Source organism: Phaseolus vulgaris, chromosome 5 (assembly GCF_051622355.1).
Source record: "Phaseolus vulgaris cultivar YP4 chromosome 5, ASM5162235v1, whole genome shotgun sequence".
Taxonomy (NCBI): domain Eukaryota; kingdom Viridiplantae; phylum Streptophyta; class Magnoliopsida; order Fabales; family Fabaceae; genus Phaseolus; species Phaseolus vulgaris.
In genome coordinates, this window is record NC_143502.1 from 36,551,502 (window position 1) to 36,623,590 (window position 72,089).

The 72,089-nt window shown below is 30.9% G+C and overlaps 3 protein-coding genes and 2 pseudogenes across 5 annotated transcripts; 1 reads left to right on the plus strand and 4 right to left on the minus strand.

The window, feature by feature from the left end:
- Positions 1-7,163: 7,163 nt before the first annotated feature.
- LOC150027603 (aspartic proteinase A1-like) lies at positions 7,164-9,455 on the minus strand (annotated as a pseudogene).
- Positions 9,456-16,063: 6,608 nt separating this feature from the next.
- Positions 16,064-19,200, minus strand: LOC137835557 (putative WRKY transcription factor 31). 2 transcript variants are annotated; one of them, XM_068644116.2, is made up of 5 exons: positions 18,628-19,200; positions 18,385-18,483; positions 17,718-18,269; positions 17,339-17,452; positions 16,064-17,091 (listed from the first exon to the last, which is right to left on the minus strand). In XM_068644116.2, exons 1-5 carry the CDS (start codon positions 19,051-19,053, stop codon positions 16,429-16,431), a joined length of 1,854 nt encoding a protein of 617 aa, XP_068500217.1. In that variant the 5' UTR covers positions 19,054-19,200; the 3' UTR covers positions 16,064-16,428. The 2 variants fall into 2 exon arrangements, with proteins under 2 accessions (XP_068500217.1, XP_068500218.1); XM_068644117.2 differs by having other exon boundaries at positions 18,738-19,198.
- A 25,020-nt stretch (positions 19,201-44,220) lies between these two features.
- On the minus strand, positions 44,221-47,633 carry LOC137835558 (alpha/beta-Hydrolases superfamily protein). The gene is made up of 5 exons (XM_068644119.2): positions 47,409-47,633; positions 46,604-46,746; positions 46,165-46,294; positions 45,200-45,391; positions 44,221-44,606 (listed from the first exon to the last, which is right to left on the minus strand). The coding sequence occupies exons 1-5, from the start codon at positions 47,463-47,465 to the stop codon at positions 44,397-44,399; spliced, it is 732 nt and encodes a 243-aa protein (XP_068500220.1). The 5' UTR covers positions 47,466-47,633; the 3' UTR covers positions 44,221-44,396.
- Positions 47,634-58,718: 11,085 nt separating this feature from the next.
- On the minus strand, positions 58,719-59,634 carry LOC137834376 (uncharacterized; annotated as a pseudogene).
- Positions 59,635-65,097: 5,463 nt separating this feature from the next.
- On the plus strand, positions 65,098-69,297 carry LOC137835560 (cellulose synthase-like protein H1). 2 transcript variants are annotated; one of them, XM_068644121.1, is made up of 10 exons: positions 65,098-65,178; positions 65,434-65,932; positions 66,058-66,382; positions 66,452-66,577; positions 67,101-67,217; positions 67,350-67,562; positions 67,676-67,793; positions 67,946-68,133; positions 68,228-68,578; positions 68,662-69,297. In XM_068644121.1, the coding sequence occupies exons 2-10, from the start codon at positions 65,673-65,675 to the stop codon at positions 69,193-69,195; spliced, it is 2,232 nt and encodes a 743-aa protein (XP_068500222.1). In that variant the 5' UTR covers positions 65,098-65,178; positions 65,434-65,672; the 3' UTR covers positions 69,196-69,297. The 2 variants fall into 2 exon arrangements, with proteins under 2 accessions (XP_068500222.1, XP_068500221.1); XM_068644120.1 differs by lacking the exon at positions 65,098-65,178 and having other exon boundaries at positions 65,330-65,932.
- The last annotated feature ends 2,792 nt before the right edge of the window (positions 69,298-72,089 follow it).

Below are 72,089 nucleotides of genomic sequence, written 5' to 3' on the forward strand. Positions count from 1 at the left end.
GCTATCGGATTGTTATCGGATCACCCATAATATGTTATTCCACACACGAGCTGACACTCTTAGCGTAAGGGGTATGTTAGAGATCCCACATCGACTAGAGAGAATCGATTTTATGGGATTGAGTTACACTTTAAATACACTTCATAATACTTTACACTATTTCCTATAGTTAAAATACCCTACTTTTTTATTTCAATTTTGACCTAGAACTATCATATGGCATGAAACAATAGGATGAATGTATGTGATTTGGCTTTACTAATCAATTATGGAAAAAAAGTGTCATTTCATAAACAAACAAAAGAAAAAATCATTGCAAGGTGGGTGTGGCATTGACATTACATTGATTAACCATCTTTTAATTTGATAGAATGCATAAGAAGTGATGTAAAATGCATTGACACATTAATATGGAGATTGAATTAAGCATGATGGTATTATTAAAGTTAGGGGGGGTTTGGTTTGGTAAGTTGTTTGGGTGGTGTGAGATAGAAGAAAGTACTTAAAAAGTGCTTAAGAGGTTGAAATAGGAAATGAGAGAGAGTGAGAAGGTGGGAGTAGGAGGTTGGAAGAGGGGTTAAGTGTGGATTTATGTGTTACTTATTTAGGCAGCAAGCAAAAGCATAAAGCCAATTAAATCCTCTACAGTTATCCAATAACTAACTTCCAAATACTATATTTCTTTCAAATAACATCAATTACTTGGACCACTGTACCTTCTAAAATTCAATTTATATATGGAAAAAATTGTTAGTGAATAGATTAATTTTTTAAAAAATAAGTTATATTTTTTATAAAAATGTATTATTTATTCTTTTTATTCCATCATTACAATTAAATATTATATTTATGGGATTTGTTGAAATAAAAAAAAAAGATAGAATGAATGAATTAATGAGGTGAGTTGGATGGTGGTGGTGAGAGTGAGGGTGGAAAGATGGTTGGATTGGAGCACACGCAAGTCACGTGGTCCTCTTTTCTCGGTTTTTTTATTTATTTTTGGTTTGTTTGGGTGAAAAGGGTTTTTGTTAGTAATTACGTTACGGGATACACAACAAAAGTGGGCCCGTTACGGACACGTAGAGAACACGTGTGAGTTTAAAACACCACGTTTTATATTTGGATACACCAACGTTCCCATGTGTTTGGTGCAACAACGCACTGTACTTTTTTCCATGACTCAAATAAATATATGTGAAAACAATATAAATACCTTTTTAAATATTATATACTGACAATAATTTAAAAAATATTTCTTCTTTTATTACGGAAACAAGCCGTTAACTTTTTCACAAAACTCACACATCACTATGAACCTTCGCATCTTAGATAGGTTAATATTCCCAAAATTCAACAACTATCTATCATTACATAAACTATATCATTGAAATAAGAAAACAAGAAACCAAACCCATGTATAATAAATACAAAACAAACTTTCAACAAAACTATACCAAACAAAAATAGGGAATTAAAATCTTAGTGGAAAAAAATTAGACTACTAATAGATCATATAATATTGTTTCACTTAAAATTTAACTTATCGTTAATGTTAAGTTAATGCTAAGTTAATGTTAAGATTAACAAATTTATCTGCAAAATAATTTTCTTCACTTAATTGCGTATAATTGCATATAATTGCGTATAATTTGATGATCATTATTTTCTTAATACTCCCTCAAGGTGAAGATCACGAACCTCAACTTGCATCGCAGCGTCACACAAAATGTTCCTTATCCAATGCTTCGTACAAATATTTGAGTTGGTACTATATCAGTACATACAAATGACTGATTATCCCGACTTATAATTTTTCTCGCACAATGTGGCAGTCTATCTCAATGTGTTTAGTGTGTTCATGAAATGTTCATGAAATACTAGGTTTGTTGCTATATGCAAGACCACTTGATTGTCACATAAAAGTTGAGCTGGCAATTTACATGACACCTTTAAGTCCTGTAACAGATATCGTAACCAAAGTAAGTATCTTCAAGTCCTGCAACAGATATCGTAACCAAAGTATCTCCAAACAAGTATTGATCATCGCGCGGTATTCTGCTTCTGCAGATGATCTTTATACATTTGTTTGTTTTTTTGACTGAGATAATAGAAAAACCAAGAAAAGTGCAATACCCAGATACTGATCTTCGAGTTGTCTGACAACCTCCCCATCGCAATAAGTTGTTAATGTCAAATTATTCTCGGATGGCAATAACAATCCTTGTCCCGGTGATCATTTGATGTACTTTAGAACTCGAATTGTGGCATCCCAATAAGGTCGTGGAGTCTGTATATATTTTCTGGACGAGCAACTGTGATGACTCATATCCTGTAAAATATCAAGCACATATTTTCTTTGTGACATGTAAACACCAGCTTTGGAACGGGAAAATTCAATCCCTAGAAAATGTTTTAAGTCTCCAAGATCTTTAATGCGAAATCGTCGTAATAGACAACCTTTAAGACGCTGCATTTATGTCAGATCATTTCCTGTCAAAAGAATATTGTTCACATAAATCAAAAGGGTAGTAAAAGATTAGTTATTTTGTTTTGTGAATAGAGAGTAGTCCACCTTGGACTACCGAAATCCTATAGATTTAATCACATGAGAAAATTGTTGGAGATCCCACATCGACTAGAGATGAGGACATTTCATTGTATATAAGTGGGTGCAAACCTCAATCTTATGAGCTGGTTTTATAAGGTTGAGTTAGGCTTAAAATCCACTTTGTAATATGGTATCAGAGCCATTTCGAGCCTATCCTAATGAGTGTTTGTGTTGGGCCTATCGTGCCACCCGCTATCAGGTCGCTATTGGACCACCCATAATATATAGTCTCACGCATGAGTTGACAGTCTTATGTAAGAAGGCATTTTGCACATCCAGCTGGTGAACAAACCAATTTCTGGTTGCTGCAATTTGTACTTTATTTTATAGATCCATTTGCATCTGATGGGTTTATGCTAGGCGGGTAACGATGTCAAGGTCCACGTTTGATTTCCATTGCTTTTTGACAATTTGGATCAAGGATAGCTTGAGCATAAGTGTGAGGTTCTTTGGTGCCTGTGATGTGAGCAAGATATGCACTATGTGTACAAGAAAATCGTGAATTAGAAAGAAAATGATGCATAGGATATCTGGTTCCATTCAGTCGGTCTTGGTAGTGGTCGAATGATTGACTTGGGATCTCGTTACGTAGTCTTGAAGTCAGGAAGGTGGGGTTGATGTGTGACTGGATCGTCAAACAGGAAGGTCGGTTGGAAAAGATTCGGTAACGGGTGCTAGACTTCCTGACATGGGAGAAGAAGGTTGGTCTGCTGGAGGTTCAGATGTATTATGACGAGTAGAAGATGGTGAATCGAGTGAATGTTGGAAAAGAGTGGGTAAGTCAATGTCAATAGCGAACAAAATATCTTGTAATGGAGGTGAGGATTACGTCCGAGACTGTTGGCAGAATGAGAAAACACTTTCATGGAAGGTAACATCCCGACTTGTAAAAGAAGTGTTTGCATCTATATCAAATAATTTGTACCTTTTTTTATTCTGAGGATAACCAATGAAGATGCATTGTCGAGCGCGCGGATCAAATTTTTGATTAGGTGAAACAAGTTGCGTAACAAAGGCAACCAAAATTTTTTAGCTGAAAAAGTGAATGTGGTTGATTATATAACAGCTCAAAATGTGATTTATTTTTAGTAAAGGTGATGACAAATGATTAATGATATATGTGGTGGTTAAAATACATTTCCCCAAAATTCTAATGGTAAATGGAACTAAAATAGGAGGGTTCGTGCTGTGTTTAAAATGTATCTATGTTTGTGTTCTACTATTCCATTTGTTTAAGGAGTGTAGACGTAAGTGCGTTGAATTCAATACTTTTTTGAGAAAAAAATTACGCATTAAAATAAATTCCAATTCGTTGTTAACGTGGATGGTTTTAATAGATGCCTGAAATTGATTTTGTGCAAATGTAATGAATGATTCTAAGAGATGTTGTGTTTTCGATTTGTGATTCATAAGAAATAGCAAGTAAATCTAGTATAGTTATTGACTATAGTGAGAAAAAAAACATTTTCTAAAATGAGTTGGGGTTTTATGAGGACCCCAAAATCGGTGCTCTGATACTATATACAAAATAAGAAAAATTGCAATTCTTTAATCTTTCTTGTGTGTTTACATCACTTTATGTATAAGAAATATATACAAGTGTATGAAGACTTTCTCTAAATTATAAGCTAATTATTTGGTGATCAACTAATCATGAGATTTTATCATTATTAAATTAATTGAGTATAATAATTGCGTTTAATTTGATAATCATTACTTTCTTAATAGTATTTAAATTTGAAGGTGATACTAAATATTTACTTTTTGTCTAGTTTCTAAATATTTATTGCTTATAATTTATTTTGAAACTAGTTAAAAATGTATTAAATATTTCAAATTTAAACATATAAATATATTTTAATAGTTTATTTTGATGTCTATTATTTATAACTACAATTACTCTATCAATTTATGTTTATCTTTTATCTTTTAATGTGTTATATATATAATACTCAATGATGTAAGAGAGTAATAACTTTTTATTAATAAAATATATAATTTTTTTCTTTATTCTCTCTAAATAACATATATAAAATTGATATTTTTTTTATAAAAACTTTCATGTTAGGCATCATTATGCAACTTGACATCTCAGCTAGGTTGACACTTCAAACAACAACAATCATCTGCCATCATATGAACAAAAATATTATTAAAAAAATACAAAAATATGGGGGACTATACCAAAATCTATATGCTAACAAAAACGATACATAGGTAGACTATACCTATTCATAAAGAATTCTAAGAACAGACTAGATGGAAGCCTATTATATCAATGAAATGGTTCTCTATGAATATCAAAGTCATTTAGAGTCTATCTGTCTCGGTGTGAGGAAGTGTGTTGGAGATCCAACATTCGCGAGAGATAATGACATTTCATAGTATATAAGTGGGTGCAAACCTTACCTTATAAACCCGATTTTATAAGGTTAAGTTAGACTTAAAGTCTATGATATCAGAGCTTAACGTGAACTGATGCTCAATCTAATGAAACTTGGTCTTTGATGGATTTGTCTCGTATGAAAGTTTGTAAACTTAGAGAAATCTTTATATGGACTAAAGTAGGCAAGTAGGCAATGGAACTCAAAACTAGTTGATCATTCTTTCGCACATATTGATATTCAAGCAATCCACTGATGACATTATGTTGGTTGCCACTTCATAAACTTTCAATTTATTTCAAATCCACGAGAACCTCATATGACAACCACTTTTCATGCATTACGATATAATCTTGGTCTATTCTTTTCTAGTAATAATCAAATTGTTATCAAAGCTTGTTCTGATTCGGATTGGGGAATATGCATTGATTCTAGAAGGTCTATCACTAGTTATTAGTTATTGTATGTTTACGGAAAACTCTTTAATTTCATGGAAGTCTAAAAAATAGTCTATAATGTCCAAATCTTCTTTAAAGGCAGAATATAGAGAAATAACTTTGTGAACTTCAGTGGTTACACTATTTGAGTCATGATTTGCATAACAAAGAATCCAAATTATAGAGCATTAGCTTTGTGAACTTCAATTATTACAATATTGTGCCATGATTTGCATAGCAAGGAATCTAACGTTTCATGAGAGGACGAAACACATTGAAATTGATTGTCATTTCGTTTGGTCTAAACTTTAAGAAGGTCTCATTCATTTAATATTCCAGTTTCTTCCTTTAATCAAGTGGTTGATATGTTGATCAAACATCTGCATCCTCGATTATTTTGTGATAACTTATCCAACCAGAACATGAGAGATATACATGCTTATTATATAATAAATATGATCTCATATAATATTTTAGATTTTCAATTGTAACTACTCTTTCAGTTGTAACTGTTTTATTAGTTAGTTATAATTTCTTTATCGGTAAATTTTGCTCTTTTAGTATCTTTTATCTTTTCTTTTTATGTGCTATATAAATATACTATTCAATAATGTAAAGGAGTAACTTATTAATAAAATATATCATTTTCTTTTTCTCCCGTTTCTCTTTTCTCTCTAAATGAGATATATAAAACTAATAGTATTATATATATATATATATATATATATATATATATATATCATTTTATGTTATATGCTCTCAAAATATAACATATTTGATTTTAATTTGAATTGAGAAAATTAATTTAAAATAATTTTTTTATGGAAAAAGAATCATTCATATTTCATATAAAAAGTATACTTAAAGAATTAACTTCTTGACACTTAATAAAAGAAAACGATCTTAACTCTAGTATTTTGTAAAATTTACAAGATGAATAAATTTTATATTTTGGTAAGTGTTTATAGATTTTTTTTATTTACAAATTTTTGTTTTGTTACAATTATCAAGGTTCATAAGCTTTTCAAAATCAACTAAAGTCATAAAAAAATGTTGAATTATTTACTAAAGGGCGCAATAGTTTGACTTTCTTTAGGATGAAAAATTCTTCTTTCAGCTCAGCAAAATATGTCATGAATAAGTCTAAGGATGTAAAAGGAAAATATTCTAAGAAACATAGAGTGAAAAAAATAACTGACTTTATTTATTTTTTAAAAATGTTAAAATACTACATGTACCAAATATCATGTAAAAGTCAAAACACATGTTAAATTAAAAAAATATCGAAGTTGGTTTTTTATTAGTAAGAATTTTATATATGTATATAACTGGACTTTTTAATAGAAAAAAAAACTAAACTCCTTTTCAGTTGTAAAGGAAAATGTAGATAGTGAGATTGTTTTTTATTTAAAGTTTGAGCATTGTTGCTTTGTTTGTGAGACTGAAAAAAGTGGAAAAAGAAGGGGGAAAGAGGTGTGGTGGAATGATGGAAATGGTTGAGGCAAGAGATAAAAATATAATAGAAAAAAGAATAAAATACAAAAAGGAATGAAGGTTCATTTCATTTCATGCTTGCTTTCACGTTCCGTTATGGTATGTATGAGCCAAGTGCTGTTGTTAAAAATTAATTTGTTTACCCTTTACTGTTTGACAAAATTAAATTTTCAACTGGTTTATATAAGGCTAGTAGTTTCTTCCCAAGCAAGCAAATAATCTAAAATATATATAACAGTTTTATGCTGATTCACCAAATCCAACTTTCATATTGCCATAATTGAACACTGTGTGATAGCCACCCATGAAAATGTCTCCCAAAATCCTGTATTTCAGAAGCAACATTCATGTGGTGAAAAAAAAAAGTGAATATAGGCCTAATGTTTCTAAATTTTTAAGGAACATTGGTACATCCCACAAGAACTTCATTTCCCACATGATTAATACAAATTTTTTGTGTTTCTTCAATGAATGAGATGAATGTTTTGTGAGACTATAGCAGGTATAAAGATGATTATGTGTCTCTTTTTCCCACTTTAAGAGTATACTCATTTATGTAACAAGTCTTCATTAAAAAAATTGTGCTAAATAAATAAGGCCTAGTAGTAGTAGGAAGTTAAGATAGGAGGTGGCAGAGTAGACTTGAATTTTGAGGATGTGATTTTTGGAGGGCAGGGAGAGGGACTAATTGAATACAACATGCATATTTAGCAAGCTACTGGTATCTTGATAAACTAATTGAGACACTTGGGGGAACCAGAAAAGAAAATTTCTAATATAGATGCAGCATGCTATACTTCGGAAGTGATTATACTTGTTCTGGGGAAAACTCAAAACACTTTAACCCCTATGGTGAATGAAACATTAGGCATATCTGTGGTAAAGTATTGCATTCAACAGCTGATTCTGCATTTGGACTGGGAAGCATATCATAGAGCTATAAATGCAACAGAGATTACAACATGAAATTCTTAAAAAGGACACTAATTGTGTTTTCTACAAACTTGATTGTGCAGAATGATTTACCGAATTGGCATAGTCTAAGATTTGATCTTCTGTCTATTTAATGGTAAACGAATTTTTATCCATAGCATTTGATCATTCCAACCATAAGGTGTCTTTTCTATGTTTTTATCAACCACACTCTGAATGCCCTTAATAAAAGTTATAGGAGAATTTGTGACTATTTTCCTTTAATGCAACACAATTGATCATCCAAGTACATTCATCAAAACACTATAGTTTGATCGTATCATACCTTACATCCTGAGTACCATCAAAAGTACACAAACCAATTTGAGAGCAGATGTGTTGTGAATAGGCCTATGAAATAGATAATTTGGAAGTTAGTTAAAAAGTGGAAGGAAAATATATGGGTGGAACGCATGAATGCAGTATTTGTAAGGCTCAAGAAATGAAAATTAATAACAATAACTTATTTATCAGCTTATCCAATATGGTTTTTCCATATTAAGCAACCATTGTCTTGCAATCTTGGCTCACAGGACCATCTGCTCCAATTGCATGGTTGATTTGAGCAATGACAATTGTACTGGTATGGGATGAGACCCAGATGCCCGAGACTCGGTCTTCTTGACCGAGCTGACCGATACTCCACAGACGGCCGGTCCGACTGACACATTTAACCATTAACGCTCAAATCAAGGTCAGTGAGGCTAAATTACTATGAAGAATTAGGTAATACAATCATAAGTGTGATCCATCCCACTAATCAGGCCGAATAAGGTAAGCCCATTAAAATAATATAAATAGTACACATTCCAAGAAGAAAGGTACGTCACTATCATTGTACACACCCGAGTGTCGAACACCCTCTTTACCGATTTGAGCGTCGGAATGCCTTTTGCAGGTACCTCTCCCATTTGGCATTCACTCGAGACTGAGAGTTGAAGGAGTAGCGTGACGACCAGAAGTATCACAACAAAGCCCTAACAACCTGCCCGAAGGAAGAGGAAGATGAAGCCTTCAACAGTTCTCTAGGTCTCATCTCTCTAGCAGGAACAACAACCTAAAATAGGAGTAACATTCATCAACTTAGTAGATTGGAGTAGCATTCCCAGCAGATTTCTCTTGAAATCCTAACCCCAAAATGCAATCAAATTTGGCTGCCAAAATTGTGGGGCTAGGCTCTCTTTTTGCGTCAATAAAATTCTAAAGCCAAGTAGATTGAATAAAGAAGACTCATGAAACAGTACTAAATTGAAGAATAGTACACAAGTGTCCATTTAGAAATATTTACCTGGCCATAAACATTCAAGTCTCCAACCTTCACTTTGTCCTGGCTAAAGAAACCTGAAATTTTCCCAGTTCCATAATGGATTTCAGCTGATGACCCTGCATAAAAATATCAAAGGAAGAAATCTTTATAAAATGTTACCTGAGGGATGCAATAATAATACAGTAAATGATGAATTATAAAGTAATCCACATGTCACTTAAAAAAAAAATTCAACATACAAATATTAGATGTTATGATTTTTAATTTCTTAACTAACATTTATTACCTGACATGTTTTTTCTTATTGCATTTGCAGAGTCAAATATGATTAGAGGGTAATATAACCCAAATAATTAAATTGGAAGATGAAGCACCCAATGAATTCAATTCCTGGCAAAAATCAGTATTTGATGCAGTTAGCGTGAAAAACGAACCTTTTATTGAACGATGATGAAGAGTTTGTGCAGCAGAGAATTATAATCTTTGGTGATGATTGCACAAAATTTAGTAGAGAGATATTATTCCAACTTTAGGTGTTGGGTAACATATGAGTCAGAAGCAGTGGAACAGTGAATTAAGGTGAGGGAGTGAATGTTCATGAATCATAACCTATTACTTACTTCACCTTTCAAATTGACAGTGAAAGCATGCAAAAAATAAATGATGAAACCCACAAGCTACTGTCAAATTCATCACATCTTTCTCACACAACAAGTCCTAACATATCACTTTACCACCTCAACTCAAAAAGTTTATCCAAATTCACTTCTCTACTTTACTCAGGAGGTGGAGTTCATTCTCTTAGGCTTTTTCCCTAAGATATAATAACTGATAACACATTTCATCATAGCTGAGAAAATAGACATAAACTTAATAAAGTTTTAGTTAGGCAGAAAACAGTTCTTTAAATTTTAAAGATAACTACTGATATATTGATTATAGTTGCACTGATTTTGCAGAATGACTCTCTCTCATGCATTGACACACACAAGGTTTGAATGCAAGAGTTAAGCTTAGTAATGATGAATTAAAGATTAACATATTATCAGAGTTTTTATTTTGTCTGAGTAAATTATGTTTTTTTTAAAAGAAGAAAATGATTTTGTTCTTCTGTGTCTTTGATTACTTCTTCACATCTTATAACTAATAGTTCATGTATTAATGAATTAAAATATAAAAATGTTTCATACTTTATTCTTATTCTGGCTTGACATTTTTGAATGTGAATTGATTCTATAATTGAGGTTATTAAAATGAGTGAAATGGTATAAACTCTTTCACAATAAATAGTGAGTTAAGAAATGATATGGAATGCCATAATTACCTCCAAACCTTTTATTTTTCTTTTAAGTTTTATATATGCCATTAGAATTGTTGGTTTGTATTCTCTTATTGATATGTGTTCAATTCTTAAGAAAAAGAAAGATCATATTACTCATGTTTAAAAATTATTGTTCAGTCTAGGAGAGAGTTAGGATTAAAAATTGTAAGTAATGTTTCTACATATCTACCTCTCCTTGTTTTCTATCAAACAATATGAATTAAAAAAATATTTTTACATTAACAAACAACTAAATATTTAATTTTATTTTTTTAATCTTTTTTCAACATATTTTTTTTTTCTGTTTATAGTCTCTATTTATTTCCTCTAAATTAAACACACTATATACTCATCATTACAAGGAAAACAATTAGAAGTAAATCAAGAAATAAGATAATTACAATTTCTTTTTATTATATAGAGTCTAACTAAGTATATTTCATAGCATTTCATAGCATGAGTTAACAAATACTCCTAATCTATCCTATACTATAATAATTTTAAGTTTTATTTATGCTTTTTTTTATCAGTAAAAAATATTAATCATAGGATAGCGAGCAGTTGAGTAGTGGCGCGATAGGATAACGAGCAGTGGTGCGAGCGGCAACGCACGAAAGGAGGCGCGAGTGACAACACGAGCAGTGGAGCGACAGTGCGAGCGACGACACGAACGAAGGCATGAACAGTGACGAGAACAGAAGGGTTCTGGAAATAGAGTTTTGAAATTAGGGTTTTCAAGTTAGAGTTTCTGGTTTTATTTGGATTGAGTTTTCAGGTTTTTTTTAATGGATCGAGTCATGGAGGTCTAGAGATCTCTGATCTGACCCATAAATCACCAGATCGCTCTGATCCACCCCACGATCCGACTTGTTTTCTTCTCAAAATATCATAAGATCAACGATCTAGATCGCGATCTTGACAACACTGATCTAATAGCCCTGAACATATTCAATCTTCAAAGATAATGATTTTCTTGTAGTGACACATGTAAAACTATCAACTTAGATCCCCTATATACTAAGTTATCAGATGTAGCTATTTTTTTAGTGACACATGTAAGAATATCAACTTAGATCTCCTATATACTAAGTTATCAAATGTAGCTATTTTATTTTTAAACAACCTCCAAACAAAGAAAACTGCTAAAGACAAGTCTTTAATATTCCACAATTTAATATATAACTCGTCTTCCTCCTCTAACAAATAAATTAATTGCATTATCTTATATGCATATTTCACAGGATATCCTTCTAATACTTCTAATATACATCTCCTCCACATCCCAATTTATTTGTTTGAATATTAAGGTCCTTAATCAAATTATAACATTTCTTTCATCATTGATTTTTCTCACTCAAACAATTCCTTCCTCTATCTTAATCCCTTAAATTAGCAAACACTCTTGGATACTTTTCTTTTAGACGTTTATCTCTTATTCATATGTTTTTCCAAAATAAAAGAAATTATTTTTTTGATAAAAAATTACCTAAATTTGTTAAATAAATAAAATATTAAAAATTACTTATATGGATGTAATTGACTTTTCTTATTATATGTGTAATAACATTAAAAAATATATAAGGATGATTATGATCATGACGATATTATAATAACATTAGGAAATATTAAATAAAAAACAAGATATGAAGATTAAACAAAAGAAAATACAGAAGAATTGAAAAAACTTACGAAAGTTTAAAGAGTTTGAAAAAAAATTAAAAAATAAATATTTTTGTAAACTTAATATAAATTTATAAAATATTTTAGTATTTCTAGAAGGTTAAGTAGATTTATAGGTGGACTCGTTTACTTATTAATCATTAAACAATTTAACCAAGTTCATGCACCAAAATTACCTTTTCATTAAGGAGATTAAAGGTCTAATGTATCGAATTACTTTTTTAATAAAATTATATATAAATCTACTATAACTTTGTTTTTTTTTATCATAGTTTAATCTTTAAATAAATTTTAAAATTTTATTTATTTATAAATAAACAGTTTCCCTCATGTATTTTCCATAAGTAAAAATTAAATACTAGAATTGGTGAGAATTTTAGGTGTGAACCAACTCTCTTTTTTAATTTTTGTGAGAATAAGGAAGTGTATTACTTTTATTTTCTCATCTTAATTCAGTTTTATTTTTCAATTTTACCTTTATTGTTTGTTTGGTGAAAATTTTCTTTACCCATTGAATTCTTTAAAGTTTTATTTAAATTGATAAATTGAACTCCTTTTTAAGATACACTACATTCCAAGAATACAAGAAAATCCACATTTATTTAACTATAGAAAAAGACTTTATATTTTGAGATGAAAATCAACTTGCAATTCATTCATTTGTTAGTACATCAACTAATAATATCTCATTCTAAATGTTGACCAATTAGTATATTTAAACAAGATATCTTATTTTAATAAATATTTTTTAATAATTGAAATTTTACTATTAAATTATTTAAAATAACATTAAAAACATCTAAATTTGACGTCCAAAATTTAAATATAAAATTAGAAACAAACTCAACATAATCTTAACTTTATTTACACATAGTTTATAATTCAACTGGACACTCTTTGTCAGTATGTTGTGTAATTTAACATCACTGTCATATTAGGGTTTACCCTATCTATGTTAATATGTACTTTCACAAACATAAAAAAATCACATATTTCGTTTTTATACAATATTTAAATTTTCAAAAAAATTTAGAATAAACTATATTTTTTGCAACTTTAATTAATTAATTTTTTAAATTATTTTTACACCAACATTTTTACTATAAAAAGGTGTAAATATGTGGGATAATTTGTAGTATTTTCTTTATAAAATTAAATTTACTATTTTTTTCTTATTTATCAGTCAAAATATGACACACTTAATATATGAAAAATGAAAAATGAAAACAATTTTTTTTTTCATTATTTATTGAAGTTTGATATACTATGTTAATGATCATATTTATTAAATTTCACGTATATAATTTAAATTTTTAGAGATATATTATCTAATAATAAAAAATTATATATTTTTAGATTTCATATTATTTGTTAAAATTAAATGATATTGTTTGTGTGTAATACATATTTAAATTTCTTCATTATTTCCATTATTTTTTCGGTTAAATTGTATTTTTTTTTTGTATAAGTAACAATTCAAAAGATAAACATGATTTAGAACAATGATATGAATCTGAATGATGAATCTGTTCTTTTGGAGGGGATAAGAAAAGTGTCCTAAGAGTGATGAATCTGAATTTGCTAATTCAAGCAGCCACAAAAACTGAAATTATTATTATGTTAATATTTGACTTTTCAAATTTCATAAAGTAATAAATAGCACTAAAACACATTTAAAATATAATAAAAATACTTTGACAATCCTAAAAAATTATACCCATTTAACAATCAACAAGTAAATGTTTTTTTCTTTTAATAATGTGAAAGTGTCACTATTATTTAAAATACCCATTTTTTCAACTTTTTATAAATAAAAATCAATTTATAAGATTTTAGTAGAGAAATTTGGTAACTGGACCAATTCCAGTTTTGAGTTAGTCCAAGGACTTAATGAGCTTTTATTATATTCCATTTCTTTTGTAATTCAAAAATATAAACCTTAAATCTGTGGTCCTTTTATATATTATTTTCTTTCCTCAATTTAAACAGAATATTAGAAAATAGCAATAAATTTGACTTTTAAAAAATACAAAATAATTAGACAAAATGTTATTTTTGTTCTGTTTTATATTTTAAGAAATTAGTTGATAAAATAGTAAAATGATTTTTTTTATAGCTTTTTTACAATTTTTTAAAAGAGAAAATAATGCACATATATGCAAAAATTTGTAAAAGTGAGAAATGGAAATAAATAATGCGTACTCAAACTAAATAGGCAATATTATGATTATTTTTTAGAAATAATAAATAAAATGAAGTAAAAAGAAGTGAAATGTAAGAAAATAATTTTAATATATCTGCCATTTGTTGTGTAAAATTATAAACAAAAGTTTAATTTTATATCTTTCTCTAAAAATAAAAATGAGAAGTTGAAATAAAAATAAAAATGAGAAGTTGAAATAAACACTAGAAATTCATTAAATAGAAATTTTAATGACAAAAAATATTTAGTTCAAAAAATAATTAGTTACTATAATAACTAAATTAGAGACCATTTTAGAAACTAAATAAAATTTTTGATTTCTAAATGAGTTTATATTATTGTTTGATGGTTTCTAAATTGTTATCTAATTAGTTACCAAGATTTTTCTACCAAATTTAGAATCTAAATAATTGGTAGCTAATTAGATACCAATTTAGAAACTATTTAAAAATAATAGAAATTAATTTAAAAAAAAATAAAAATTTTAGTCTCTATAAAGTCTTTAATTTAGTCACTATAACAATTAATTATTTTTTGTCTCTAAAATTAGTTTATATTTCGTAATTTTCTTGTAGTGAAAATATATTTTTCTATTTTGTTTAATCGTATTTTAAAAATCCAAAAAAATTGAACTTAACACCTAATATTTTTTTAAAATTGGTTGAAAGTCACACTGGATGGCTTAATAAAAGAGGATTATTAACAATCTATAATAAAGAAACAACAATTTTACAATACATTACATTGATATTTTAGTTATATTTTCTATTTTTTTAAATTAAATTACTAATATATATTTTTGTATTATTAAAATAAACTTGTTAAGTAGTATTTATTTAATAAAAGAGTCAAACCATAATATTTCCAATAAAAATTAGTTACGAACAAAGTCTAACTTTTTTACACTTACATAAAGAAATAATAATAATATACACAGATAGAGAGAATGCCTAATTTACAAGTATAATTTTGTATTTTCATGAATCATGTTTTAAATAATATTATACTAAAAATTCTGATAAGGTATTTAATATTTTATAAAAAGATTAAAACTAATTTAATTTAAAAATGAAAATAAAGATAGAAAGAATGAATAACAGGAAATAATCATTATATGGTAAATATTTAAATAAATTTTCCGTGTATGTATTTTTACTTGATTTTCATGTTATGTAAAATTGTTTTTATCTTTACTTTAAATTTTAGAATTTATAAATTTTTATCCTTTTTATATAAAGGAATTTCAAATGTGTTTTCTTAAGATTCATTTGTTATAGTTGGCAATATAAAAATGAAATATATATTTAGCCTAAATATGAAGATTAAAATGGATGAAAATGAAAAGAATATGAAGGATGAAGAGATGATTTTATAAAGAGAAGGAAAATGAAAAGGAGAAATGAGATGAAAGTATGAGACATATGAACAAAAGAAGTAAAATGGAAATGAAAAAATGATCCATTTGGTCTGATAAGGTACGTGCCAGGTGGGCTAAGAATGGGAAAAGAGAACTTGAAGATGTCCCTTTGTCTCTTATCTTTTTTTCATACAATCTTAATTTCTTCTTCACGTGTTCTAGTAATCACATCTCTTTCAACCACTCTCAGACGGTTTTCTTGACCCCTTTTTCCCTTCCTTATAGCCACTGCCATTTGGTTCACCAAACATCTCTTCCATATCATCATCAAACAGAAAGATGCTACAAAAACCAACCTTTTCCATTCATTTCCATATCCATACAAAAATGGGGAACTGATCTGCTTTCTTTTCTATATAAATGTCACATTATTTCCTACTTTATGTCATACAATTTTGACCATATTACTGAGACATATCAAAAAAGAAAAGAATATCAACTATCCTTCTTATAACAACATATCCTGAGTAAACAAATGTAAGATAAAAAAAAAGTATTTGGCTCAACATAAGTTAATTTGAGCCCAATTGACAGGGGAAAAAAATCAAATTAACCTAACAAAATTTTTGAAGAGAGTAATTTGTGAACTATAAAACTATAACTAGTTCAACTGTTCAATTCCTTGGGAAACTGGAATTGTTGATTTTATTTGTTGTTGTTTGATGTAACATTGGCATTGTTGGTGTTGTTGGATGTGGTGCCATTATTATTGGTACTGGTACTGTTGTTTGGCTGTGCACCCCCAATAATAGAAGTGATTGCTGCTGCCAAAGCTGCTGTGAAGTTGGGGTCAGCTGCAATGGCAGCAGTGGCAGCACTAACCGTGTCAGCAAGGTGTGGTGGTGGCCGTTGAGATTGATTACTCAGTGGGGAAGGGTCTGCATCTTGAGACATTTGGAGGCCAGAAAACTTGGACTGGTTATACAGTGCCTGGCCGAATATCTGAGGCAGCAATGAGGCTGAGGAATTGGCAAAGTTCTGAGGGACACCAGGAAAGGGGATTTGGAATTGGTTTGGGGGCTTTGGGAACTGTAGTGGATTTGGAGACTGAGTCAAATCCAATGTAACAGTTGGGAATGGAGCTGATGCTGAGATAGTGGCCATGCTAGAAGAGCAAGGGAGGAGTGTCCTTGTGAGGAAGTTTGCATTCATTAGGCCATCAGCACTTGACATGGATCCTGAAAGCAGCATTCTAGCTGCTGAGGAAGTGGTTTGTGCCATTGCCATGGCTGCTGGAGGCAAAGGGTGGTTGTGATTCCCTTCATATGTTGTGATCAGTATCGTTCGGTCTTCAGCACACCTTTGCACCTGTTTACACATAAATAATGAAACAGATCCTTAGTTTCAAATTTCATACAATACAAACTACTAGCTGCTAACTCTATCCTACTGTTGAAGTGTTGAAGAATGATCCAAGAGCCATAGTTCAAATTTATTGCATACTATTTAGATAAATTGCTAAACTAATGTCAAACTCATCTTCGTTTCTAGTTGAAGTATATGAGATTTGCTACTTAATTTGCAATAAATTAAGATTGAGATGGACATGACCTACCTGTTTTCTCACTGGGCAACCTGCTGCCATGGTACATCTATAATATGCTCGAGGACATGGGTTTCCTTTGGCCATCTTCTGCCCATACTTTCGCCATTGACACCCATCAGTGATCTGAAACAATAAACAATTTTGTATCAGTTGAAAGTGAAAATAAAAATAAAAATAAAGATACATAAAATACGTCTTTGCAAATTGAAAAAAGACAAAACATATATACAGTTCCTTAAGTGTTGACTGTGATACTCTTCCATTAGAGGCAGAATTTCAGTAATCTATATAATGAAAGGATTATGCAGATTACCAAAATGAATTTCAATCCTTATTGAAGAATAGCTTAAATAATAGTTGTATGTAAATTGTATCATAGGAAACTGACCATTGGTGCCTCTGATCGAGCTCTAACAGAAACTCTTGCCTTTCTCATGGTAGCTTCAGCTTGATCAACGTTCCTTGGAGGACTAAACTTTGGAACATTGCTATTAGCGGCAATCCCTTCTGAAGGACTGTCTTCTCTTTCAATTCCCCTTACAAATTCCTTCTTGTCTTGATCAAGTCCTTCATCACTAACACTCCCATTCTTCTTGGTGTCAAATTCTTTGGATGCTACCTCATTATTTATTGGCGACTTTGACAGATCCTGACTTCTTCCCACCGAGGAAGAATGGGAAGGTTCATTATTATCAGCATTACTAGCCAACCCAAGATCCATAAATTGTCTTGGCACCAAGGCTCCATTCCCACTTTGTTTTTCCTCATCTAATTTTCCATCAAACACTTTTTGCTCACCCTCCTCCTCCTTTTGTTCTTGCATCAAACTCACCAAATGCATCTGCAAGGCATTGTAGCTGGTGTTAACCTGATCAAGCATGTTCCTCAGCCTATGATTCTCCACCTTCATTTTCTCAAGCTCAGCTTGAAGAACAACCATCTGAAAAATTAGATGTGGCATATCAAACACATAACTTTTGAATTCACCCCCCAATTATACCGAGAAAACAAAAGAATAAGAAAATAAAAATTCTGTTGGGGTTAGATTTATTTACCTCACTCTTGGCTCTTTTTTCTTCTGAATTAGTGGATGCCTCATCGTCCACCATGGAATGATCACTACCAGTGTTGGTGGTGAGAAGATTCAAACCAGTCTATTAAGAGAATATCAGATTCATTAATTAGCACATGATCAAGATCATCATGACACATACATACTTAGATACAGAACAAAGAAGGAATGGTGATGGAACATAAGAGACCAGACATGTGTTGTAGGATAAAGGGTGACTACTCACGTTTACTTTCAATTCCAAGATAGCAGGAGTGGATGAATGATCATGTGTGTGAACAAGGTGGTCAAGTGAGGGAGGTGCGGAGGTGGAGGCAGAGGCAAAGTTGTTTATACCTTTGTTATGATCATCATCGGTTTTGTTAGGGAAGAAGTCCATCTCATCGATGTGGGGCCTTTTGTTATCAGAGGTATGGTTGACTTGGAAGGGGATGGTGGAGGTGGTGTTGGTGTTTGTGTTTGGAGAAGATGATGGAGACCTGTTTCTGGTAACTGTGACATCCATGTTGGGACCAAGTTTCCACTTGTGTTGGCTACTGCTGTTGTTGATGGTATTGCTGTCTTCAGGGAAAGAGTTGAGAACTACTGGTTTGTGGGGGAAGAAGCTCCCAATTGGATCTGAATCAATGGAGAGTCCACCCCCTCTTGCCATAAATTTCAATGGAAATGAGAGAGAGAGAAAGAGATGGAGACTAGGGAGTGAGAGAGAGAGAAGAGAAGAGAAAGAGAGAGATAGAAGTCATAGTAAATGATGCAATTGGACTCGGCAATAAAAGAGGGGAGTTGAGCCTTCATAACAAGACCAAAAGTGAAATACAAGTGTCCTTTATATTTGCTTTGAATATTGCAGCATTCCATTGGATTTCCATTTTTTTTTAATGCAGAAACATAGATAAATACTATACAATCTCACCACCTGTTATGCTATCATATTAATTATGAATCATCATAATAAATACTATATCTTTCTTTCTTCATTTTATACACTTCATGGCTTTGAAAATGGAGATGCTATTATTAATGAGAGTGAGTTTGGTCTTTGTTGGGTTCTGACTCGTGCCGGGGTTGCAGTATGCACGTTCTTAATTATTGCATTTTTTAGTAAAATGGTGAAAAAATAAGAATAGGACTCTAAAAAGAAAAGTAAATACCTATTCTCATGAAACAGTTTCTGAGATAATGACTAGGACTGAATAAGTCCTTGGTGTTTGTCAAATTCTTTTTTGTGTGTTATACTTTTGTTACCAAACAAGAGAATGCAGCTGTTATTTCGTGGAAAACATTCCACAAATATAGCACCACTACTTACTGTTAGTGAAATCAAACATTATACGATAAATCAAATGCCCAAAAACAAAATTAGATTTTTGTTTTGTTCTGTCATTTAAGAAACTTGTGTAAAGTGCTTTTTGCAGAATCGATTTATAGATTTCTATTTATATTCACTTCATAAACTTATGAACTTAGGTCTGCAGACATGGTTAAGGTAAATTCTATTGTTTTGTTTAACATGTCAAACGGGGAAGTCTTTCGTGCGCCGCTCAGAAAGCGCGTGCTGCGTCACTCAAAACTTATTTTTTTTATGCAATAAATTTATGAATTTAATCAAATCTTGCGTTAACAAATAATAATAACAATCTATTTTGATTTCATTGGAGTTGCTGGGGAATAGTGTGTGAATTTCTATGCAATTGTTATATTCAATGTGTGATGATTAAGAAAATAATTTGAGAAAAAAAATTACAGAAAGAAATAAAAATATTATGATCCCAAAAAAGTGTTATAATGGTGGTGAAAAAGTGCAATGAGTCAACGCATTTGACTGAGTTGTTGGAACTAATTGGTTGGTGCAATGTTAAAATCAGATGAAAAGGAATGAGTTGACTCAGTCGACCCTCCTCAAGTGGATCTCTTTCTTATTTTGTTACATATTTTTCCCTTTTATTCTTCCATTTTTTTTTTTAATTTTCCAACAAACTAATTCATTTTTAACCACTAAATACTTCATGATATTTTATAGAATAAACTTTGAATATTAGTTATATTTTTTTATTTTTTTTTGTTAGAGAGATAGGATATATAAACACAGAGTAGAACTAATCAGGAAAAGTTTCCAGTATCTCACCGTAGCCAGCTTCAAACTATTAGTCACACTCAACTCATAGGTTGTGACGAGGATAAAATCATTGACGTATTTATTAACACAAATTTAAACTTTGATAAAATTATTTATATATAATTAAAAAAGACATTATAAAATGTAGATCAAGTTATTCTTGTCCATATAAAAAATACAAGTTGATTTTATTTGTTCATTTCATTCAAGAGATCGTCCACCAATTATACGGGATAATAAATAGGTCACTGAGTTGAAATAGTAAACTCATCCTACTTATTTTCTTAATGACCCATTAGACCTCATTTCTATAAATAATAATATTTAAATATATTTTTTTAATATCTTTTAAGAGCATATTATAAAATTAAAAATATGTACTTGTATGGTTATCAAACTCAGTTGACTCGTCCGAGTTTATGTGTCCACTTGATCTTATCGAGTTAATTCGGTAATAGACTTGTAAAAATCGGAGTGGACTCGCGATTCTGGTCTGAGTTGGCGAGTCCAACTGAGTTTTTTCTTAATCCCAAAACGATGTTGTTCTGAATGGGGAAATTAGGGTTTCGCCTTTTATTTTGAGTTTGTGTCTTCTGTGGACTGCGTCTTCTTTTGTGGAGTGAGGCGGTCGATCGAGCGGAGTGTTCACGGGTTGCAGGTGGTTGTGGTGGTCACAAGTTGCAAGTTGAAAATAGACTTTTATAAGTCTACGAATCGATCTTACGAGTTGAGTTTATGGAACTTTCACGAATCTACTTAGACTCATGAGTTTGACAACTTTGTGTAATTGTGATTGTTAGGCTTAAGATGTGATCATTCAAATTATGAAAATTTTGATATTTGTTAGTAATTAAAAATAAAATTTATTAGACTGTATTTTAAAAGGTATGATTAGTTGGTGAAACTGTTCCATGTACTCTCACATGGAATAGTAGATTGTATTTATTTCTCCGTTGACTTTTTTTTTAATATTTTTCATTTCTTTTATTTTACATGTAAAGTTATTATATTATTAATAAATATTAATGATTTTTTTTTAAATTTCGAGTATGATAATTTATTTTATTTTAATTTTTATATTATTTTAAATATTAAGAACTTAAAAATACATGCTATATTATAATTTTAACATCAATATTTTTACTTTAAATTTGCATATCTAAACAACTTATCAATGGATGAATAAAAGGTATATGTTATATAAATTTTATTTTTTATCTATAAAGACGTACATTAATGTTTCGACTTTAAGGGTATTAGGATAAAATTATTAAAGTTAATGACCATATTTAAAAGCTTAATAACTCACTTTATATATATATATATATATATATATATATATATTTAATGTTTCAGTAAACAAATCTTAATCTTAATTTTTTAAATTTTACTAAAAAAATCATTAAATAAAAATAAATTTTAAAAAATAATTATTAATTATTATATTAATTAAATTAAATATTATTTTATAAACTAAAAAATTATTAATATTTAAAATAATTTTTATTATTAATAAAAATTATAAAATAATTTTTAAATTAAAATCTAATTAGTTATTGATGATTTAACTGTCAATTAGTTTAAACAACAACCTACATCTTTATCAAAATAAGTCAACTGAATAATTTTAAATGACTTCAACTACTTGAGTCCAACTTATTTAAAATATTTTGAAAGAATATATTAATTTGAAATATATTAATTGATCATTTTGTTTAAATTAAACTAATTCAATTTAATTTTTTTAAAACAATTTTAGAATTTCACGTCCCCACTAATGGTAGTACCTATTGGGTTTAATTTAATCGATATTTCTTTTACATTTTGTCTTTGTGATTATTTATATAAAAAAAATTGTAAGTTATGAAAGTTTTATTCGATTATTATTATAAATATATAATTTTTAGGATTTTTTTTAAAATTACAAATAATTTTTAAATTTGTTAAACATTGAATGCCAATGAGCTCATTTTTTATATAACTAGTATTTTATGGTAAAATTAAATTAATTATTCAAATAAATGAATATAATTAAAATGGGTACTTAATTTAACGATGAATGATTACATGCAGCAATGTATAGAAGAATAACTTATTCATTTAATAATAATAATAATAAATATTAGAAACGATTTTTTTTTGCCTATCAGTAATCATATAATATAGTATATGATGATATTTTATAATTTCTTTTAAAACCATATCTAAACTAATATACAGTGGAAAAAAATGCATACCCACAACACAGAGATAATATTATGCAATACGGTCATGTTTGACTAAGTGTTACAGTGTTCTTGTACTAGTCATTACTGGATGAGTCAATTTTGAGTCTGGTGATCGACCGACGAGTCAAAGAATACCTCAAGTCAAGCAATAAATAATAAATCAACTAAATACTGATTAACTAAAAGATATTACAAATATTCTCAATATATTATAATATATCTCCCTATTAATCAACATATCAATTAATAACTGATATTTGGCTCATCATGGCAAAGACCCATACCAACACTATAAATAAAACTCTCTGCAGAGGTGTAAGGTATGTTTTAATCAGTTTTACAATATACACTTTTTACACAGAGTATTTACTTGAATGTCGAACTACTTTTTTTTCATGTTCGTTCTGACCAAGCACCAATAACAAAAGGAGACACTAATACAAAATAAGGAATATATGACAGCTTTTTATGACGGTTGTTCATCATAATAAATGTCATAATGGCATACTTGTAATTTTGAAATGACTTATCATGTGAGTTGTAGATTGTATCGTCATAATAACTAATTATCATGATAGGTCATATTTTAAGTGTCATAGAAGTTACTTATTATGTGTGTTCAATTTAAAACCAATATAGTAAAAAATTTTATAGATTAAAATAAACCCTAAATATCTTACGTTTCATTCTCTTAGGGCTTTGTGTGTTGAGGGTTTGCAAAGGAAAAAAAATGAGTGGAAGAGTGATTGGGAAGGTGAAATGGTTTAAAGATTAGAAGGGGTTTGGGTTCATAACCCCCAACGACAGTTCTGAGGATCTTTTCGTTCATCAATCACAGATCAAATTTGACGATTTTCGAAGCCTTGCTGAGGAAGAGTCCGTTGAGTTTGCCATTGAATTTGACACTGAAGGATATGTCTGGATAAGATAGATATGCAAGTGATTATTATTAATGAATGAGGAAAATGTAATAAAGGATTGGGTTTTTCTATAAATTGTATGCAATTATATAGATAACATTGATATGTAGGTGATTGTTGTTAATGAGTGAAAGAAAATTGATCAATGGATGAGGTTGTCTAGAAATTGTATGCAATTTTCTGGATAATATTGATATACAGGTGTATTATTAATGAATGGCGGGAAAATCGATCAATGAATGAGTTTGTCTAAAATTTATATGCAGATGATTGTTATTAATGAATGCTGAAAAATTGATAAAACAATTGTTTTTCTAAAAACAACAAACTTACTATGATGGTTATTGCAATAGATGACATAAAAAGTCTTATTTAGTATGATAGGTGTATGAATATTTGTCATAGAAAATCACTTACCATGATGGTTCTGATGAAAATCATCATAGTAAGTCGTATTTTCTATGACGGTTGTAGAAATATCAGTCATAGAAAGTTGTCTGAACATATTATGACTAGTATTTTGTACATTTATGACAGTTCATAGACAACAGTCATAGTAAGTCAACTTACTATGTCAGTTTTTTAACCAACATAGAAAGTGCATAATTTTTATAACTCCTGATTCTATGTCGTCACAAAAAACCGTCACAAAAAGTTCTGTAAAACCATCATAAAAAGTTTTTTTTTGCACTAGTGAGCAGACTTGAAAGAAGAAGAAAATAGACTACCGACACATAAGCAATTGTACAATAAGTTCCAAGTACTACTTTGTCCATACAATTCTAATTATAGAAGTAACTGGATATATTTTTTTTAAAAAAGACTATTTTTTTCATTATTTAAAAGAGAAAATCAAATTTAGTTGGTTACATTAGACGAATTTATTTTGATGAGTTATTCGTGTAATATTTATATATTAGCAATCAATTAAAAATAACAATAAATATAATTTTCAAAAATAGTTATTACAAAACTTAATAATTCTTAATCAAGTAATGATTTCGAAAAACATGTATTTTATAACGTTATTGTAATCAAATTCAATTTTCAATATTTATTTTACACAAATAAGTATAAATAAAATGAAAGAGAGAGAAAATGAAGATAAAAAGTGTAAAAATAATACTTTTATATATATAAGGGAAGAAATTTTATTAAATATTAATATGTACACATTTCGTTTTCTTGTTGAAGTAATATCATTAAATTGAATTTAAGATTAAGATTCTCAGCATTTTAACGTATTTATTTTAAGAAACAAACGATTTTTAAAAGTTTATAAAACTTCAAAAGGAATGATGGTTTTTAGGATAAACTGGTTTAAACATGCACTAATCATTCGTCTATTTCAAAAGGACACTCTAAAATAATAAAAAGAAATGTCCTTTAGTCTGGGGTCCCGTTTCTTTCAGAAAAAAAAAAACATATCAAATTATGTAAATTAATCCTTTCATTGCACAAACAGAAATTATATATTCGATAAAATTTTATTTTTAACTACTAAAATAAATAATTTAAAAAAAATTATTAATATAGATAAGTCATGTCACATTCACATGATTTTAATTAAAATTTGACTATTCATTTTAAATATATTAAAGTTATGTTACATTGTATCATCTTGATGACTTAGTCATTTTAATAATTTTTAAAATTTTATTTATTTTAACGATTAAGAGGTAAATTTTTACAAGAATAGTAAAAGTACTGCAAATTAACACTAAACTATTTTGTGGCAAAAATTGAAACGAATATTTAGATTTTAGAAGCTTAAAAAACACATGCAAGACTTATACGTGAATTAAAGTAATATTGGAAAATGATGATGATTTAGAAATGAATTAAGTTGCGTCTACACATTGAGAACAATATTTGGCAAAGAAAAAGGAGTAGTAGGTGATGGATGATGTTCCATGTGAATATGATTTTTGCATGGAAAGTTTTAGGTTTTAGAAGAAAAACGTGATTCAATTGTTCTTTTATCTTTCTAGTCAATACAAGACCCCAGGGTCCTCACTTTTTGTCGTTTATACCTTCTCTTTTTATGAGTACCACTTCCTTATTTAACACATATATTAATCATAGTCAATGAGTGGCTTAACAGTTGCTCCAAACAGTTAAATATAATATATTATTTCCCATTATTATATATATATATATATATATATATATATATATATATATATATATATATGCTGATCATGGAAAAGATGAAAGGAGTTGAATGCATGCAGAGTGATATTTGTGATGGAGATGAAGAAATTTGAAACAATGCAACGTGAGAGATGTGAATCTTAAACAGGTAAAACTATGGAAATGTCTGGTCCAATTATTGAATTTATGGTAGGTTGGTATGGAAAAAGAAATGGTTGAAGAGATTGGTGAGAGTGTAGCAGCAACATTTTCATTTTCCAAATTGGTCACATGATTCTTTTCTTGTTATTAGAGTTCACACTGTGGCAGTGCGTTCACTCTTGCCCATGAACAAATGTAGCCATCATGTACCTACTAAAAATGCCAATTCCAGACTCTACCATCCTTTCACATGGTCAAATTTGGCTGAGATTAGAATCTTCCTATGATTTTCAAACTCATGCTCCAATGTGAACACCAACAGATTCCTTGCAACGTTATTACTTTCAACTCCAACAACCTTATCCAAGAACAAATTAGTGTTTCTCTCATTTAGACATAGGGCTTAACTGCTCTCTGCTGCTTTGTTTTTTGCTCACTCTGCTTTCCAGTGATTTTCTTTTGGAAAAAAAAAATGATACTTTAACAACTCCATAATTAAAAGCAAGCCTTATAACATAATTAAGTCTTAGTATGTGTTAGTATGGGTGTTTGAAATTTTGTCATTTCAGTATCTTGAGATCGGATCTCCAACACAGTTCTTACATTGAAATCTGTTTTTAGTAGGTTGTGGAGGTATAAGGCAGTTTCTTCTGCTGTGGTTTTAGCTTGGAGGACGATGGAAAACAAACTTGCTACTAGGGTTAATTTGAGTAGAAGAGGGGTGTTGGTAGAAAGCTCGATGTGTTGTTTGTGCGGGAAGGAGGAAGAGTCTTGTAGTAATTTGTTTTTCGATTGCAGTTTTACTTGGTGGGTTTGGAGTTTATGTTTTAGGTGGCTTGGTGTTTCGTTTGTGTTTCACATTGATCTGAAGTCTAACTTTGATGGCCGATTTTATCCTCAGAGTCGGTTATTATTATTTGGAATACAATTTGGGTTGGGATGATGAGTGAAATTTGGAAACACAAGAATTCTATCGTGTTCAATAGAGGAGTAGCTGACGTAAATGAAGTATTTGCTTTAGTGCAAGTAAATGTTTGGTTTTGGGTTTCCGCAAAAATTCGATTTGCTTCATTTTCCTTTTCTGGTTGGTGTTTGAAACCTGTGGAGTGTATGAGGTTGGTCTCTTAAAGTTGTTCGTTAGGTGTAGAAAGGGCAAGGTTGTTTTTAGTTAGTTTGGAGGTTTGTGGTCAAAGCAGGTATTTGCATTTTATGTATAAAGGTTGAATCATTCCTGAAGTGGTTCACATTTATTTATTTTTTATTGCCAATAAAAAAAACATTGAAACCTGTGAATTCGTGCGTAAAATAATATATATATATATATATATCTCATTGTCAGTTCGATAACGGGTTGTCTAATAAAGTCAATAAATTTTTCTTAAAATAGATTCTAAATTACTCTATATTATAATAAAAAGTAATTTTTAAGTATAACTCAACCTTCTAAAATCAATTAATAAAATAAAATTTACATCCAGTTATATAATATAATGTTTCAATTTCTAATTATTGTGGAATTTTCAATTAATAAAAATGTTTCTGAAGTTATTGTTATTGGTTTTAAGATTGACGTATGTTTAAAGGGAAACCAAATATGCAGACTAAGTGCAATTTTGGAAGCATAATAGAGATATAACTTTTGACAACAAAATAAAAACCATTAATTCTAACTACTACGTTTTTCACATTAATAAAATTATTTGTTAATACTGTTTTGAAAATATGCACTAAAATTTAATTTGCGGTTTGAGTGAGGAGTAAAGTGAAAGAGTAAAAAAGAGAGCTAATAAAGACGGTGACGGAGAAGACAATGAAGGAAGAAATAGTAGCAGCACTACCAAAAGTAATTTACAACGCTAATGAAGTATATATTACGACCACTAACCATACTTTCACGTCTCTTAAAAAAGTTATAACTTTACCATTAGAAAACATATTTTTCACAACATACACCATCTCACAACTTATCCTTCATTAAAAAATATAAAAAAATATGAATAATTTTATAATTGTATTATTCAGAGCAAAAGAATCACATGTAAATCGTTATAAAATGGATTTAATTTTTTAAGAGGCATCAAATTGACTGTAAACTTTTTTATAAGTAAAAGTATATTTCCACGTCAAGTTTCTCGAACATGCAACCAAACTTCAGAAAAAAACAACCAATGAGAACAAGCTTCTGGTTTTTCTTTATTCATGATGATGTGTCCATAGACCAAGTCATAGGTGAATTGTATGGCTACATTTTGTAATAGTTTTTGAGATAATTATATGATTTTTTTTCAGTTATTGACTTTTATTTATACGAGAATATGGACAAGAAAGTTTAACAACATAAATAAATTATTCGTCTTATAATGTATTTGGATAGATAATTGTAAAAGGGTAAGTATTTTTTTTAGAGAACTTTGAAATGTTTTATAATTAAATATGTTGTATTCTATAAATTTATTATAGGTAATTGGATTGTTTAAAAATCAGAAAATTTCAAATTTTATCTTAAAAGTGAGAATTTAAAGTTTTTTATATTTTTAAATTCATGTTTGTTTTTTTTTTTAACTCAATTTTACTTGGAGTGTCACTAATTTGACTAAGATCGAAATATTGTTTGGATTATAGCTTTTCGGTTTATACCGACTATTTTTTTTATTGATGTTAATAGGAGTTTAGGGTTTGTGATTTAAGTTAGATTTTTTTTATTATTTCTTGTACAATATTAGTTAGAGTTTTCTTGCAATGATGTGGGGAGATATTTTTTTTACTGATGTGATTAGATTTTTGCAATATCTCATGTTAGCAGGAAAATCTTCAAGCAACATTATTTATCCATGTTAATTGAAAAATTTGTTGGTTGACATTGAGAAAAAAAAAAGTGAGCAAAAAAAACTTCAATTGAGTAAAAATAACATTGATCCATATTTGCCTAAATAATTATAGTCAAACTAAAAATAATCTCGATTAATGTTAATTGAGAACAAGTTTTGCAAATATCAGATGAAAAAATCTTGACGGACTTTAATGAAAAATAATATCAATCAAGATCGACTAGATAAAACTATCAATATTAATATTTTTTATTTTTTAACAATTATTTAATATTTAAATATTTTTTTTTGAATTTAGTGATATTTGAAATACTTTATCCAAACAAGAATATTAAAATTTACTAAATTTGAATTGTGTTATCCAAACAAAATATTTGAAAAATAAAACAATTTGAAATAAGATTAATTCAAATTCAATATATATAAAATGTCTTAAAAAATTATGAAATTCTCTATTCAAAATTTGGGTTGAAAGTTATATTATAATCCTTATATGATGTGTCATCCATTTCAAGACCCAAGTCATAGTTGTCTTGTATGACTACATTTTGTAGTAGCTTTGAGACAATTATATGCTATTTTTTAAGTTGGGTGAGTTTTGTTATTTTAGAAATTCAAAGTAAAGTAAGTTTATATGAGAAAAACGAACAAAATCACGTAATCATGTTAGGAGGGACTCCTTTCTTCTTCTCTAACTTCCCCTTCGATATCAAAGAATCAGATTTGTGGAAAAAATTTCGGAGTTGGGGAAGAGTGAGTGATGTCTTCATATCAAGAAGATTGAACATTAAGAAGCAAAGGTTTGGCTTTGTGAGATTTCAGGGAGTGCAAAACATCAAGGAGCTAGAGAATCACTTGAACACAATATGGATAGGGAGCTGGAAAATGAACGTTAACAGACCGATATACAACAGGTCAGCTGAAACAAGGAAGGAGTGGAACTTGAAGTTGAAAGAGAAGGTAACAGAGCCAGAGAGAGAGATAAAAAAAGTGTGGAGGGCCAAAGAAATAAAAACGTATGCTAACATTGTTAAGAATGGTATAAGAAGCAATGAACAAACACAGAACATGGCAAAGGAGCAGGCTATACATTTTAGATCAGAAGAAACCCCCAGAGGTTGGCTAAAAAAGTGTTATATTGGGAGGGTTTCAGATTTAAGTAATGTTTCAAGTTTGAACGAATGCTTTATTCTGGGCGGATTCAACCACATAAAGGTAAAATTTTTGGGTGGGTTTCATGTGCTATTGATGGGGGGAAATGAATAATTGATCCAAGAAGCGATAGAGGATAATAAAGGGTGGTTTGAAGAATTATTTGATACCATCATTCCATGGGAAGAACAATTTGTAGCAGTGGACAAACTGGTTTGGGTGAGATGCAGGGGTCTACCGTTGAAGCTATGGAATCCAGATTGTTTTAAACACATTGCAGCTTTAATGGGGACCCTTGTTGAGGTTGATAAAGCAACGCTAGCACTGGAAGAACTTGAGTATGCAAGGTTTAAAATCAGAGTGTCAGTGGGATGCGAAGCAAAGTTAACTAACTATATGAGGATCAACGACAATTTGTATCAGATATCGGTGGAGGAAGAATGCACAGTTCCAGAACACAAATTGTGCCAATGTCATTGGGGTGAAACATTTGAGGGAATCGAGTCAGAGGCGGATTCATTAGCGACTCACACATCAGTAAAATCAGGAAGCTGCGATTTCGAAGAATAAACGGTGGAAATGAGCGGTGCACAACCTTCGTCAGAACAGTTTCGCCGGAGATCAGAACCAATTGTACCGTTACAAAGCCATTTGCCTTTTTTGGCAAAATCCTTAGGAGTTTTTTCGGCACCCATTTGCTGCACAGTCACAGGAAAGGAGAAACCAGGTTCTGAGTGCCTAACGGCTCGAAGCAGGGCTGACGTGGCACAGTGGATTGGGCCTTCAGAATCGGCCCAAAGTGTATTGAACCAAACAATCCACTTGGATGAGGAGGGGAGGTGCAGAGATAGAAATTACAATGAGCCGTCGTCGAAGTTTGGCCCAACTAACAACATGGAGGAGGATAAATTCTGGAAGGGTTCTATGGGAAACCCAAACTCGTATGAAAAACCTCGACTTTTAGGTGAGTTAGAACAGGTGGGACATAATTGGAATAAGGAAATCACCATTCACCAAGAAAAGTTTCATAAAGAGGCAGTTATCGCTCCTTCAACCAACATTATTGCGACGGCGGAGGGAAGAAAGAGTATTACTCAGTGCTCACTGCCAAAGGTAGAAATAGAGGGAGGAGCACCACCCTATCAAGCATTGCCGCCGGCGGGAGAAACGAAGGTGAGGGAGGAGGACTCAACGTTGTCAATCTCGAGGGTGGAAGATTCCCTATGCTCGTTACCCTCGGGGGTGAATTGCGGAATTGTCGAAGCGGGAAAAAATACGCAGAGCATCAATCAAATTGGTTCGAGATCGGGCATAATAAAAGACATCTACTTATCGTTTGAGAAGCAGAGGAAGACGGGGGTCGAAGAGCAAAGCAAATTGGGGTTCAAACAAACGGCAAAAGGGAAGAACAATCAAATAATGCAAGTCAAAGGTATGAAATCCTTCAATTCTGTGGATACTAAAGAAAGAAGAGTCTTTTGGGTGGGTGAATCAAGCAAAGACAACAAGCGTGAAGAGCGCAAGCAATTAAGGTCAATATTATCTCAAATTAGCAATTCAATTTCTGACATGGCTATAAATAATTGTAATCGATTATACTGGTTAAAACATGGTTCTTTAGAAACAATTAGATTATGGGAGTTGGGAAAACAACTAGGTGCTACAAGTGGGTTTGAAGGAAATGTTATGATAAATCTAGAAGATCTGGAAAAAAGGGATAGGAATCTAAAATCCCAAAGAGAAGCCGGGGAAAATAATGGTTATAGATGAGAATTTTGTCTATAAATGTAAGAGGGTTCGGGAGTCCAGTGAAATGGAGATATATCAAGGACATTATTAGAAAGGAAGATGTCAGAATGGTGTGTTTGCAAGAAGTAAGGGGGATAAATTTCAGTTTCAATAAATGTTGTCAGCTGTGGGGAGATAACGACATTGATTTCCTTTATAGCGAACCATCGAATGGGGCTGGGGGTATTCTCACGATCTGGTACAAAAATTTCTTTCTATGCTCAAATCGCATAATTAGTAGTCGGTTTATAGCGTTTTTCGGGTTTTTTAAGGAGAGTAATATTCCTGTTGTCATAGTAAACGTGTATTCTTCATGTAATTTGCTTGACAAAATGCAAATGTGGGAGGACTTAAAAAAGATTAGACATAGTGAACCTTGCAAATCTTGGTGTATTTTGGGAGACTTCAACGCCGTAAGAAGAGAAGGGGAACGTAAGGGGATAAACGGTGCAAGTGGTAATAAGAGAGAAATGCAAGTTTTAATAATTTTATTGATGAAATGGAAATGGTGGATATACCATGTATTGGAAGAAAATTTACTTGGTATAGACCTAACGGCAAAGCTAAGAGTAGGTTGGACAGGTTTTTGACTCCTTTTGAATGGTTGGAACATTGGCCAGGTTGTAAGCAATATGTTTTGGATAGACAAATTTCTGACCACTGTGCATTGGTGCTAAAATCAAATGTGGTAGACTGGGGACCAAAACCATTCAGGTTCCTAGATATCTGGCATGAAGATAAGGAGTTTGATAATTTTGTCAAAAGAAAATGGGAAAGCTATTTGGTGCAAGGAAACGAATTCATAGTGTTAAAAGAGAAATTGAAAATGCTAAAGAGCGACCTGAAAGGTTGGAATAAGGATGTTTTCGGGAACATTGATAAAATAAAACTCGACATTTTGAGGAAAATACAACAGCTGGACACGAGTGACGATATAGATGAATTGGATGAGAACAAGATTACGGAAAGAAGAGAACTCTTGAGCCAATTAAAGGACATAAATGTGAGGAATGAATCCCTATTACAACAGAAATCAAGAGTACTATGGATCAAGCAGGGGGATTCTAACTTAAAATTCTTTCATGCGTTAATTAGATGGAGAAGGTTAAGGAATGAGATAAAAGGAATACATTGTTCTAGCTCAGGTAAGTGGGTGGAAGAGCCAAACACAGTAAAGGAGTTGGTCAAAGAATTCTATAAGAAAAAGATGTCGGTCATTAAGGAGATAACTGAATCTGATAATGAATTTTTGACTGACCCCTTTGACGAAAAGGAGATTAAGGACGCCATTTGGAATTGCGACAGTCATAAAAGTCCTGGTCCAGATGGAGTAACATTCAGTTTTATTAAAAAGTACTGGGGTATTCTAAATAAGGAGGTGTTGGGAGCACTGAAATTCTTCCACAGAGAAGGGATAATCCCGAAGGGATGTAATGCCTCTTTCTTAACGCTGATCCCAAAGTCTGAGAACCCCCAATCTCTTGATGAGTATAGACCTATATCACTTGTAGGTTGTATGTACAAAATCTTGACCAAAGTGCTATCTAACAGGATTAAAAAAGTTATTGAGAAGGTGATAGATGGATCACAATAGGCGTTTTTTTTCAAATAGAGGATTATTAGATAGCGTTCTAGTCGTGAATGAGGTGTTGGATGATTTGAAAAGAAGGAGAAAAAATGGGGTGATTGTGAAACTTGATTTTGAAAAGGCGTATGACTCGGTGAGTTGGGAGTTCTTATTTTACATGATGGGAAGACTGGGGTTCTGTGGAAGATGGATACAATGGATTAGAGCTTGCCTTGAATCAGCTACAGTCTCGGTTTTGGTAAACGGTAGTCCGATAAAAGAATTCAAACCTTCTAGAGGTCTTAGACAAGGGGATCCAATGACACCGTTCTTGTTTTTTTTATTGTAGCACAAGGTTTGGCAGGGTTAGTGAAACAAGCAACGACAAAAAATCTGCTCTCAGGAATAAAAGTTGGGGAAAAAAGGTGGAAGTGAATCTACTCCAATTTGCAGACGACACTCTTTTTGTATGTGAATCGAAGGTGCAGAATATTTGGTGTATCAAGGCTATTTTAAGATGTTTCGAACTAAGTTCTGGCCTTAAAGTTAATTTCTATAAGAGCAAAATTGGTGCAATTGGAGTAGACAGAAGTGAGGTGAAAATGTATTCGGATATTCTGCACTGTAGCCTAATGGATGTACCTTTTACATACTTGGGTCTAACTATTGGGGGTAATCCATCTAGGTGCTCTTTTTGGGAGTCAGTACTATCAAAGATTAGAAAGAAACTTTCAGTATGGAAGGGGAGGAATATGTCCTTCGCGGGAAGAGTCTGTCTTATAAAATCGGTCATCAATGCCATACCACTTTTCTTTCTATCCTTCTTCAAGGTCCCGATTGGAGTGTGTAAGGAGATCACAAAGATACAGAGGAAGTTTTTGTGGGGGTGGGGAGCGGAAGGGAGAAAAATTGCCTGGACCAGCTGGGAGAACATTTGTAAACCGAAAAAGGAGGGTGGTCTAGGAATCAGGAGAATCGATTTATTCAACAAGGCACTCTTGGCTAAATGGTTATGGAGAATGGAAACACCAGAAACAGGACTATGGAGGGAAGTTCTAGAGTCGAAGTATGGTTCGAGGAGGCAAATAAAATCATCTACATGGTGGAAGGATCTAACAAAAGTCAGAATTTCAGACCAAGGAGACAACTGGTTTAATTCGAACATGATCTGGAAAGTTGGAGCAGGGGAGAAGGTCAAATTCTAGGAAAACGTTTGGCTAGACAATGGTCAACTCATAGGAAGATATGAAAGATTATATAATAACTCTAAGCTGAAGGATAAGTCTATAAGCAGTTTTGGAACGTGGTCCACAGAAGGTTGGGAGTGGAATCTCAGTTGGAGAAGAGAATGGTTTGAGTGGGAAAAAACTATGGTAGAGGAATTCATGTCAATTATATCACAGGTGTCACTACACCAGGGTATAGAGGACAAAAGGTTATGGAACAACCCTCCATCATACTCTTTCTCGGTAAAATCAGCCTATAATAAGTTAGCAAATCACAGAAATGGGGGGGGGGGGGGGGGGGGTTGGAGGTGTTTGAACATTTTTGGGACTTAAAGGTCATGCCTTCAGCTCTGTTTTATGTGTGGAGGGCTTTCTCGAATAGAATAACGACTAAACAGAATTTGTGGAAAAGGAGAGTTGCAATGGGGGATACGTTATGCGTTCTATGCGGGAGGGAGGAGGAGACAACTTCCCACATGCTTGTCTCATGTAAGGAATCAAATAAAGTATGGAATATGTTCTTGAGTTGGATGGGGATTAGTTCGGTGAACCATAATGAGTTGATTTGTCATTTTGAGCAATTCTCTTGCATATGCTTAAATCAAGAAGGCAATAGGTTATGGAAAAGCCTTTGGATTTCAATTGTATGGTGTATATGGAAGCATAGAAACAGGGTCATTTTTAACCAAGCCAAAGTAGACGCAGAGGAAATCTTTACTATGGCACAAGTACAATCCTGGGTGTGGATGAAACATAAAGAAAGGAAAGTTAACTTTTCTTTTTCAGATTGGATTTTATCACCGCTAACCAGCATCAATATGGTAACTAAGTAGGTTTAGTTTTGTTACAATCTGTGTTACTATCTTAGAACATAAATGTAAAGCATGAAAGGTTGGGTTGTACCAATAACTCAGTTTGAATTATTCATATCCATGGTTACGGCTTTTTCTATTTCTTGAACCACTTGAGAGGGGGAGAAGGGAGTGCTTTGTGATGCAGGTACACAAGGAGAGGAGCAGAGAATAACAGGCAGAAGAGGAGAGACATGTTGCCACAACTGTTAAAGCGAGGAACAAACTGCAGTTAAGATGTTGTGATGAAGGTGTCCGAAAAGCTATTGAAGGGAGGAGTCGGGAGAGTGATTTCTCGGGCAACAAATGGCACCATTTGTTAGGAGGTTCTGCAGTCAGCAATGAAAGAGGAAGATAACAGGCGGCGGAAGGGAAAGATGAAATGCACACGAAGAGAAAGAAGAGGTTACGAATAGGAAGCGCATAGCAAATTCAAGAGGACCACGTGTTGCTTTGGTGGTTTGATGCCACAAATACGAGGGGCTCAATATTCATAAAAGGGAAGTCAAAATTTCTTAACGTAATCTCTAATGAATTTAAGAGCATTTTTCCAATATGTGAACATGGTGTAGTAGTTTTAGGTTGAACCATGTGTTGTTTTGCTGGTATGATTCTACAAATTATGCAGGTGTGTTGATAGCTTTGTGAGATGGCTCAACTTTCATAAAAGGGAAGCCAATCTTTTCAATGTAATCTTTCTTGAATAATTATGTATAATCCAGCAATTCAAATAGGAAGCTTGACTATGTAGAGTGTAGGGTGTAGGTTGTATAAGGGTTGGGACACCCCTAAAGTGTCTCTTTTATTTTTTAATTTAATTAATTATTTTCTGAAAAAAAAATATAAAAGAAATAAGATTCAGAAATAATATGTCTTAATATTTTAGATTGAAAGTGGTGATCTTTATATTTAGTTAAAAAAAATTAGGTTGAAAAATCTCGCATTTTAGTTGTTGATATATATATATATATATATATATATATATATATTATAAATTTATATAATGTTAATTGATTTTAGTAGGTGAAGTTAAACCTTATATGAATTCGAAGTGTTGAAAACTCTTATATTATCTTTCAATTATTGGGTGCTATTTATATTTATGTTAAACCATTTCTTTCTAGTGTTAAATTGGTTTTGAGAGAAATTCTAACATGATCTCTAAATTTTTTACACTTTAGCTTTCAGGTTGTTTGCTTGTGTTACAATAAATTTTCTCAAAGATTAGATAAGTAACCACTACAAGAATTATTTGCAGAGACAGAACCCTATATCCTTTAGTTTCCAATCTCCATCAGATGTAGGTTTTTATTAGGTATATCATCAGATATATATTTCTCACATTAACCAATGGACCTTTAATTCTATTATTATTATTAAATCATATTCGGGCCCAAAGCTCAAACTCTAAGTCATGTGAGTCACTTTATAGAAATTAATTTACATAATTTCTTACATTCTCCCACTTGACTCATATGAGTTATAATACTTTCATGATTTAATAATTACATAAATGCGCATTTAAAAGGCCTTACATAAATTGGTTATATCATTAATCAAAATCAAGGATACAAAAATAATAAGAGTCATGCGGTTACATGTCATTTCAATCGACACATTTCCTTCCATGTACTACTATATCATCCTTTCTCCTTAATATGACTTTATAATGAGAAATCCATAATAGGTTCAAACATAATGTCATTTTCATCAATAACAACATAATTTGTTTTCCACAACATAATTTACATGCACATACATAAAGTAGAAAACATAAATTTCAGAAACTTTATTTATTCAATGAGCTCAGAGTGTCAAATAAGCATTAATAACAACATTCATCATTCACTAGTAGACATAATGCCCATATTTACAACATGACTAGTAAATGTTTTGGGTGGTAACCCTTTTGTCAAAAGGTCAACAATCATAAGATCAGTGCTAATATGTTCTATTGACACTCTATGTTTCTGAACTTCTTCTTTAATGGCAAAGTATTTCAATTCCATATGTTTAGCACCTTTGGAATACTTGTCGTTTTTAGAAAAGAAGACAGTTGCGGAGTTATCACAATAAATTCTCAGCGGCTTGGCAATACTGTCAACAATTCCAAGTCTTGAAACAAAATTCCGCAACCAATTAGCCTGAACTGTGGCCTCAAAGCATGCCACAAATTCAGCCTCCATGGTGGATGCATCAATGACTGTCTGCTTCGCACTTTTCCATTAAATCGGTCCTTCAGCTAAAAGATACACGTAACCAAATGTAGATTTTCGTGTATCCACACAGCCAGCAAAATCTGAATCTGTATATCCAATCACCTCAAGATGATCAGATCTTTTATAAGTAAGCATGTGATCCTTCGTTCCTTGCAAGTATCTTAAAACTTTCTTTGCAGCTTTCCAATGATCCAATCCTAGATTACTCTGGTATCTACCAAGCATACCAACTGCAAAACTAATATATGGTTGTGTACAAGTTTGAGCATACATTAAACTCCCAACAATAGATGCATAAGGTATATTCTCCATATGTTTCCGTTTCAAGTCATTCTTTGGACATTGCATGAGACTAAATTTGTCTCCTTTCTGTATTGGAACAGGAGATGTCGAACATTTATCCATTCTGAATCTCTCTAAAAATTTAATAATATATGCTTTTTGAGACAAACCTAACAGTCCTTGTGATCTGTCACGGAATATTTCAATTCTTATCACATAGTATGCCTCACCCATATCTTTCATTTCAAAGTTATTAGAGAGAAACTTCTTAGTCTTACTTAATAGGTCAAGATCATTAGTTGCAAGCAAGATATCATCAACATACAGAATCAGGAATATAAACTTGCTCCCTCTGACCTTCAGATATATACATCGATCAACGATGTTTCCCTTAAATCCAAAGGACACAATAATATCATTGAACTTAAGATACCATTGTCTAAAAGCCTGTTTAAGCCCGAATATTGATTTCTTAACTTTACACACCATGTGTTCCTTTCCTTCTTCAATGAACCCCACTGGTTGGTCCATATAAACATGCTCTTCTAAATCCCCATTCAAAAAGGCAGTTTTGGCATCCATCTGATGCAACTCAAGATCATAATGAGCTACTAATGCCATGATAATTCTAAAGGAATCTTTCTTAGAAACAGGTGAAAATGTTTCCTTATAATCAATGCCATCCTTTTAAGTAAAACCTTTGGCAACAAGTCGGGCCTTGTAACGTTTGATATTGCCATGAAAGTCACGTTTAGTCTTAAAGACCCATTTACACCCGACTCTCTTGCATACTTATGGCAATTCTATAAGGTCTCATACATCATTATGTGCCATTGATTTAAGCTCATCTTTCATGACATCTAACCACTTATCAGAATTATCATCATTGATGGCGTCTGAAAATGAAACTGGATCATTATCAATACTTAAGTCATTTTCTGACTCTTGTAGATAAACCACATAATTATTCGAAATAGCAGACCTTCTTTCTCTTTGAGATCTTCTTAATACTATTTCTTGTGGTTGTTTTACTACATGTTCATTGTTAACTTCATGATCATTAATTTGTTGTTCTTCTTCATCGTTGAGTGATTCAACTACATTAGGAACAACAGTACTTGAAGTTGAAGTACTAGTTAAAGGAACTTGTACTCTGACTTCCTTAATCTCCACATTTTGTGAAGTATCACTCCCACTGGTTTCACCATTTTCAATGAACCGTGCATTTCCAAATTCAACAATTCTTGTGCTATGGGTAGGACAGTAAAACGTATACCATTTTGACTTTGCTAGATAACCAATGAAATATCCACTGATTGTTCTTGCATCCAATTTCTTTTCTTGCGGATTGTATATTCTAACTTCCGCCTGACATCCCTAAACATGCAGTTGTCTCAAACTAGGTTTCCTTCCTGTCCACAATTCAAAAGGTGTTTTTTGAACTGCCTTACTAGGAACCCTGTTCAACAGATACATGGCAGTTTTTAAAGCATACATCCACAATGAAATAGGTACAGTTGACTTACTTAACATGCTCCTAACCATATCCGTTAAGGTTCGATTACGCCTTTCTGAAACATCATTCTGTTGTGGTGTACCTGGCATTGTGTATTGAGCACAAATACCACGTCTCTCAAGGAACTTAGCAAACAGACCAGGGTGTTGTCCACTTTCATCATACTTTCCATAATATTCACCACCTCTGTCTGACCTGACAATTTTCACCTTTCTATCTAGTAAATAGACATAACCATAACGTGAAAAATCATCAATAAAGGTGATAAAATATCTTTCTTTATTGAAAGAACTTACATCAAAAGGTCCACAGATATCAGTGTGTATAATTTCAAGAAGTTGAGTACTTCTTGTGGCTCCCTTCTTTGTGTGTTTGCCTTTAATACAATCCACACATACATTCAGATCAGTAAAATCCAAACTTGAAAGTATTTCATTCTTTACTAATCTTTCCATCCTTTCTTTGGAAATATGTCCCAAACGTTTGTGCCACAAGAAAGCAGAACATTCATTCACCAAACTACGTTTAGTGCCAACATTATGATGTAAGTTCATAAGAGTTTCAACATATAGATTATCGAGATTCAATCTATATAATCCATCATAAAGAGTACCAGATCCAATCAAATAGGTATGCTGATATAAACTGAAACATCCATTCCCAAATTTAAAAGAGTATCCGGCAACATCAAGTTTAGACAATGAAACTAAATACCTAGATATACTAGGTACATAAAAAGCATCCATCAAGTCTAAATAAAATCCAATGTCGAGGATTAAACGATAAGTCCCGACTGCTTCCATTGGAACCTCTCTATTCCCCATGAAGACAAACTTTTCATTTGCCTTTATGGTTCGGGTTGAAAGGAATCCTTGCACCATGTTAGAAACATGAGTTGTGCATCCAGAATCAATCCACCAAGAATTATGTGGAACTTCAATTACGTTTGATTCAAAACATACATAATAAGCATTATGCTTACCCTTCTTTTCGAACCAAGCCTTACGTTTCAGACAATCCTTTTGGAAATGTTTAGATTTCTTGCAGAAATGACATTTGTCATTCTTCTTCTGGAGCTTAGTAGATGACCCATTTATCTTCAGTGGTCCTTTACCCTTTCCATGTTTCTTGAAGATCTTTCCAGCTCCCTGATTGTTCACATAGTGTATAGAGTGGTTTCCTCGATTCTTCAATCTAGTCTCTTCCTGAACTAACATGTTATAGTTCTCATCCACTGCCATTCTTATAGACTTAAGTCTTGCCACAATATTAGTCATTTCAATTACATGTTCGTGCATAGTACGAGAACCATCAAATTCAATGGTGGTGAATGTACTCATTAATGTCCCAATAAGAGACTTATCAGTAATTTGGGAGCGCTCTTCCACAAATTTCATAAATTCTTTTGCACTATCGATTTTGGGAAGAGCAGACTTAATATTACTTGCTATGCTCATTCGCATAAAGATACAAGAACAGATACTCGATCACACATGCTTAACATTAATACTTTAAGTCATAAACTAAACATACAATACAAATTCAGAAAACATTCTATGTGTACTAATGTTCTCCTTTGGGAGATTCATTAATACACAAAACATAATGATGCTAATAGTATTAACTTTATTTGGCAAGATATATGCATTAACTAGAAACACTTGTTATCTTTGGATATACAAGCAAAACTAATAACACATACTCACTACCAACAATCATACCAATAATTATAAGGACAACTAATCAACCTTTGGGTAGTCCAAAAATGTCTTATAATAATGAATTTCCATTTACTCATGTTTAAATAATTTAACATCCATTCTATAGGTAATTGAAATAAAATTTATTAGTAATCTAGAATTAAATAAAACTTAAAGATTTGATCACTTTGGTGATTGCAAATCTATCATACAAATAATTTCATAAATAATATCATTAATTGAAATAAAATTTCATCCATAATTTGGAATTAAATAAAACATAAAGATTTGATCACTTTGGTGATTACAAATCTATCATACAAATAATTCCAAAAATTATATCATTAATTGAAATAAAATTCATCCATAATTTAGAATTAAATAAAATATAAAGATTTTATCACTTTGGCAATTACAAATCCATCATACAAATAATTCCAAAATCATAATTTAAAAAATAATACATAAAGCGGAAAAATTAATTTTTCATTCCTCACTTTTAATCAATTAATTAAACTTTAATTTAATGCAAATTAAATTACATTATAACATAATAAAATTTCATTAAAATTTTAATTTAATGCAAATTAAATTACATTAAAAATTAATACATAAAGTCGACAAAATAATTTTACATTTTTCACTTTAATTAAAATTTTAATTGAAATCATTAAAAAAATAAATGAGGTAAGGAAATTAATTCATAAGTTTAAGTAATTCATGCTTTTCATTAATTTATATTATAATATATATTATATTATAATTCCATAATCAGAAATTGAATCCACATCATCATCTTTCTCACGCCTTTCTTTCCGAAAGGCTCCTACCACCATCACAGCACTACCACCGTGCAAACAAGGTTTGTGGAAGCAGCGAAGGCTTGCGGTCCCACTAATAGGTTCATAGGATTTTTAACACCGTTAATGGTGTTGGGTGCAGAAAAATTAAGGTTATGTTAATGGAAACCTTAATCCATAAACCCTAATTTTAAAATTAGGGTTCTTCAATTGGGATTATTTTAAAATTAGGGTTCTTTGATTTTTGATGGTTTAGGACAATTAGGGATCTATTATAGAGGAATGGAAACCTTAATCTATAAATCCTAATTTTAAAATTAAAGTTCTTAATTTGAAAATATTTTAAAATTAGGGTTCTTTGATTTTGGAAAAGCATTAATGGAATCACAACATGAGCAACGAGGCTCTGATACCACATATAAATTAAAACATGAATAAACGTAAATTGAACACATACAATAATGTTCACATATAGATCTTATCATATCATGATTCTCACACAATCATACAATCAAAAAGAAGGAATAGTCACTTACTTTGATCCATGAGTGATCCTAATTGAGGCGGTCACTTTATCTCCTTTGTCCCAATCTATATGTCTTAGCAATTCTGTTATTGTCACACACTTTCGTGATGATTATCAGTGAGACAACTATTATTTGCAGAGACAGAACCCTATATCCTTTAGTTCCCAATCTCCATCAGATGTAGGTTTTCATTAGGTATATCATCAGATATATATATTTCTCACATTAACCAATGGGCCTTTAATTCTATTATTATTATTAAATCATATTCGGACCCAAAGCCCAAACTCTAAGTCATGTGAGTCACTTTATAGAAATTAATTTACATAATTTCTTACATTTTTGTCATGGTGGGAAAGTTCCACTTATTGGATTTTCATTTTTGTGGCTTGAAGTGCATCATTAATGTACGTGCTACATATCTCCATTATATTATTCAAATGAAAATTGTGGTTGTATTTGGAAATCTCAATCACAACAACGGATGAATGTCTCCATTAAATTTGTTTGATATGTAATATTCGTATAATTTAAACTGTGATATTTTGATCGTTAAATTTAATTATTTGAATTTTTTTTGTGGGAGAGTAAAATTATATTATGATTAAAATTATAATTTTGATTTTAGAAATAGTAGAAATTATAGGGACTAATTAATTATTTTAGTCCCCAGCGGCTCAATCTTTTAGTTCCTAATTTGTTTAAAATGATAAGGATTAAATTATAGAAAATTTATATTGGTTGTATTTCTTGTATTAATTTGATTTAAATTAAGTATTATATTCATATACCCACTGAGTGAAGTTCCCGCTTGGTATTTAGGACAAATGGTTAAAAATTAACTAGCATAAATATTGAATTATTCTATTCCAACATTAAGGAAATTATTTTTCATAATTTGTTAATATGTACACATTGTAAGTGTATAATTAAATTTGATGACATTTCAGTTGAAAGTATTATGTGTTGATGCATATTTGATTGTGATGCTTTGTTTCCACTTTCATTTCATGTACATGGAAGATCAATGCAAAATATTTCTGAAATTTCATCAATTTTAAAATAATACATTTTGTGTGTACATATATGCTAATATATGAAAAATGATTTCTCAAATGAGTAGGGTCTCACCTTCAACCAATATAGTACAAAATACAGTGCAATTTAGGTTATTGTAAGGTTTACTTTGTTTTTTAGGGTTTAGGTTTAGTTTGTTTGTTTTTAGATTAAATTAGACATTGTTATTGAATTTTTAATTGAAAAATATATTTTGTTTGAAAGTTTTATGTTATTCAAGTTTTGGTTTAAAGTCAAAATCCAATGATTTTTCTTAAAAAAAGCGTCAAATTTACGCTGAAACATGTACTGTCCAATATAAATTTGACACATTTTTAATCTCTTACACAAATTTCATCGAACACCTATAATTTGACATAAATATCAAGTTTTTACGTTAATGAAGGTGTGATGTAAATTTACATCATTCGCATTCGAAATTTAATTGATGTAAAAAATTAAAAATTAGGTAAAAAATCTCTCATGTATGTTATTAAAATAGATAATTTGATGTTCAAGAAAGGTGAATTGAAGACTTGAACGATTAGAATAGTATAAAGAATATTTGAAGCCAAATTGTTGAGCGAAAAAAATTATTTATTCAACGCAGTGAATTTGAGGCCAAAAACAAATTGGAGAAATTACAGAGAATATCCACTAAGAGAATTCATTTCGCTTAACCAAATATGAAGAGATTTTGAAGAACTTACCTTGTTTTGAAACCATAGTGACATTAACATCCTTAGCCACACTCATAATACACAGATTAGATAGATATCAAAACGGGGTCAAATTTCACAAATAAGCATCCCAAACTTAAGGAAACAACCTCTTATAACAAGCAGCAGAGATTCCAGTTTGTGACCACTTAAAAGGTGGAATACACATGCAGCATTTGATAGCAGAATTGAGGTAGGAAATTATCTAACTAGACAAGTAACGAGTCATCCATGTCTCAAAGCGAGACCATGCAAGCTGAACTGCAGCTTCATCTTCATCAGGCATTCCCATCTGCTTCCTCCTCTGGATTCCATCACTGGACCTGTTCATGAATGCATGTGCATTGCCAGTATAAATATGCACCTCATGTGGAACTCCCGATGCCTTCAGCTTTTCTTCCAAGGCCTTGGCAGCCTGAGACATCAACATCAATGCAATATTTTTAGAGGATTAAATTTGAACGTTGTCATCTTTCAACACCAACACAATTGAGCTCACTCCCCTTCTCTTTTTTGTTCCCTGTGATGAATCTCTACTAACACCAAATACTCATCACAAAATAAAGGCATATTTTTCAGATAGGTTTTAGAAAGAAGGGCAAGGTTAAGATGTGAAAAATATATAACCTTCACAAGATGCACGTATTCATTGCATTTATTTGGCAATAGCTGGGAGATAGAAAGGTCAGACTGTTTATAAAGGTTTTGTTTCCCTAAATCTTTCAGTTTTCTCTCTTAGCATAGATACCCACTTGGGGAAATTGAAAACTGTATCATATAAACTTCAAAATTTCCTCAATTTTACGTAGGGTATCCGGGTATGCTTGGTATACGTGGTTGATAATGGGAAGATGAAAAATAGAATGGGGAATTAAAAAAAAAGTTATGGGGATAAAAGTTTTGTTTTTTGCTCAATGATTCTGTAAGGAAGGTGAAAAACTCATGCGACATAATTACTATGTATCTTACTAATGAAATTAAGATAGAACTGCAATGAAATTATCATACTGTAACATCTGAAAAGCCAACAAAATTATCCAGCTCTCCAAAGTGAGCCTGAACAGGCGCCTTGGCTTGGGCAGGGTCTGCAAGCTGAGAAGAAGGAACTCCATAGAATGCTACAGCAGCATCAACCTCTGAAACCAAGACAGAACCGGCAATAGAGAGAGCACCTCCCATACAAAATCCAGTTACACCAACCTGTTGCAATAAAGTGATGATGAAATATTTTAAATAATTAAAGCAAAATGTTAACTCCCAATCTTTACAGTTCCACAAAAAAATTATTAAACAACATATAAACCGGTGTTATTTGGCACTTCAATCTAGGTACACAATCGACCATATCAAATGTTATAAGAACAGTGACTTGCTATCCATAATAATTATCTTAACCCAACAAACTCCTCTAACAAACATGCCATTGAGAGAGACCTATATTTACAGTAAAACACAAGCTCAAGAAATTATTACTATTTGTATGGTAGATTTAAAAAGCATACCTGTAAAGCAATTCCAACATAATTAGGTCAATCTATAAACATGTTCATAATAAATATTCCTCTAAATCACAAATGAAATAAAAATGGCCCCAAAAGATTATGTATTGCTGCTTGTGGATTAAGGATTTCACATTCACTATTTCACTAATTATTGGATAAAAATTCAGAAGTATAAATCTAGTTCTACAATAAAACTCCAAACCAAATCAAAAGCAGAAAACTTGGAGATAGCATAAGTAAATTACAAGTCATAGGGCCCAAACAACTTTCTTTTCACTCATTCAACCTGTTCATATATATTAAGACCTAAAGTAACTTATTTCAAACCTCACACTAAGGTTAGCTTATATATTTCTGAGTTAATAAAAAGTAGAAGAACCTTGAGATAAAAGTACAATGAACTCTAAAGACACAGGTCAACAAAATAAAATATTGGTTTTAACCAAGTACTAAACACAAACAATGTCAAACCTTCTTTGAACCATTCGCTTTAAGCCAGTTAACAGAAGCAGCAATATCCTTGACAGCAGCTTGCCAATCAAGACCATCCATCAAATGCTGAGCCTCAGCAACATCCAGACCAACCTTTCCTCTGTACAGACTGGTTAAAAGAAAGTAAAACTCATTGGTAATCCAAATGTATATACCATGGGAAACATTGCCACTTAAAAAAGTTGTTAGGAAAAACTAGGGGTCCTCTGGTTTGAGAAAATGCTGTTTTACTTTCAATTTTAAGCTTGTATAGGAAATAGCGAAGACAGAAAAAAAAAATGTTTTCATTGTGTTCTACACGAACTTTTGAAAACGAGAAATAAAATGAAAACAAGGTAACATTTTTTGAATTAAAAGTGAAAACAAAAAAAGATCTCTCAAATCAAACAAGCCTTAAAATACCATTGTCGTATCTTACTCTGGGATAAGAGCTTTAAACCCAGTACCAAGCTGAGAAATCTTCACAGCATGGTTCTTAATTTCGTAATCCACACCCCACCACTCCTGAATTACAACAATTCCAGGAGCATCCTCTCTTCCAACCACATATGCGTCAAATGTCTGAACATTGAAAACAAAATTTGCATAACAAAACAAAACTGTGAGTTCCGGCTTAATAGCAAACACGAAATAGTTATAGTATGTCAGAGAAGACGAAAAGGGAATAGAAAAAATATAGGTCCAACACCATGACTGGGAACAATATCTTGTTTAAACCATTGAAATATAAAATTTAAAACTCAACTTCATGCTACATCAAACTTATTGGGCATGGTAGGTCACTACAAGCAGAGCACGAAATAATCAGATCTAACTACAATTTACTTGTAAAGCACAGATTATTGGGCATATATAGCATTTCCACAAGGTTAAGTGGAGTGAAGGTAGCAATCCTTTACAAAAGATGAAATTGATGAAGACCCAAGATAACATCTATGCCGAAAATTCATCATCACAACACATTGATAAGAAAAGCTGGTCACTTTTATTTTTGGGTATGCAGTAAACATAAAATACTCACAAAAGATGTTCATAGAATCCAATCAAGAGAAGTCAAAGATGAATTTAGCTTTAGCAATTCGAAAAACAAGGAAGATTTTGCTTTATAAATGGATGGAAAATAAATTAAGCAGAAACAATAAAAATGAGTGAATAATAGCAGTGAATGTAGTCCATTAAGAAAGAAAAATAAATTTAATGGGAATGAAAGTGATTACACTCACAGTGTCATCCCTTTGAATCTGAACTTTCTTGAAAGGGGATGATTCAGTGGTAGCCATGGAAAGATGGAATAGAATTGGAGCTCAGCGAAACGCAGAGGCGACAATATTGCAGCATCACTGATCAACTTTGCCAATTTTATAAGAGAAAATACCCAACAACGTTCCAACGATGTCATTTCTTATCGATCAAATGTTTTAACTATTTTATTCATAACACGATTAACCAAATTTTGTATCCTTATAGAAGCTTCTATATCCAATATTTGATGAAGAAGGGATGAGTTGACCTAAATATCTTTATTTCTATAAGAATCTAAAAATTGAATTTAGTCATTTATTTGAATCAAAATCCAATTCAATCAAAATTCAAAATAATATATTAATATCATATACCACTAGCGAAAACCCTTGTGTATTCACATTTTATTATATTAAAATATATATAATTTTATTATTTTTATAAGTAATTAATTAAAAAATAAAAGAATAATACAATTTTAAAATACATATAGTTTTATAAAAATAGTATTAATTTTTTTTAAGTTTTTATTTTTCAAAAAATAAATTATTTAGTTTATATAAATAAAATTTATTTATTTATTATTGTTAAATAAATAAATTATTTTGTATTTATTAGAGAAAAAATTATTTAATCAAATAATATATTATCTTTATATAATAATATATATAATCATTAAAATAAAAATGTTATTAAATTATAAAATAATTTCATAAAAAGTAATTGTACAAATAAATAAAATAATTTTTATAATTTTATTGTTGATAGTTTTTTTTACTATGAGCCGTCATTTTAATTTAAAAAAAAAATACTTAAAAAAGTAGAATGGTAAGAATTTGTATATAAAAGAAAGATCCTTTATTAATATTATAAATTAAATTCTAAAGTATGTTTTTGAAAATAAGTAAATGATTATCAAAATGTACATACAATACACTAAATCAGATTGAAGTTTTTTGACATCAATACTCTGGAATGGTAAAGCACCATCCATTATTCAAGTTATTTGGAGATTTTCTAATGTAGGCTGGGACAAAGTCAATTCATGGTTCTTGTGATTGTATCTTCAGAGATAGTATAGGTGAATAGATTGGGAGCTTTTCCTCATTCTTGGAATTCAGAATTATTTGTTTGCAAAGTCCTTAGGCATTGAGAATAAATTGGACTTTGTTTGGCATAGTTAAAAGCCTCCTATTGTTTATTTGTACATTTTTTTATAGTAGGTTTCAACTCCTTAGGTTTAAGATTTGTATAATTAGGATGTTGATTTTGTGTTTTTTTTTCATGATTTTGGTTTTGTTTTCTTTTTTATGTGATGATGATATGTCAGTTTAGATAAGATGTGAGATTCATAATAATACTTAATATGAGTTTTTTATTTTTTTTAAAATTATATATCTTAAGAAGACCTCTAATAAAAATAATCTACTATTTTATTTTATTTATAAGGAAAAAATATTTTTCTGAGTAAGGAATTTTTAAAAAAATTAAGAAATTTATAAAATTGAACGCACTTAATTACTTTTGAATATTGATGAAATTAGTTTTTGGAAATGGGAACAGTGAAACATAAGAAATATAACTAAAATTCGTAAAATATAATTTTGAAGCTTAACCCATCCAAATTAATCTGTATTAAATAGGTTAACGTGCCGGAAGCAGCCATGCTCTTCCCAAGATAGCGGCGGGTAGACCGAGAAAAATATTTTCCTCATGTTCTGACAGATAATTATTTGAAAATTCAATTTATTTGATAATAACTTATTATGGGTGGAATCCAGAATATTGTATTTTGTAAGCTGCAACTTTAATATGATGTGAAAGATTAGTGTTGACTTTTGAGTATGATTTGAATTAACCAAAGTGTGTGATCACTTTCTAATCATGTAATAAAATATTGTCCCATTAGGTAACTATTAATTTTTATTTATTTTTAATGAAAAGTTAAGTGAAAATGTTTGTTGAGATACATGTGTACTAAAAAACAACTATTTTTTAATAATTAGACCTTGTTTACAATTTATTACGAAGTAGTCTATTATATTTAGTTATTAATTTATTAGCACGTAGTCTATTATATTTAGTTATTGATGGCTAGAATTGTAACCATTATTTATAAGTGATATTTGATAAAAAAATATTCAAAAAATAAAAAATAAAAACAACACCAACCTCAAGATGATGACAACAATGACAGTTGAGGACAGTGACGATAACGGTGGAAGAAAAGCGGAGCGCGATGATAGAACAATGAACCAGAACCTTAAACAATGAACCAATAGTAAGAATGGAGGAAAAATAAGTAATGAGGGTAGCAAGAACTTACAAAGACAATGAATAAAGAGAACATTCAAAAGAGTTGAAGAGAGAATGTGAAGAAAAAGAAAGAAAACGCAGGGAACAAAAGCATAAGTGACACGAGACTTCAAATTAGGGTAATAGCGAGGGTATAAACAACACTTATAAGAAGAACCGTTGTATATTTAAATAACAAAAGGAATAGACAACGGTTGTCGGAGAAACGTTATACATTTACCCATTTTAATTTATAAAATGACGTCGTCTTTTGATAGACAATGTTTGATAGTGAGACGTTGTATATTAGTTGTCATGTGATAAATAAGCGTTTTATAATAGTAAGTATGGTATAAAAAATTATAACCTTTATAACTTTTCAAAATTCTTATAAGTGATATTTTTTAGGTTAAAATAATATTAAGAAACAAAATTCTATTTCAAGTTTTGAAAAGATAGAAAAGTAAAAGCTATTTTATAAGGATTAATGTAACACTCTTACTATAAATTACATATATAAACTAGTGTTTATAATTAATTATTCAATAAAAAAATTTACCATTCTTAAACTTTAAAAAAACCTTACCATGCAAAAATATTCATATTCATCCAAAAATGTAATTTTAAACTCAGATATAAAGTTATACCCTTTTAAAGTTTAGTTCGTCAACTAAACTTACATAAACATATACTTATATAATGAGTACAATGAGAATAGATTTACATACCAACAACAAATACAAGAATATAGACTAAAAAAACAAAGTAATAGCATGTATATAAATGTTAAATATTATATCTAATTCTTTTGTCTAGAGCATTTATAAAACATAAATAAACTCATAAATTTATATAACAAAAGAATATATATTTAAGGAAGAATATCTATTGACGTATCTTCTGAGAGATTTATATTAAATATATTTTGTTAAATGTTAACACTTAAATAATTTAAGTATTTTTATATATACAGGAAACTATTATCCAGTTTTTCAATATACATTATATTTTAAGTTATGCAATTCAAATACTCATTAAAGTCAAAATATCTTTATTATATAATTTTTTTATTTAATATATACATTCAAATAATAATTCATGTGTTATTTCATATGTGCTTCAAGTGTATACATATATATTAATAAACATTCTATTAATCATTATCACACATAAAGTAGATGAATATATCACATTTTACAATACTAATTGAATGAAATAGAAAATAAATTTTATGTCAAAAGTGTTGTTTAAGCAACATACTTTTACTTAAAAAAAATTAAGTTTATTTTCAATTTTGTTTTCAATTGAGCAACAATCTTTTATGTTAACGAGAATAATTTCATTTAAGTGAAGAATGTGTTGTTTGAAAAAAACACAAAATCAAGACTATACCAAACTCTTATCTAATTTTATTTGATAAAGAAAGATCATTACAAGAAAATTATGATTTAGTCACCGAATTTAATAACAAAAAATAAATAGTTGTAATTTGGGACCGAAATAGCCATTGATTACTCTCAGTGTCAAATTTGTGACCAAAATAGCGATAGAATAAAGTGTTAATGATGTTAGTTAATTTTGCAATCGAAACAACGATTGAAAATGAAAGTAACAAAACATTTGATCGCTAAAGTGGTAGATGTATTGAATAAATTAAAAAAAAATTATATCAACGACTAAATTAGCGATCGAAACTGCTTATTTGTCAGTGACCGATTTCCTTTTAGTTGCTAAATGGAATTGCTAAATGGAATTGCTAAATTTTATCACTAAATTAGCTACCAAATATATTTATTTTTTAGTCACCGATATGTTTCAGTTGTTAAATGCAATTGATAAGTTCTGTCACCGAATTAGTAATAAAATATATTTATTTTTTATGTGTATTTTGATTACTAAACGCAATTACTAAGTTTTGCCATCGAATTAGTGACCAAATGTAGTTATTTGTTAGTCACCAATTTTATTCCAATCACTAAACATAGTTACTAAGTTTTGCCACCAAATTAATGACTGAATTAACATTTATATTGTATATTAGAATAAAAAATATAATAATTATATTTTTAAATATATAATTGTAATTGAATAATATAATTTAAATTAAAATCTGCAGAACTTACGTGAAATTGAAAAAAAAAAAATAAAGTACAAAAAAAAAAGTATTTGTATTATAGGTGTCAATATATTTTAACTATAGATTTTGAAGAAGAAGGAGTTGAGTAAAATGGGAAGTAGAGAGAGTCTTAAAGGTCATGAGAATTTTTTTCTCCAACCCATAATTTCCAAAATATTAAATTACCCATTACAAATTCTACCATTTAAAATATTTTGAAATATAAAATTTTGGATTTTAGAATTTAGAATAAAAAAAATCATAAATCTTAACTTTCAAATTTTATAATTTTGAAAGTCTCTGAATTAATTTTAAAATTAAAAAAATAATAAAAAATGTCAAAGGTAAATTTAGATATTTTATGATGGTGCAGGAAAAACGGGAGGAGGTCTAGGAAGAAATGCACAAAGGTGCAGAAAGAAACCCCAAGGTCATTCCCGTGTTTTCTTAACAATATTAAAACTAGGCCCAACTTTAATTTTCTATCCCAATCCCACTGAGATTCTCTCTTCCTACACCTCCATACCCTCTTCTGCCACCCTCATACTAAATGTAAAAATACCGTTTTCTCATTTTTTGTGCCACCTCCATACATAATCCGGAAGCTGTTTTTGGATCTGGAAGTGTTCTTGAGATTTATAAAATCCAGAACTCTTTTTTGCATTTGAAATAAGCCCATGGATTACATAATCCGGAAGTTAATCTCATATTTAGAAAGACTTCCAGATTATGTAATCCAAAAGCTAATCACACATTTGAAAAAAAGACTTCCAGATTACATAATCCGAAAGCTAATCTTGTGTATAGAAAAGACTTCCAGATTATGTAATCCGGAAGCTAATCACAAAAGTCTTCCAGATCACATAATCCGAAAGCTAATTCTGGATCTAGAAAAAGACTTTCAGATTATGTAATCTGGAATATTAAAAAAGGGTATTTTTGGAATATAAAAAACATATGAGGGTGGCACAAGAAGGTATGGAGGTGCAGGAAGAAGCAGCCTCCCACTAAACCACTCCCCTCCCCCCTCTCAGACGTGGTTGCTGGCTATTGCTTTTACTGCAACGAGAGCGTAAAGGGATACTGTTTTAAAGTAAAGCAGAGAAAATGAATGAAGAGGATGATTTTATTGAATGGAAGGATTAGTTATACAATAACCTTACAACAATTGGAAATACAAAAACTTGCAAAAGAGTGCAACCTATGCAGTTGTAACAGACTATAACAAAGTAATAAGTCTTCCCTAAATTCTAGGATTATTGACTAACAGAATAACAAATATCTTTAACATCCTCCCTTAAACTGAATGATTCTAGCAATCAATTTACTTCTGGTAATGAACATACTCCTAACAGGTTGCACAGCTTCACAAAAACATCAAGTTTTAAAGGCTTTGTCATCACATCTGCAATTTGTTCTTGAGTGTTGTAGTGAACCAGTTGCACAATTCTTTCTTTTGTGAGTTCACGAAGAAAATGAAATCGTACATCAATATGTTTACTATGTCCATGTTGTTGGTTATTAATTCAGATTTTATTATTATTAATTCAGATTTTATTACCCTTAAACTATTTTACCGTTATATTGCATTAATGGTCAATTTACAGGCCTGTTAGTATTCCTATTTTATAGCTTCCAATAATTGTAATTTTATTATATATATGATTGAGTAAATCAAAATGAATTATATCAGTTTTGCAATTTTGTGCAATTACGTTCAATCAGTTGCTACAACCTTTTGTCCTCTTTTATTTTCTTCAATTAGTTCCTACAACTGGTATCAAGAGCTAGTTTGTTATCATGAACTCTACCCAATTATCAGTCCCTATCCTTGATGGAAAAAATTACAATCGATGGTGTGTGCAAATGAGAGTTTTGTTTGATTATCATGAGTTATGGGATGTCGTTGAGAGTGGAGTGTCTGCATTAGCTGCTAATGCAACTGAGGCTCAGCAAAGGTCGTGGTGGCTAGAATCATGGAGGTGCTTGGCGCGAGGAACGTGGTCGCGGAGGACGATGAGACATTTATAATAAATCAAATGTTGAGTGTTATAACTGCCATAAACGTGGCCATTATGCAAATGAGTGCAGATCAAAAGGTGATAATCATGCTTCCAATTGTGCTCAAGAAGATAGTAATCGCGAATAAGATGAAGAGGATCATGACGTATTAATGACAACCACATCAAATGAAACTCCAAACAACCAGACTTGGTATTTGGATACAGGTTGCACGAATCATATGTGTGGTCAGAAGGAGCTGTTTGCAGATTTGGATGACTCATTTCGCACAAAAGTGAAATTCGATGATGGCAGGTTCGTTCCGGTGATTGGAAAATGGCGAATTCTTATTACATTGAAGAATGGTGATCACAGGTACATCTATGATGTTTTCTATGTACCTGACATGAAAAGTAATTTGTTGAGTGTCTGACAACTGGCCGAAAAAGGTTACGTGATGCACATAGTTGAAAATAAATTCTAAATTTTTGATAAAAAAAGTAATTTGATTCTTAAAACCTTTTTATCAAAAAACCGCATGTTTCCAGTAGATATTCATATGGGTGATTTCAAGTGCTTGAATGCAATAGTGAATAATGAATCGTGGTTATGACATTTACGTTTTGGACACTTAAATTTTCAGAGTTTGGAAAATCTTTCAAAAAGAAATTTAGTGAATGGTTTACCCCATATTCATCACCCTGATCAATTGTGTGAGGCTTGCATTTTTGGAAAGAATCACAGAATACCATTTGTTAAGGAGCCTTGGCGTGCGAAATTTCCTTTGGAGCTTGTTCATACAGATGTTTGTGGCCCGATGAACATATCATCAGTTGGAGGTAATAAGTATTTTTTAACCTTTATTGATGATTTTTCAAGGAAAACCTGGATTTATGTATTGAAAAGCAAGGATGAGGTATTTCACTGCTTTAAAATATTTAAAGCATTTGTTGAAAGAGAGAGTGGCAGACAAATTAAGATGGTGCGTAGTGATGGAGGAGGTGAGTACAAGTCTAATGAATTCAAGAGGCATTGTGAAGAACTTGGGTTGCAACATAACATAACTTGCCCCTACACACCTCAACACAACGGAGTTACTGAGAGAAAGAATAGAACAATCATGGACATGGCGAGGAGCATGCTTAAAGCGAAAGGTATGCCAAATTATTTTTAGGTTGAGGCCGTAACATGTGCGATATATTTGATAAACAAATCACCCACTCGAAGTGTTCCTAACACAACTCCGATTGAGGCATGAAGTGGATTCAAACCCAATGTGCAACACTTGAAGGTATTTGGGTCAATTACTTATGCTCATGTTCCCAAGGCAGCAAGATCGAAGTTGGATGATAAGGCAGTGAAGACCATTTTCATTGGATATAAGCATGGAGGATACAAACTGTACAATCCAATGACAAAGAAGGTGATTATCAATCGTGATGTTACATTTGCTGAAGATGAGGAATGACAATGGAATGCAACAACTGAAATGGATTCAAAAAAACGATATATTTACGTTTTGAACAATGATGTGGAAGATGGAGTCACTCTTGAAGCACATACAGTTCAACCTGAAGCTGCAGTTCAGCTTGAAGTTGTAATTCAACCTGAAGTTGCAACTCCAATTGCAACTATGATGGAGCGACCAAGAAGGCAGCAACGACAACCTGTACATCTTCAAGATTGCGAAGTAAATTTTGATGATGAAGTTGATGACAATGAAGATTTGGTTCACTTTGCTTTTCTTGCAAAATCAAAACCTGTGAGATTTGCCGATGTCATGCAATACCCCAAATGACAAAAGACTATGAATGAAGAATTGATGGCGATTGAGAAAAACAATATCATGACTCAAATTGGGAAGGTTGTTCCAAATTAGAATTAAGGGAGGATGTTGGTTATTAATTCAGATTTTATTATTATTAATTCAGATTTTATTACCCTTAAACTATTTTACCGTTATATTGCATTAATAGTCAATTTACATGCCTGTTAGTATTCCTATTTTATAGCTTCTAGTAATTGTAATTTTATTATATATATGATTGAGTAAATCAAAATGAATTATATCAGTTTTGCAATTTTGTGTAATTACGTTCAATCAGTTGCTACAACCTTTTGTCCTCTTTTATTTTCTTCAATTAGTTCCTACACATGCATCACAGGATTCTTAGCAGGCTTAATTGTTGAGTTGTTGTCGCAATAAACAGTTGTAGAATTATTTTGTACATGTCCAAGATTTTCCAAAATCCTTCTTAGCCAAACTGCTTGACAAGCACATGCAGCTGCAACTATAAATTCTGCTTATGTAGTAGACAATGATACTATGGGTTGTTTTTTGGATAACCAAGATATTGCACCAGAACTCAATAAAAACACATACCCCGAAGTACTCTTCCTATCATCCAAGTCTCCTGCATAGTCGTTATCTGTGTATGCCACTAGTTCTTCATTTCCTCCCTTCTTGTACAACACTCCATAGTCAACTGTCCCTTTTAATTATCTTAAAATCTTCTTAGTTGCTTGTAAATGTAACTTAGTAGGATGCTCCATGTACCTATTGATGAGACTAACGACAAACATAACATCTGATCATGTAGCAGTTAAGTACATGAGACTTCCCACAATCTGCTTGTAGTAAGTGCTATCAATTTTCATGACATCTTCATCCTTTTGAAGCTTTTCTCCAGGAATGATTGGATTAAATACCAGATTACTTTTCTCCATTCCGAATTTCTCCAACACATTCAGGGCATACCTTTTTTGACTAATGAATATACCATCAAATTGTTGCATCACTTCTACTCCAAGACAGTACTTCATCTTTCCCAAATTAGTCATATCAAATTCAATCATCATAGATTTTTAAATTCAGCAAACATTGACTCATCATTGCCAGTAAATATAAGATCATCAACATACAAACTTATAATTAGAAATTTACCGTTAGAGCTTGTATTGACAAACAAAGTATGTTCATGAGGGCACCTTTCAAAGTCTTCTTTGAGAAAATATGACTCTATGCGACTGTACCAAGACCGTGGAGCTTGTTTCAGTCCATAAAGCGCTTTCTTCAACTTATACACCTTATGCTCATTGTCCTTGATTTCATATCCACAAGGCTATTCAACAAACACTTATTCATTGAGGACACCATGTAAGAAAGCGGACTTCACATCCAATTTATAAATGGTCCATCCCTTTTGAGCTGCAAGTGCAAGCATTAGTCGAATTGTATCCAATCTTGCCACAGGTGCAAAGACTTCATTGTAATCCACTCCGTATTGTTGAGCATACCCTTTTGCCACCAACCTGGCCTTATATTTGTCTACTTCTCCATTCTCATTAAGCTTTGTTTTGTATACCCATTTCAATCCAATTTTCTTTCCTCCAACTGATAATCAATTCCCATGTGTCATTCTTCTCTATTGATTCCATTTCCAAATTCATGGCATTTCTCCATTTTTCACTCTTCACAGCTTCTACAAATGAAATTGGATCAGTAGTTGCAAACATGGCCAAATTGATCATGTCTTCTTCTTCAGAAAGTCATGTTCCACTTTCATAGTCCCTCATCCAAACTGGTTGTTGTCTAATTCTTCTAGTTGAATCATGTGATCTCTCATCAGTTAACTCATCTAAAGTAGAGTTCACTATTTCTCCTTCTATTTCTTCATTGATGTTCACTTCATCATTGACAACTTCATTTTGTTCATCTTCCCACTCTAGGTTGACTGTAATGATTTTCTCATGTATTTGATCCCAATCACAACATCTATCTTCTTCAAACACAACATCTCTACTCACGATGATCTTCTGAGAAACTGGATCATACAACCTGTATGCCTTTGATTCGTCACTGGTACCAAGCAGAACACAATTCATACTTTTGTTATCTAGCTTTGTTCATTTGCTGTCAGGTATGTGAACATGAGCTAGACACCCAAAAACTCTAAAATACCCAACTGATGGCTTTAGTCCACTCCAAGCTTCTTCTGGAGTCTTATTTTTAATTGCAATTGTTGGACATCGATTTAGTATGTGAACAACCCAGTTAACTGCCTCAGGCCAAAAAGTCTTTGGAATATTTTTCTCATAAAGCATGCTACGAACCATGTTCATGATAGTTTTGTTTTTCCTCTCTGCTGTCCCATTTTGCTGTGGCGTATACGCAACTGTCAATTGTCTCCTGATACCATTCTCCTTGCAAAAATCAGTAAATTGTTGTGATGTAAATTCACCACCTTTGTCAGTACATAGACATTTTATGAATGTACTTGTTTCTTTCTCTACATGGCTTTTTTTACTATTGGAGATAGGTGTAATAGAGTCGCATATGTCAGCATGTACCAACTGTAGATTTTGAGAAGCTCTCCATGTGCTTTCTTTTGGAAATAGATCTCTTTGCTGTTTTCCCGCTAGACACTCTTTACAAATTTTGGAGGGAGACTTGAGTGGTGGCATGCCATTCACCATTTTTTGTTGCTCAAGAATCTTCATGCCTTTAAAGCCCAAATGCCCATATCTGCAGTGCCATAACTGAGTTGAATCTTCTGTAATTGTGTTAAAACAAGCTGTCACATTTGATTGAGGCTTAATAGATAAAATGAACATTCTGTTTGAGGACATTCTTGCTTCCATGATCAAGCCTTTCTCTGAATGATAGACCTTACATCTTCCACGTTGGAAGAGGATTGTTAATCCCTTCTCTTGCAACTGCCCAATACTCAATAAGTTGTTTTTTAGCTCAGGTACATAGAATACTTCAGTAATGATATGGGAGATTCCATTTAATTGAAATCTCACATTACCTTTTCCCTTCACAATCATACTGGAATTGTTTCCCAACTTCATTGTTTCTCTGAAATTTTCATTTAAATCAGAGAACAGTCCCTTTTTGCCACACATGTGACTGTGACTCCAGGAACCATTCATCTTCCTTCTGCGCTTGTGTGTCCTCCAGATGTGTCATCAAAAGCATTTCATCTTGTGATTCTACAAAATTTGTTGTATTCTCCTTACTTGGACATTCATATTGAAAATGTCCAAGTTTATGGCAATGGTAACACTCCACAGTGGATTTGTCAAAACTTGACATGTCTCTTCCTCTTCCACGAAATTCTCCACGGCCTCGACCTCTTGCTCCCCCTGCTTTGTTTTCAGAAGTTGCCTTCAATGCTTGTTCTTCAATCATAGGACTGCTCATGCACCAAGAGAGTACTATGTAGCTGGTCAATAGATAACGTATCAACGTCATTTGATTCCTCAATAGAGCAGACAACATAGTTGAATTGTGGAGTCATTGATCGCAAGATCTTCTCAATAATAGTAACATCTGGCGTAGCTTCACCATGAATCCGCATCTTGTTAGCTATGGTGAGGGTTCGAGCAAAATATTCATTCACTGATTCTCCAGCTCTCATTTGAAGAATTTCAAATTCCTTTCGGAGTGCTTGCAGGTGTGCTCGTTTCACCTTTGCTGTCCCTTGATGATTTTGCTTCATTGAGTCCCAAATGTCCTTAGCCGTATCTTTCTTCAATATAGTCTCCGAGATAGATTTGTCAATTGCTTGAAAAAGATAATTTTTCACCTTTAAATCCTTGAGTTTCTGATCTTCAAAGGCTTTCTTTTGCACCTCAGTAAGGTCAGTAGCACGAGTTGCTTCAGGGATTTTAGCTTCCACTAAATGCCAATATTCCTTAGACCGCAAGAAATTCTCCATAAGCATTGCCCAATGGTCATAGTAACCATCGAACTCTAGAATTGCTGGTTGAACAAAACTACTTTCTGCCATCTACTTGAAAAGGACTGCTGCTTTTCAAGGTTCTGATCAGGCCCCAATAAAGGAGCTCTGATACCAAATGTAAAGGGATATTGTTTTAAAGTAAAACAGAGAAAATGAATGAAGAGGATGATTTTATTGAATGGAAGGATTAGCTATATAATAGCCTTACAACAATTGAAAATACAAAAACATGCAAAAGAGTGCAACCTATGCAGTTGCAACATACTAGAACAAAGGAATAGGTCTTCCCTAAATTCTAGGATTATTGACTAACAGAATAACAAATATCTACATAAAACAGAATAACAAATATCTTTAAGAGAGAGTTCATCTAAAAGTTACTCAACTTCATTTCTTTCTCTCTTTTTCTTTACGCACTATGCTCATTGGGATGCAATATGCTTCACTGTACTTATTCTTTCTCTAACCAACGTTCCGAAGCTTTTCGGTGTCTCTTCCACTTGCTTGTGTTGACTCTAAAGCTTTCTAGTGTCTCTTCCCTTTGTTGGTGTTGATTCTGAAGCTTTTTGGTGTCTCTTTCCCTTGCTTGTGTTGATTTAGGGCATTGCGTGCAAGGTTTAATAAAAAGGTATGGTGCTTTTTATTGAATTCAATCAATGACATGCCTATTTACTTTTGTCTGTTTGACTGTGTGTGCACAATTGTCTTGGATTTAACTTCGGTATATGTATTGCTTATATTGGCTCAAGAATTTAAAATACTCAATGTAAAAGCATTAAAAAATGTTTGTAAAATTAGTTTACACGTAACTAAACATTGGAGTAATTAATGTTTAGAATTGTAAATTTATTATTTGAATGAAGTTCAAAATTATTAGTAAGTGGTTGACTTATTGTTGACCCTTAACAAGTGTTAGTGGATTCATTAGCAAGACCCTTACTAGATCATTATACTTGATTGATATAAGCAATTTGTTCTTCTTCCCTTCAGATAATTATATAGACAAACTCGTGATACCTTTTGTATTTCAATTCTTTTTATACAATAAAAACTTGTTAGTATTTATAGTTGTGAATTTTTGTTAATGGGTAATTATATATATTGATCTTGAAAGTTGTAGTCAGCTGCTCATTGTTGTAAAATAGCCCAACAATGCTTCGTCATGGAGTATTACATTTGAGTCTTCTAAAACTTTTATAACCTAAGTTGGAGAATATTAGGATATTCTTAGGAATCTTGAAATACTGCGTGTTTCAAAAATTTTAACAACAACAAAAAACAAACTTACCTCATTAAGATTTGGACATGAATGGAAACATGATCCACTAAAGTCAAAGAACAATGCTTTGATGGCCTAGCATTGCGGGACTACCTTCAATATGAATATATTATTTAGGTTACAAATTGCAAATCTGGACTAGGGAAAAACGAAGTCCTTTTATTGTTCATATCCTTTTTTTTTTTTTTTTTGCAATATGTGCAATCTACACTATTGTTCCTAATAAGTTTGTATATTTATCTTTTTTTCTATTATTTTGTGCATTTGGAAGAAGTTCCGTCTTAAGCTCGGAGATAGATGGTTTGAAGAGTTTAAGGTAATTTGAGTTATGATTACATTTAAAATGTTATTTTATTATTCTAAAATTTTAGTTTTCTAATTTATTTTTCATGCAAAAAGAGTATAGGTGGGATCTGGAACAAGATCAACTCAGTAGATCCATTTTTGATACAAAAGGTTCTCGTATCTTTAAAAATGTTATGAATAAAGTTAAGCATGGTCAAGATAAGGGAACCTTCGATCAACATTGGAGTTCTATAGAATTCCAAAAAAAGAGTGGCACTTCTAAGGCGAATCGGGCTATTCAGAAGGGAGCCTCACCCTACTATGGTGATTCCATATCTACAATAGCTCACTTTGAGAAAATGATAATATTATATTTTTGTATTTTTCTATATTTAATTTAAATACTATATATTAGACTTAGTTATTCAATTATATCTTTTCATTAAATTTATGTAAAGTAAGGAGCATGAACGACAACCAATTGTTTAAGAGGTTGTAGAGAGAACGAAGAAATTGAAAACTGGACTATTGGTCATTGACAAGACTCGCGACCTTGCGATATGTTTAAAATTTAAGTTATTATTTAATTTTTACTATATCTTTTCTTCAGAATAATCAATTTGACTTCATGTTTAGGGGAAATATAAGCAACACCGAGAAAAAGCCCAACAATAGCAGATGCTGGAAGACTCTTCTTCGTAAAACTCTCATGTTGTCTCCATTAATGACAATGAAATATACATTGGTGTTGTTGGAGGTGGAAATAAAAAAGGGAAAGTCTATGGACTTAGTGTATTGAGCAAAAAGTTTAATAGTTCCACAAGTGCTCACTCTGCTTCAAGTGTTGACTCTACTACAAGCCAAGCTGCAGTAGTCCCTCTAATAGAAGAAATGCGTGAGACTATTTAAAAGCTAAAAATGTTGAATTTATGGAAAAAGATGACAAGAGGCGGACAGTAGAAGAAAAGATGGAGAGCAATTGATGAAAAATCATGAACAACAAAGCGGATGCATGAGCAAACAAGATGAGCATATGCAACTCATCTTACAACACATTCAAATGAATAATTCCATATCAGACCCTTCAGATTATACTACTAGTAAACGTCATAAAGGAGATCACATTATATATGATAGTGCAAAAGAATATTAGTGTTCTCTTGAATTATATAACAAAGTTGACTCTTTTAACTTGTTTACAATAATTTTAGTCGTTTAATATGATTTACTTTTAATTTGTATACAATTCTTAATTTTATATTGGAGTTCATTCATGTTTATCTTTATTGAATTTTGAGTATTTATAAACAGGTTGAAATACCATTTAAAACAGGTATTAATAATACATATAAAAATAGCCATCGAAATTGTTTGGTAGCTAATTCTAAACGACCGTTGTTTACCGACCGAAATAGGTTGGGTTGCTGTAATTAAAAAAAAAATATTTAGCCACTAAAATAAATTTGGTCGTTATATGTCTCCAATTTAGCCATCAAATTAGTCACCACAATTTATTTATTTTTAATTAATTATTTTAACCCATTAGCGACCGAAAATAGTGGTCGTTATCATCTTATACTTCAGTAACCGATTTAGCAACCGATTTCCCATAAAATATTTTGTCGTTAATTTGGTCCTTGGACTTCAGGTGACCAAACTTTTTCTGATGGAATAGCGACCAAAATTTTTGTCACTAAATTGTGACCAGTTTATTATTCAGTCGCTAAATGCTTTGCGATTGGGATTTTCATTTCTATCTTTATTTGATGTCTATTTCAGTCACGAATGTGCTTAGCAATCAATTACAGTGCTTTTAGCTATTAATTTTGGTGATTGCTAAAAGTGTTTTTTTAGTGTATCTCAGTTAAGAAGTGTCTGATTTAGCAACCGATTTCCCATAAAATATTTGGTCGCTAATTTGGTCCTTGGAATTCAGGTGACCAAACTTTTTGCGATGGATTAACGACCAAAATTTTTGTCACTAAATTGCAACCAATTTATTATGGTTGTCAAATGCTTTACGATTAGGGTTTTTCACTTCCATATTTATTTTGTGTCTATTTCAGTCACAAATGTGCTTAACAATCAATTATAGTACTTTTAGCTATTGATTTTGGTGATCTTTAAAACTGGTTTTTTTAGCGTATCTGAATTAAGAGGTGAGACACTCACATTTTCACTTTAGTTAAAAGATTCACTTAAGTGAATATATATATATATATATATATATATATATTTGTAAATTCATCTCAATGTTTATTCTAACCTTTCAAACAAAAATCTCCTTTCAACAACAAAAGATCATTAAAAAAATATCTTTTTTTTAAGTAAAAAATACTTAAAATATAAGAAACAACTAGAGAAGATTTGAATGACACTAACTTCTAAAAATTTAGAATAACAAAACAAAAAATTACAACATTTAATAAGTTTATTTATTATTTTTAATTATTTATTATTATAATAGAAAAAAAAACTATAATCAATTATTACTATGCAACCTTTACATTAATGTTTTTAAATATTTTGGTAACATAATTAATTATACGTGTAACATAATGGATTACGTTGTGTTTTCTATATAATGACTTTCATTTTTTCCATTCTCATCTAGTGGTTTTTCATCTTTTCATTCAAACAAAAATATCTTGGCACCTTCACACTTCATTTTCTTTGTGAAGAATTTTTTTTTATCAGCAACAATTTCTTTGTGGAAAGTTAACACCTTGATATAAAATAAAGTAAAAATTATATTACTCCTTCTAAGTTTATTAAACAACGGATATGATTTAAATATATATAAGAAATAATCGAACCCAAAATATTTTAATTAGAGGAGTTTATTTATCATATCAAATACTTGATTTTACTCTATTTCATCCTATGTCCATGCAAGTTGTTTTTTTTTTTAACTAGCACCATATGCAAGTAGGTTTTTTTACTAAACGGCTGATTTTTTTAAAATTTTTTATCAAAATAAGTTAATTTTTAAAACATTACATAATAAGTAAGATATTTCAAAATAAAAAAAAAATTGTGTTTGAAAGACAATTTTAGTTTAACAAAGAAAAAAATAAGAAAAAATCATACTTTGAAATATATTTTTTACTTTTTTACATAACTCGTACTATACGAAATGACTTCATATTTTTTTTTTTATCTTTTTTGGTTTTATAAAAGTCGTACATGCATACGACTTCTGATTTATTTTAATTTTTATGTTTTTAAACATTTAGTAAACATTTTTTTTTATTTCAAAATGTATTTCAATAATTTGATTAAGAATTTTTATAATTTTTTATCTAAACATTATTTTATTTTGAGGTATTTTTTAATTATTTGATTAATAGTTGAATTTATTATTTTTTATACTTTTTAAAGTTTCTTTTTATTTTTTAACTTTTTATACAGATATTTTTTATTTAACTTTTATTTTGATAATTTGATTATTAAAATTTATATGCAATTCTTATTTATTATATATATATATATATGAATATTTTGAATTCTTTTTTGATAATATTTGAATATTAAAATTTTAATTTATTAAGAAAATAATTAAGAAAATATTTTAAAATAAAAAGTATGTTTATCTAAAATAAATAACAATTAATTGTAATTTTTTTGAAGAAAATGAAGTGATATACCTTAAGTATAACTTCATTAAAAAAAGTATAAATTATGTATTCAAACACCACTTCTAGTAGACTTCTACAAGCAACTGTATAAAGTCATGTTTGTCATCTTTTTAAAAAACATGACTTTCACCAAATTTCTTTTAAAAAAATTACGCCGATTTAATAAAAAAATCTGTGCAAGTGAGGACCATTTTGGCTTTGTGCAGCTCAGTTATCAGCTGATGATGACTTAGATATTCTCATTGCTTTGAATCATTAATTTGAATAACATCACTTTCTATTTATGGATGAATTTGAATCTATTTGGTTAACCTTAATGCGTTATGTGATTCTCCATTTAAGTGCTCTTCCTCTGCAAGAGGATGCATCAGCCATGATTTTCCTTCCTGAGTTTGGTTTTTAACTTCCGTTTACATACAAAAATAATGTGATACCAATTTCTTTATACATACATATATATATATATATATTATTTTCTTATTTTTTTAGCCCTCTCTACTTATATTCATTAGTTATATATTCAATGAACACATGTTTTCGTAAATATTTTCCCTTTCTATAGCTTATTTTTTAATAACACTACATGAAAATAAGAGTATTTATCAGATTATAATGACAAATCCATCCAACTTGCATGTTTCATAGGCAAATATGACAAGATGTCAAGATCTGAGGTGCAGTAGCTGCCATTCCTATTGCAGAATCTTCAAAAAACTCACCACATGGAACGTGAAAGTTCGCTTTCGATTGGTGAAAGTTTCTATCTTTGATCGGAGTTTTGTTACCCCATTTCTCTATTCACTGAAAGTTCTCTTCTTTCATGCTAGGAGAAAAATAAATAATTGAAAGTGCAAACGTTGCTCTAGTCTCTTGCGACTTGCTCAATGGCTAACCAAGAACATGATCTCCCTCTCTATGAAAAAGTTTGGCTCAAACGCACATTTCAAAGAGTGATGGACGCCTTCATGTTATTCCTCCTCTTCTTGCTTCTTAGTAACCGACTTTTCTCATCTAACACCTTCACTTTCCCATGCTTCCTTGCTTTCATATGCGAATCTTGGTTCACCTTCACTTGGATTGTCATTCTCAACTCCAAGTGGAGTCCTGCAATCACCGTAACCCACCCAGATCGTCTCTTGAAAGGGTATGAAGTTCAAGTCTTAATAATAACTTAGCAAACTAATATTAAATGCTTCTTGTTGCTTAATGCTACTATGCTATGAAAATGACTTACAAGTATGCATGATTTTTTTTACCCTTCATCCACAGGGTATCTGAGCTTCCACGAGTAGATTTGTTTGTGACAACAGCAGACCCTGTACTTGAACCACCCATCATCACAGCCAACACTGTGTTGTCTCTTCTAGCACTTGATTATCCTACCAACAAGCTAGCTTGCTATGTTTCTGATGATGGTTCTTCCCCTCTCACCTTCTATGCTCTTGTGGAAGCCTCCAAATTCGCTAAGTTTTGGGTACCTTTCTGTAAGAAGTACAAAATACAACAGAGAGCACCCTTCAGATACTTCTCCAGTGTTGTCACCACCAAGAGTGAACAATCACCAGAATTCAAGCAAGAATGGTCACGAATGAAGGTAAGTATACAGTGTTATTTCTCTTCCAAGTCCCTCTGGACCATGAGCCTCAAAGTTTTGTAATTGCAGGATATGTATGACAATTTTAGCCGAAAAATTCAAGAAGTGACCAGAAAACAAATTCCACTACAACTTGATGGAGAATTAGCAGTTTTCTCTAATACAGACAGAAGAAACCATCCAACCATAATTAAGGTAACAAACATAACAGTAAAATATATTCATGCATCTAACCAGATGAGATACATGCTACAAAATATCACGATACAATATAAATATATAATTATAATTCTACAAATCCAAATGACTGAACATACTTGTTAGACTTTACTGAAATAAAAAAGTTATAAATTATTTTCTGTTATTTACAAATAAGAATATTCTTTTATTACAGTTTTTTTCTGGAAATCTTTCATATAAAGAACAATTTCCAAATTTGGAAATAATGTTGATTCGTTTCTATATTGTACATGTATGTGTGTTATGGTTGTATTGGATCATAAAATGTTAAATGAATACAGTAAAACTCTTCATCTTTCATTTATCAAATATTTCTCTTCCATTACTATTACTTCCAAAATTATAAACAATCAAATTATTTGCAAATATACTTTTATATGAACATCTTTATCTGTTCATTTAAATTATAATTTGTGCAACAGTCATGAAAAAGGATAGAAAAAGCGACTAAAAAGACTTATTTACAATGTGTGTGCAGGTTATATTGGAGAATAAGGATGATCTTTCTGATGGGTTGCCTCACTTAATATACATATCTAGAGAGAAGAAACAACATCAAACACATAATTACAAAGCTGGAGCTATGAATGTGTTGGTAAGTTTTTTTAACTAACATTAAGTCAGAGGAGCTCTGATTCTAATGTTACAAGATAAAGTTAACGACCAAACTCAATTTATTTTGAATCAATGACTCACATATTCTTCTGATCATTTTTATTGCGAGCAGACAAGAGTCTCTGGATTGATGACCAATGCTCCCTTTATGTTGAACGTAGACTGTGACATGGTTGTGAACAATCCCAAGATTGTTCTGCATGCTTTGTGCATTTTGATGGATTCCAAGAGTGGAAAGGAAGTTGCTTTTGTTCAATGTTTCCAGCAATTCTACGATGGGATAAAAGACGACCCTTTTGGAAATCAGTGGGTGACAGCATTTGAGGTGTTTTTCTCAGTTTTAAATGAGCTCTAAGCTTTCTCTTCTCAAGTAAGTTTTATCAAATAAGGATCTTTGTGAACCAACAAGATCATTTTCTTGTTTAATATCTAATGTAGTACATAATACGGGGCATGACTGGACTTCAAGGACCTCACTATTCAGGAACTAACGCATTCCATAGAAGAAATGTTATTTATGGTCTCTATCCTGATGAAATCGAAATTGGCAGAAAAGGTCTTTCCCTCTAATAAATACACGAAATTCTCTCATTCATCATACATTTTCATGATCCAAATTTTCCGATGTACTACTCTATATAAAAAAGTTAAATTACATTGTGCTTATCAGTAGTTGATTCTCATATATATGTTTTTCATTTATATCAGGAAAATTAGGTGAAAAGATATTGCTAATGCAAAAACTTGGAAGTTCAAAGGAGTTTGTAAAATCAGCAGATCAGGCTTTGGATTGGAAAACAAACTTTCCTAATGATACTAATCTTTCAGATTTTATCGAGGCAGCAATTCAAGTTGCTGGATGTGAGTATGAATGTGGTACTTGCTGGGGTCAAGAGGTACACAAACTAAACAAAATCACTTTTCAAACCTTTTTATCTTTACAAAATTTAAATTTTTTTAACTAGCTTTTGAGGATTTTGGGAACTTTAGGTTGGCTGGGTTTATGGATCAATCACAGAAGATGTACCAACAGGGTTGAATATTCACAGAAGAGGTTGGAGATCAGAGAGTTGTACCCCAGATCCAATTGCCTTCACAGGGTGTGCTCCAAGAGGATTACTCACTACAATGATACAACAGAAGAGATGGGCCTCAGGCCTTACTGTAGTCTTTTTTGGAAAGCATTCTTCTCTCGTGGGCATGCTCTTTGGTAAGATCCAATTCAGGACAGGCGTGTCTTATTTTTGGCTTACCAACTGGGGCTTGCGTGCTGCATTCCTAGTTTGCTATGTTGCTGTAATTGCATATTGCATGATTGCCAACACCAGTATCTTTCCTCAGGTTTGATTCAAATTCCAATCCAAGTTTAATATTATATGCTATGCTAGACAATACAAAGGATTCTTAATTTTGTTTTGTTCCAGGGACTTGGCCTTTGGATTGCAATTTCTCTTTTTGTGATTTACAATATACATACTCTATTGGAGCACCTTACACTTGGGTTGTCTATAACATATTGGTGGAACAGTCAAAGAATGTGTGTAATGAGAACCACGACTGTATGGTTTATTGGATTTTTGAGTGCTATGCTTAAGCTATCAGGGATTTCAGATACTGTGTTTGAAATAACAGAGAAGGAACACACAACTTCTGATGCTGATGGAAACAATGCAGATGCTGGAAGGTTCACGTTCGACGAGTCTCCAGTTTTTGTGGTAGGCACGACGATTTTGTTGGTGCATTTGGCAGGCATGGTGATAAAGTTATTGGGGTTGCAACCAAGTGATAGTGGAAATGGGAGTGGAATAGGAGAGTTCATTTGTAGCACATATCTGATAGTGTGTTACTTTCCATATTTGAAAGGATTGTTTGGCAGAGGAAAATATGGGATTCCCTTAACCACCATATACAAGTCAGCCATTTTGGCTTTTATCTTTGTTCACTTTTGTAGAAAGTAACTTATCAGTCTATGACTTGAATTTTCAGTAGTTATTGTTCTTATAATTGTATACAATTTTAAGGTTATTCTAAGGTTTGTGAAAACATCATTTTCCTTCTTATATTGAGGTCTGTTGGTTATTACTTATTGAAAGGTGATAAATAATTTTTGTGAAGAAAAATGTTAATTTGAGAAGCGCACAGTTTATAACCTTTCAAAATTTCTCATCTTTTCAAATGAATTTATATTTTAATAAAAAATTATTTTTTCTTCTACTTTTAACATGTTCATAAAACAATTCATTATTGGATGGTATCAGGACTTTTGGAGAACATCATCCCTTCTACATCTTCTACACCAACTATATTATATAATGAATTTCAAATTTATTGCCAAATATCTTTTCTCTTTATTTTCTTAATTTTTGAAAACCTCTTTTACAATAAAGAAAAAATTATTATAAAAATATGTAGATAAAAAAATATTTATGAAAATAATCTATTTTTATTAATTCTTATAATTATATCATACAAATATTTTAACTTTTCACCAAGACGGTTTATTAGAAACAATTTCATGTTGATCTTGAAAATTAAAAAGTTTGTTAAGGGTATAAAAAGGAAAAAAAATGAAAAAAAAATTAAAGAAAAAAAATTACAAAACTCAATCTTTACTATTAGTTGTTTAAGATTATAAATTATCATAACTAAATGTAGCAATTCAGCCTGATTGAGATGTCTAGTAAGATAATAATATCTAATATGAAAGTTTTTTATAAAATAAAATAAAAAACTAAATGTAGCAATCACAATATTATCAATCTTGTAAGAAGTTAAAAAAAGAGAGTCTATTCATTCATAGTTATTGGGCCGATTTTTAACCACTGTTGTGACAAAAAGAATGGAAAATGCTATTTTCTTCCTACTGCACTAACTATTCAAGATTCTCTCTTCATGATTTGAGTATTTTTTGTTCTTTTACATACTATTTCAACATTGACCAAATTTTTCATAATAAATTTCTAAGAAAGAAGAAATAATAAAAAATAAAATCAGTTTTTCTATAAATTTAAATTACATTCTATAAATTATTTTTTTAAATATAAAATAATTTCTATAAATTTGATTACATGTAAACTAATTTTAACTTTTAAATAATTTGTTTCTTTTTTCTTTTTTTATAAAAATCCTTACATTAAGAAAAAGAACAAATCTTATATAACAAAATATCTAACATTTCTATAATTATACTAATATATCCATAATAATCACACGTGTAAATTGTTCCTTACCAAAACGATGATATTGAACTTATAATAACAATCTCTAGAGTTAAATATTCATAAAAACAAATTTGTCATGGTTATTCTAAGATTTTGATGTGTGATATCTTCTGGGAAGATCTTTAGGACTGATCTCATTACAAAGGCTTGGATAGGAATAAAGTTCTTCCCTTGTGAATGCATAGTATGGGTCATGGTCATTGGAAGCAAACTTTCCAATAAAGATGTCTTGGTTGAAATGGACATTTAATAACTAATTATCATCACATTCATTAGAGCATAATAAAATTCAAAAGAGAATTCAAATCGTTTACAAAAATATCAAAGTTATTTGTTGTAACCAAAGCTCTTTTAGGAATTTGCCCTTCTTATAATACTTCTTTTTGCATTCCTAATTCCAGTATAATGGACCGTCTTATCTTTCAAATTAAGGGTTGCTCCTTTTTTCAAAAGGCAATGACAAGAATATTTGAACCTCTCCTAAAGCATATGTCATCATTTACATAGATGATGTCATGTTGTTTTTTTTTCTATTGGAGAGTCAAGTTAATCTAAGATATAAATGGTGGGCATGTCAATGGACAATTTGAAGAAGTAGAAAAACTTTACCATACTACTTTCAAAGAAGCATTGGCTAAAAAAAATGGGATAAAAGAGATTGATTTTTATTTGGGAGGGTACCATATTGAAGTACAAATGGACAACTAATCTTTTGCAAAGATCTTAGAATTCATGAACAAAATGCTACATCCACAAATTTTGAGATTAAAAAATTGATTTTCCAAGTATGATTTTTGTGTTAAACATAAAAAAGTCAAACTACAAGAAAACTACTTAATAGATACTGATAATTATATATGAATTTATATAATATTTAATTAGTAAGTTACTTACGGATTTTATATACAAATTCAAATTCGTATGTAAATGGCTTATACATAATTTTCAAAGGATAAAATTCATATCTAATCATAACTCTATCCGTATGTAAAGAAAAACATTTATTACATTATCCGTATGTAAAGAAAAAACACATATTACATATTACCTACAATGTTACATATACGAATTTACAATTTTTATTTTTTCTCTATTTTTTTATTTATTTTTCTTTTGATGTAAATCCTAATCCTTTTTCCTTTTCTCTAATTTAAGAATCTCTAATGTTTTGCTTGGATTAGGGAGTAAAAATAAGGGAATGGATTTGAGATGATTTGAAGGGAAAGTGTAAAGAAAGTTAAGGTGTTTGGATTACGGTAAATAGAGTGAAAAATATAAGAAAAGTTTATGAAAATTTGTGAATGATATAATGAATATGATGGATATGATTGAAATTATATTTTTTAAATTGATAAAAATATAAGTTTACAAATTTATCCTTATATTTAAAAATTCTTAAAAAATTAATTTAATTGATTTATTTATAAATTATAATTATTTTTAATTAAAATATTTATAATTATAAATATTTGATAAAAACTTATTTTTGATATTAAATAAAATTATTCTTTTTATTTTTACTCTTTTGTAATTACTATAATTATTATATAATTTTAATTTTTATTATTAATTTTTTATTATTATTTATATTTATAATTTATTATATATAAAATATGATTAATTATGTTCTT

Bases quoted from the DNA above. Each gene is read 5' to 3' on its own strand.
- LOC137835560 (XM_068644121.1), top strand. From the start codon at position 65,673: ATGGCTAACCAAGAACATGATCTCCCTCTCTATGAAAAAGTTTGGCTC. The intron at 67,563-67,675 runs GTGTTTTTCTCA...TATCTAATGTAG, and splicing joins AGTGGGTGACAGCATTTGAG to TACATAATACGGGGCATGAC. The intron at 67,794-67,945 runs GTCTTTCCCTCT...CATTTATATCAG, and splicing joins AATCGAAATTGGCAGAAAAG to GAAAATTAGGTGAAAAGATA.
- LOC137835558 (XM_068644119.2), bottom strand. From the start codon at position 47,465: ATGGCTACCACTGAATCATCCCCTTTCAAGAAAGTTCAGATTCAAAGG. The intron at 46,747-47,408 runs GTGAGTGTAATC...TTCAATGTTCAG, and splicing joins AGATTCAAAGGGATGACACT to ACATTTGACGCATATGTGGT. The intron at 45,392-46,164 runs GTTTGACATTGT...TTATTGCAACAG, and splicing joins AAGCGAATGGTTCAAAGAAG to GTTGGTGTAACTGGATTTTG.
- LOC137835557 (XM_068644116.2), bottom strand. From the start codon at position 19,053: ATGGCAAGAGGGGGTGGACTCTCCATTGATTCAGATCCAATTGGGAGC. The intron at 18,270-18,384 runs GTAAATAAATCT...CTAATTTTTCAG, and splicing joins AAAAAAGAGCCAAGAGTGAG to ATGGTTGTTCTTCAAGCTGA. The intron at 17,092-17,338 runs GTAGGTCATGTC...ATGTGTAAACAG, and splicing joins GTTGCCCAGTGAGAAAACAG to GTGCAAAGGTGTGCTGAAGA.